The 60,948-nt window shown below is 31.6% G+C and overlaps 1 protein-coding gene and 2 long non-coding RNA genes across 4 annotated transcripts; 2 read left to right on the top strand and 1 right to left on the bottom strand.

Moving 5' to 3' along the window:
• The first annotated feature begins 5,872 nt into the window (after nt 1-5,872).
• Nucleotides 5,873-6,491, top strand: LOC133178870 (uncharacterized). The gene is made up of 3 exons (XR_009720056.1): nt 5,873-5,994; nt 6,142-6,236; nt 6,375-6,491. It is a non-coding gene; the product is annotated as an uncharacterized LOC133178870 (long non-coding RNA).
• A 4,135-nt stretch (nt 6,492-10,626) lies between these two features.
• Nucleotides 10,627-11,537, top strand: LOC133178869 (uncharacterized). Its single transcript, XR_009720055.1, has 3 exons — nt 10,627-10,719; nt 10,929-11,007; nt 11,401-11,537. It is a non-coding gene; the product is annotated as an uncharacterized LOC133178869 (long non-coding RNA).
• A 9,582-nt stretch (nt 11,538-21,119) lies between these two features.
• On the bottom strand, nt 21,120-31,691 carry LOC133178868 (transmembrane protein 45B-like). 2 transcript variants are annotated; one of them, XM_061313539.1, is made up of 2 exons: nt 31,630-31,691; nt 21,120-22,622 (listed from the first exon to the last, which is right to left on the bottom strand). In XM_061313539.1, the coding sequence occupies exon 2, from the start codon at nt 22,578-22,580 to the stop codon at nt 21,702-21,704; it is 879 nt and encodes a 292-aa protein (XP_061169523.1). In that variant the 5' UTR covers nt 22,581-22,622; nt 31,630-31,691; the 3' UTR covers nt 21,120-21,701. The 2 variants fall into 2 exon arrangements, with proteins under 2 accessions (XP_061169523.1, XP_061169524.1); XM_061313540.1 differs by lacking the exon at nt 31,630-31,691 and adding an exon at nt 25,777-25,831.
• Between the last annotated feature and the right edge of the window lie 29,257 nt (nt 31,692-60,948).

Here is a 60,948-nt window from a genome sequence, read left to right as displayed (position 1 = left end):
CATATGTGTGATCCATTTCGTAAAATAATCTGAATTTTTCATTGGATTTTTTTTTAGTATCTCTTATACTGTACATTTTTTTTTTCAAGTCATTGCTCAATTTATCTTCAAGATACGAATATGTATTGGAGGATATGTTTTAAAATAAAAAATAGCCAAAGTTTAATCAAAAGCAGCAGTATTTGAAGAAACCTAACCATGTACATTTATTTGTTACATTTTTCGCGAGTGAAAACATTTTTACATGCATCTTCTTATACGCTTTGAATTTAAGTAGTTCTACATGTATGTTTTTTAATTACTTTTTTCACATAGCTTTGCTTGTTTCTTATAAACTGTTTTAAGAAATCTTTCATACAGGGTGGCCTTGAGAAACCGTTTCTAACTAGATCAACAGCGTTAAAGGATTGATTGATTAAGGGAAACGGTTTTCAGAATAAATAAATGAAAAAATATTCAGTGAATATAGATATGTCAACAATTAAGATATCGGAGAATGCATTCTTAATACGTTGCACGTCAAAGGATTTTAGTTCTGTCTGAATATGATGATTAAGCCAATAACGTCTGGGGCTGTAACCGCCCAATATTAATGTTCATATGTAGAATAAATAATTCACCATTTCGGATACCGTGTTATCATTTTATTTTGCAACAATCTTTGTGGCTTCGTCTTAGCACTGCTGACATTCTTTCACACTGAGAAACTACAAGACACTATAATTATTAAAATCGATTTCCTGGAAAATTTTAGCAATAAAATTTAGTTAAAGGGCATTAACCCTTTCCCTCATCCTCTTTGGAACGAAATCAGATGACAAACAGTCATGTTTACGTTTAAAATGCGGTACTATTGTTTAAATGTATCTGTCTAAATGTGAAAAACACAATTATTAAAAAAAGAAGAAGATGTTTTTATGCAAACTAAGAAATATCAAAATCCTACATAGAACTTTAACAAGTAAAAGGGACATACATGTAATAAAGTTAAATATTTTCAAAATTTGGAAGGGGATATAGTTTATGGCCCCCAAGCTTTTATGAATTTCTGAAGGTATATACATGTACATGAACGTGTATATAGTTGTAGTTGTAAGTTGAAAGGACCATAAAATCGTTCGAGGACATAAAAATACGTACAAAACATTTCTGCTATAATAATAAAGAAGTATATATTCATAACTTAAGCTAATTATATCATTAAATAATTCTCCCTGCCTCCCTGTCTCTGCCGTCTCTCTAGTTTTCTTTCCTTTTACATATATATTTAAACAATCTACAATCATGTTGGTTAGCGTCTTTATGCGAGCTAACAATAATTTAAGGCAGCGTGAAAAGCCATTTAAGTGATATGGCTTTTACAGGAGATTTTTACACACGACTCATAGCAACTATGTCTTGTAATTAAGTATTGGAAAATGACCCCAGCACGCATTTCGTTCATTCTATTTAGCCAATTTCAAAGGTCGTTCGTGTGGCTCAGTGATTATGAAGTGTTTTGTTTTAGAGGAGTTGATCCTAACGCAGTGTGTTCGAATTCCAACGCGGGACATGGAGACCGGTACTCGGATCCATTCCAACGGTCCCGTGTTGCAAAAGGTGTCCCCTCTCTGCTCAGTGACCATAAATGTCAAATATACATGTAAGTCTAAATTTGCAGCTGTCCATCGGCAATTGGTGACGTAGCCTGTTTCCCTGGCCTACCCATAATGCTCCGGCAAAAGTAGACCTACTTTTGCCGGAGCATTAATATTTTGGAAGGTCAGGGAAACAGGCTTTTGGTGACGTCCCTGTGTGATTGAAAAAAATTCTCGATGGGACGCAAACCAAACAAATAAACAATTATGGATGTTATAAATGTACCTGTACACAGAAGATTTTTACCTTACAGCGACATAACAAAATACGGGAGCGTAAAGGATCTAATTTTAATTAGATTGCTTAGCATTAATAGCGCTACGAAAGTATTGACGTAACGCTTCTATGAATGCTACTATTTTGTACATGTATGTATCCATTTGTTCTTGAAATATGCTTAAAAAACTTGAAAACTTTATTAACAATGAACAAAAAGAGTGAGCTAGTTTTGCATGTAATAAATTTTGTTAATTACTCTTAAATGCATTTTTGTGCATTATAATGAAGCAAAACAAATTATGCGTCATATTTTTACAAGAACGTCTACCGGACAAATATGTTGAACCAAGCTCCTTTATGTTCTCTAATTCTCTAAAATATTCATTAATTGAGAGTAAAATTATTTATTTAATATTCGTTTTGACCATTTGCATTAGCACATTAAGCATAATTATTTAATTTAAGAAATTTTGTAATCAGCATAAAAAATATTTTGAATTTAACTCCTCGAAATACAGCTGGTAATTATTTTTACGCGTCATTTTACACTCTGGACATTTTTGTTGAATTTGTAATCCATTCCTCTCTAAAAGCGCACTGCTTGATATTAAGATGATTTAAATATTTCAAATCATTGGAAAAAAAACACATTTTGCTGAAATGATTTGTTTTTATTTAAACTTTTTTATAATTAAGTAAATAATGTTAACTTTGTATATCTGTGCACATTTTCAATTGCTCTTTTTTCGTAAAACATAGTCCTTTATTCTTTTTGCCCCCCCCCCCCCAAAAAAAAATCCAAATACATTTTGATGACACAAAAGACATGGATTTCCCTTGTTTTATGAAAAAATTGAGAACTGTAAATTAATATTTGAACATCCTACCCTAGAAAAATACACGATTCTGTAAGCCAATGAGACCAGTAGTCTTTTTCAAGAAGTTTAATTACAGAAAGTGATAGGTCGTACAAAATAACATTGTAATTGAAACACAAACTTTAATAAGCTTCGAATTCAGTCCAACGTCTTAGTATTGTGCAAAAGTTAATATAATGTTAAGATAACTTTAGCAATGTTCCGTTACTGTTCCTGTATCGACTTCCCAAGATAGATAAACATCCTGGTAGCTTACATTGTCCTTAATCCGATTACCAGGTTTGTTTATTATTACGCAAAAGTCTTACTCTTTCATATCCCGATTGGATTATAGGACAATGCGCTCTATCATAAGTACATTGTAAATAGTTTAGTATGTTTATTCTCATCTCCCGAGGGAGATGACACATTAAGTTTGTTATCCGGAAGTGAAGTCCTAGTGTAAGCTGCCATCGATAAGCTGGTGGTCTGGCAAATGTCCTGAATGATGACACGATTTCTAAATATAGATGTAAACAAAATTGAGCGTCCTGTCTTATTATTACAAAATGGCCCATCTTAAAGTAAATCTATACAGGGTTCATTATGGGCAATAGAGGTAGAATCACTTGCGTGGTGGTCTTCAAAATACGCATAAACATTGTATCTAGGCTATTGCGTAAAACGATGGTCAGCGCGCGGGGATCAAAATACACAAAACATATCAGCCAAGGCGTGGATCCAAGATTTACTGACGAAAGAAAACAGTGAATAGTCAATCGATAATTACTTTCGTATATACATTGTATGTAAAATAAAACAGAACTAATTCAAAAAAAAAAAAAATAATAATAATAATAAAAAAAAAAATAAAATTCGAAAAAGAAATTTTTATACCTAAAATCACATCTTAAGCAGAAACATAAATGTCTCTGATTTAAGTAACTCAGTGCTGCAGGCATTGGAATAAAGATCAGAATTAAAGAATCATTACGAGTATTTTTTTTTTTTTTGATGTCTGCACTTTTCTTTTTTATTATTATTTAAATTAATCTCCGCAGAAAAGTTTTAGGAAAAACACTATTTTCTTTACTTGGCTCAGATTTTTTAAGGATTAATAAATAAAGCAACTTATCTTTATCTTTATGCATGCAATTCTAATTTGCGTTTTTTGCTAATAGGAAAGAGTAAAAAAAAAATCACTCCTCGTACTCTTGAAATAAAGCCAAAATTATCAAATGTGTGTCTCATGGAACAGCCTATGAAAATTGGGGTTCTAAAAGTTTCATTGTGCAAATGCTTAATTTTAGATGGTAACTTTTCAATTTTATAACCTTTCTATGCATGCTATTTTCCCAGGAGCGTATACATGTACATGTACTTATTATACCCCCCGCTTGAAAAGTAGCTGGGAGGGTATATAGTGATCGGGGTGTCCGTCCGTCCGTCTGTTACGCTTTGGGGTACCCATCTCTTATCCGCAACTCCTCTTATACCACTGAATGAAATTTAATGAGACTTTCACAGAATCTTTGTTACATAGTGCCATTGTGCACCTCCTATTTTACTTTTTTGATCTGACACTTATTTCGGGTCTCTCAGGGCAAAAAATGGACTTTGCCATTATAATCATATGGGGAGGCTGGGGTATCATTTAGTGAGCTCAGTGCTCACAGTACCTCTAGTACAATGTATTATACATAATATAGCGTCAAAACATCAATCGGCACGGGCAGCAGAAGGGTACGAGGCAGGAGAGTCTCAGTTTTTCCCTCGATATTCCCAGTGGCTCGATGGCCATTAAGTCCTTTCAGAAGATACGATTAAGGAAAATAAAGAAAATCTTTGGAAATTAATTGAGGTTTGGATTACATTAAGTCTGCGCTTTAATACTTATTTGCTGTACAAGGCGACTAAGAGCTAAAGTCAAAGGGAAAGCTAAGGTTTTATATCCATCTTCATACGGAAAAATTGTTATCTAATTTTTACGAATATTTCTCAGTGGTTAGATTTTTACAGACATTGAACAAACAATATTTAAAATGAATAAAGCATATTTACAACAGGTAAAATAATACAGGCACTTAGAATCAGGAGGGTCGGCCCCTTCCACTTTTTTCCCAAACATTGAAAATATTCATTGAAAGGCGCGCCCTTGCCCCATCTTCCATCTTTTGTTGCAGTATCGTACGTCAAATCATCCCATGGGAATGTATTATGATATGAAATATGTTTGTTGGAAAAGTTGTAATCCCCCCTTCCGAGAAATGAAAATGTTGAGTTTGGACAGCCCTTTTTTCCCCTTGTTAAAATTGTTCAGATAAGTCGTCGATTTTTTTTCTGCCCCCCTTTTTTCAGAAGCGATACTACTGCCTGTAATAGCTGAGAAAATGATATAACATTCCACTGTTTATTCTGTGACATTCATGAAGCCAAAGAAATGACATTTCAGGCTTTCTGGAAAGCCAAACTTGTTTTTTGATTAAAATCATTGTCTCAAACCCTATAGGTTTACAATTCCCTGCTTAAGAATGTAACGCGTGACATGCGTAAAATATCGATAGTTAATTTGCGCTGTAAAATATTAAAATCTCTTTGAATTTATTTTGACTAGAATTATGTAAATCTATTCAAAAGCTATCAATTCATATAAAAATCACCCATATTGCGAGCATTATTTTGAAATTACCGATGTGTGAATAGGTCTAGTACTGAATTTGCAGAATGATATCAACATCGCGCTCAACGTCACTGTACACACGAAATATGGCAGTGAAGTCAAGTTTGATGTAATATAAAATATTTATGCAGATTCCCTATGTTTATCACACATGCTGCAGTCTTCGGTTTAGGATACTGAAGACTGGTTTCCGAGGTAAATCCAAAACATCTGCCATGTAAGAAAACTCCATTGTACATACTTAATTAGTAGATATGTGCAGCAATGGATACCTTTACTCATATAGTGTTATACATGTATATACTAGGTCATTTACGAATGTAAATATTTACAAATGCACAGAATAGATAAAAAAAAAATCTTCCGGAATGGACCGGGGCGGGTTTATAATTTCTCTCATTTTAGATTGGCATTGTGACGTCATAATACTTATAACGTCATAATGTTTTGCGTGTAGTCTATACATCTACACACAACATTTTGAGGCAATTTCTCTTGAGGAAATCTTGCATTTAATTGCAAAATAATCTCTTGATTTTTGTCAAAAGCACAGAGACCTAGTTCTACCAAACACTGCTTATTCTTTTTAAAGGTTAAAAGGTGAGTATATATATTACATTGTACTTTTTATTGGGTAAATAATTGTTCAGATTCGGAAACCTAACACAATGTGTATATGATTGGAACAAATCTCAATGCAATGAAAGACGCACTATTTTCTTTTTATTTTACGGCCAATTTTTATAGGTTATAATTCAGCACACACACAGCAATGTTTCCTGGGTGGTCCTGGGTGATTATGGGCTTCCTGGAGATCCAAAAATGGATGATGGAGGAGAAAAGTAAGTAGCGTATCTTGATGCACTATCCCCCCCCCCCCTCCGACCGAGAATTTTCATTGTATAATTATTGTTCTAAAATATTCTTTATAATAACATTCAACCATGTTATTGACCATATTTGTTTTTACTTTCTTTCAGACATAGATAATAAAAAGAAGTACATCATAAACCCAGAGGATTTGGGTACAGACGTGGACACCGGTCTCCGTGAGGAGGAATTCGATGCTTATGTGTCTGAAGAGATTGACAATGTTATTGCACAGATTCAAGCTTCTCTTCAGAATGATTAATTGGAAAATAAAAATATATTTTGATAAATAAATCACTTGTTGTTTTTTTTTCTTCTTATATCTGCCGGATGATTTTAAATCATAACGTCTGGTGATAAAATTCTCAGATTAAAAAAAAGTTTAACATGTGATGTGAACGTTGCTTTACATCATCATACGTCAGATGCTGTAATCTTATGTTCCTTTAACTAACCGTAGCGAGGACAGAGAAACTGTAGCCAAGAAGACGCAATAAACGGTTTTTGATTTAAGATAACCGAAAAATCGGAAAATCTGTGTTATTGTGCTTAAATTGTAGTGTATTAAGGGAGGAACATGTAATAAGGGGGTCATATTAACTTGGCATCGGTACCCCACACTCTTAAAGTACACTGTACATACTGGAATTTAAAATAAAGTTAGATATCCTTAAATAACGAAATGTATAGCACAATATTATAAACATTATGATTATTGACAGCAAGACAGCTGATGACTTTATCATAATTAAATCCTACTGCTATAACTGATGATTAGTAAATTCAAAATCCATCAAAAAACTCCTTCCATTTTCATTCATATGTTGCTATTCAATTACCTTCAGTTGTAAAAAAAAAAAGTTATCGCGTTATGACGGGATAACTAACTCGTTATATGAAGGGAAACTAATTCATTATAACGAGATTATTGTCAATCTGGTCGAACCCTCAAAAGAGAGTAAACGGAAATATAGGAAACAGGGGTATGAGCATACGCAGATGCTTAAAAATGTGAGTACTAGTATTTCACGCAAAATTAAAGTAGAGGTTTACATAAAATGCCGGTGCAAAGTAACGGATCATTTTTCAAATGTAACACCACTCGTAAACAAGCAAAATCAAAGAACTGTGTTATTAATTCAAGAATTTATGTCTTTTTGTATGATTCACTGACAAGACAGGACACACAAACAAGACAGTTAAAATATGCCATAAATAATGATATCCTATCCACTAAGACAGCGAAAGCGATGACCACAATTCTTTGAGTTTTCTTGTGAATATTTGTTTTTCCCCTTACGGTTAAAAATTTCACGGACACTTTCCACTAATCTGACTGAGTCTAAAGAGGAGCACATTTTATCAACCAGGGAATATTCAAGAGCACGTTGTTTATCTAAACAAGACGACGAATAAATAGGGTATAGACATCGATTCACCTCTTAACATTTACCATATAAAATCATTGACGTTTATGAGGAAGGGTTCGCCAAAAAAGTTAGATGAGAAAATATGTATGAGAAAGAAAAATTGGTCATCCTCTAATATGTGCTTAAAGCATTGCCTTTTCAGAAAACAATGTCTCATATATATCATATCAAACTCCGCAGCTCCCCCCCCCCCTCGCAAATCAGGGGTCCCTCTCCCTAACTTTTGCTTGTAAGGATAACTTAAGATATTTGAAACCAGCCCTGCTTAATCCGCCTAAGATTACTTTAGGCTCAACTGAGAAGCAGACTTTATCAATAGCAGTGAATTGAAACATGTTTTTGCAAGCGCGGATCTCAGATATTTCGGAGTTATTAAATCTATATAGTAAAATAACTAAAAATTATCTTGGAACCCCCCCCCCCCCCTTGTAAGTTGATAAAGAGAGTCAAAATTTGGAAGTTTATAAAGTGAAGGGAAGCGGCTTGCGGTTGGGTGGACCATCTAGAAAAAAATTCTTGGATCTGCGCATGCCTTTCATTATCTAACGAGCGGTCATAAAAAGATGCGATGTCAAAATCAGAATTTTGCTTATCCTCCAGTGATAACTGTTTTATTGTATCGATACAAAAGTAAAACCTAGAGGATTACAGATAACCGGGATTTAGCTTTCGAAGCAGGGATTAGCTCACTTGGCTATCGCACGGCAAAACGGGGATTAGTCCATTCATAGCGATGTGCAGGAAATTATTCACATCTAAAAATCGAATTTCATATAGGGAAAATCAGTAGAGGTATAATGATAAAAATTACCACACGGAGAAAACCCTTTGATTAGTACCTGACTGGAACGCCAAAATTGTCAGTTTCTTTCTTTCTTTTGTTTTTCGGGACTACAGTTTCTTAAATACATGTTATTTTTATTTTCTTACAGTGTAGTTAATTACGGAGTATATTCATTTTTACTTAATTAACCAGGTATAACAAAAATAATATCATAATGCAAAAAGACTTAAAATTCAACTCCTTTCTACAAACTCAATTGTAGTTTTGTAAGCATTCTACAATAATTCATTTGTGTAAATGTGAATTTTTTCGGCCATTATTTCCTTCACCATCAGAGAGAGTTTCACTTGGGTCGCTGTGTCCACAGGGATCGCTGTGTCCTCTGGGATCGCTATGTCCACTGGGACTGCTGAATCCGCTGGGATCGCTGTGTCTGCTGGGATCGCTATGTCCACAGGGATTGCTGAATTCGCCGTGACCGCTGTGTCCACTGGGTTCGCTGAATCCACTGGGATTGCTGTGTCCATGGGATCGCTGAGTTCACTGGGATCGCTGAGTCCACTGGGATTGCTGTGTCCATTGGGATCGCTGTGTCCACTAGGATCGCTGTTACTGCTAGGGTGGAATCTGAGACAGCTATCCCCGGGTTTACAGATAGAGCAAACACAGACAGCGTGCCCCCGGAATAAATACCGTTAGTTCTATATGTAAATAAATATGACAGAACTAAATTCTACAATAACAAGACAAAATTCAAAAGCAACTTAATTTTTTTTTTTGTAAATCGCTCAATGTGACAATTACATTGTATGTTGTCCGTTGTCTGGATATATTAGCCATTCTTATATTCGTATATAGGCAACAATTTTTTTGAATCCCTCATTCATTTAAGATAGAGTTTTTCTTTTGCATAAATGCATCACAGCATCTAAGCTCTGACATCTTTGAGACATGTTTTTGTATGAACTTTCAAACTTGTTCATAAATTTGCATGATTCGAAATTTACAATATGAAATATGTTTTATTAAGAAAATGTTACAAGCTTACATATTTTCACCAATAAATATTCAATTAATACTTCCATTAAGAAATAAAAAGAGATACATATTAAAGAAATTCCACGAACTTTTGGATCAATGTTTCTTTTCCTGAAGGAGTAAAATATACATGTACAATACATGTACATGTACATTATATACAATGTACAAAGACATAGGGCATATACATGTACTAGACTACATAAGTTCCTTGTGATGTTATGCTAAACCATGAAGTCGTAACAAAAGAAATGCTTGAAATAAATCAGATAGAGAAATACCTGTAGCAAATATGTGTTTTCGCAATAAATAAGCAAGCACAAATTGTTTTACAGATTTCTAAAACATGATTTTTTGTGTAGCCTTTGCCTTGAATTAAATGGTTTAATATAACAAAATCTACTTGTAATTAAGTTTACATTTTCAATTGCCCATGATTTGATAGAAGTTATCTCACTAATTAAGTCCGAGGACGAATCTAGCAAGAAGAGCTCCCTTCCCCCAATCCCTCTAATTTATTTAGTAATTATATTGATTAATAAAAAATGATCTCGCACCCCTCTCCACCTCCCTTCGAAAAAGTTGAACCCTTATATCAAGTACGTATCGGAAAAACCGCTGTGGCAAACATAAGAAGTATTCATATTGATATATCATGCAATGTTTTTTTTTCCGTTTTTTTTTGCAAACTTTTCTCTATCCTCAATTTCTCAGGGGACCTAAGTCCATGAACTTCAATTGCCCTGCAGTTCAAAAGAGAGCTGCAAGTAAGTAAAAATGGGTTTTATAAGTAATTTGTGTAATGCATATTTTTATATATATGTGTAACAATTGCCTTTCTCGCTCGCCTTCTAATTCATTAAAGAAATATGAAAGATTTTATGACAAAAAGAACAGTAACTGTTTTTCACCCCCCCTTTTTTTTTAAACAATCGACACTGCATACATGAAAATACTCCATACCCTTTGTGGAATGAGGCGGAGCTTTTGTTAACCTCGTCTTCAAACTGTATTGTGACGTCATAAATCTTAGAACGTCATAATCTATTGTGGGTATACTGTATCTACAAACAAACAGCTGTAAGAGATATCTCTTGAGCATTTCGTGTAAACTTATTGCAAAAATCTCTCGATTTTTGTCTTAACTTCATATTTACATGTACCTTGTTCTATCGAACGTTGTGTATTTTTCAAACGCATAAGGTAAGTGAAAGTTATTAAGTTTTATAACCGCAATGAATGAAAAAAATAATCTATGAGTCTTGGTTCGATTCTATATATATACACAATGTACCATATGATATACTATACTTTAGATATTCTTGCAATTACTTAAATAACAAATAGTTACCAAGACTTAGCATGCGCCTTATTATTTTAATTGTTCATGATTATCATTATATTTTTTGTAGCAGTCAACGATGTTTCCCGGGTGGTCCTGGGTGGTGATGGGATTCATGGAGATACAAAAATGGATGAAGGAAGAGAAAGGTTAGCGGCAGATAGTAGAAACAAATAGATGTTATACATCCTTTTTCCTTAAATCAAAAGCATGAAGTAAAAGAGCAGGCCTATAGGTACCGGGTGCCTGTCACCGGGGGATGGGGGTGGGGTGGGGGGTGAGGGGGGTGCCATTCCAATAATTTTATCAATAGATACTTTACAATTTCAACTTAAATAATTTCCAAATGTACTGCCTCATTAATACCTTCTAAAGATATTTTTTTCTTTTATGCTTGTCAGGAAATTTCCAGTTTTTGTTCGGGTGTGCCGCCCCCCTCCCCCTTGAAATTGCTTCCTACGAGTCTGAATAGTGATATATATAAGTACATGTACATTGATGCTTTTACAACAGGATTCAAATGTCCTTGTTTAACATTTCAGAAGACAAGCCTAAAAGGCGGTATATCATTAACCCAGAGGATTTGGGTACAGACGTGGACACCGGTCTTCGTGAGGAGGAATTCGATGCTTATGTATCTGAGGAGATTGACAATGTTATTGCACAGATTCAAGCTTCTTTTCAGAATGATTAATTTGTATTAAAATATATTTTATGAATTAACGTTGTTGAATCGTTTTCATACTGTATGGACATGCGCGGATCCAGGATTTTTTCCTGGGGAGGGGGAGAGGGGAGTTCCACAACAGTAAAAAAAATTCTTTCGCAATTCAAACGTGAAAAACTTTATTTTGGGTTGGTGGGTTGGGGTGACCGCTTTCTTTCACTTCTTGAGCTCCATATGTACATATTTAGAAGAGTCGAAGTTTCCTAGAGGGATTCAAGGTCATTTTAGTTAGTTTACTGTGTATATTTATAATTAATAACTCCACAAATTCCAAGGAGGGGTGGGGGTGAGCCACTTTACTTCATGGGGATCAAATGTACATGTAAATTCATGAAATGTACCTTGTCCTGTTCTATCACTGGTGATACTTGTGGTTTCTTGATCACTTAAATTCGAAGTCTGTGTCATGTTGACTTCGAATTTTACCGGATGGCAGTAGATAGAAAATTACTTTGTCGTGATGTAAATTTTGTATTTAATGCCAGCCGGTAAATTCAAAATTCACAACATAACATCTGGCTCAACCACAACAAATGGTGCATGTTTAGCGAAAACATGAAACCATAGTTTCGTATGTACTGACAGTGAACCAATTTTTGTTTACATTGTGAGGAATAAAAAATCGCTTCCCAAAGACTGTTTCCATCAAGGGGAAAAGCTTTGGTGCTTGTAATCTGGATATATGTATGAGATACATTTACGAAATTGGACGAAAAAATAACATATATATAATAATATGCATATACGAGAGTCAAAATCTAAAACGAGAAAAGCTGGAATGCGAAGCTGGTCACTTTTGTACACTCTAGATCCAATAGAATTTCTTGATCTTTATTCTTTTATTATTTTAATCCCTTTCATTATTTCGCAGCTACTAAATTTTAGATAAAGATAATTTTAAAAAAAAGTAATTTATGTTTATAAATATTTGACTTTTCCCCCTCAATCAAACTGTGAAGCTCTTAAAGATGCACAAGTTCTGTTGATCAGAGAGGCATATTTGCCGGAATTTAGGAATTTTTAAGAGAAAAAAACTGAACCCATAGTTACGCTTCATACCTTAAGAAATGTTAATTTACTGAAGATTGTAAACAAGGAATTATTTTAATAGATAAATTATCGGAAATACAATCTGAATATTCTGTGTATCAGACCAAGAAATCTCCCACCAGGGAAGAGGCAAATCACGAATTTAATAAGTAAATGGGTACACATAAACCGAGATTGATCAATGTACTTGATTATTGTGTAATGCATTCATTGGATTAAAATCAAACATGTTTAATTCATTATTGTTATCGATTTCATCTCAATATATATGTGTGCTTTGCTGTATACCCTACATCACTTTAAATTCATTTTACTGCAATAATCGGGGATTAATTTGAAAGTGAGGTAGATTTTCGACCTGTAAGTTTGCAGATGGGAGGGGCACACCCCCCCCCCATATATATATATATATATATATATATATATATATATATATATATATATATATATATATATATATATATATATATATATATATATATATATATATATATATATATATATATATATATATTCAGAGATATACAGAATACATGTATGAATTTCGTAAACTACATACTTAGTAATTCTTTAAAGGGTTGCAAAAATAAAAATGGGGAAGGGGCTTTTTGTCTAATGTAATTGGTTATGTAAATGGCATTCTGAGATAAAATGCTTTTATCAGAAAAAAAATAAAGTGTGAATATTCCGATGTCACGAACAAATAATTTTTTTTTGCTTTACAAATCGATAACCTCAAAATTTCTCAATTACGCATTATATGCACGTGTGCCAGTTATACTAGTATTACATTGTATCGATCAACTACCCTGTCATTTTCATTCACTAATTACGATATATTGAACGAATATCGATCGAGAAATAATTGAAAGATTTCTGTCTATTCCGGTTTCTATTCGATGAATGATGTCTATTTGCGATAAGTGTAAATCTGGCGTTTTAAATGTAAATCGATGTGCCGATATTGGTGCCTGTAAAAGAAGATTTAGTCCATTTTGTCACATTAAGAGGTGACCAGGTACAATTTGTAATATAACACAAGACGATTGATTTTTTTTTTTCTGTCGGCGTTTCACCCTTTCATTAACACTGTCAATTGTCAACATATTGCTATTGGGGAAAAAATCATTTAAATTCGTAATATATAAGCCTTTTTCTTGAAATTAATGATTTCAATTTCAATACATTTCAATATAATATGGAGAAAAACCGAATTTAAAATCAAAGATATCTACAGATAAAATGAAAACAGCGTCCTATTTCACTAAAATTTTCTCTCTTTTTTACCATTAAGAGTTTATCTATTTAGGATCGTAATGTCTTTCCGGTGTTCCTACTGTGTCATATTTCCGGTATGAGAAAAATGCAATCACTGAGATTGAAACAGACAAGACTAGTGCAATAATAAAAGTCAATATCCAGACAGGTAAATTACACTAGGGTGTTTTGCAATACATAACAGTATTATGCACCTGAATTGAGAGAGAGAGAGAGAGACAGAGATGTATCTTTCCATTATGATGAAAGAACTTGAATATTTGCAGTCGCCTATATGCATAATTGGCATCGTCCCTAAAGTCACTCATTACATAAAAGATTTGATTTTTCAATAACAGGTGCGCGAAATAAGGGACAAATTTAGAGGTCCATCAAATAGACCACTCATTTTTTCTCCTGAGCACGTTGCACACCTGTTGCAAATCATTGAAATTACTTGCTAATTTGTTCAGATTTTATTCACAGATTGCTTGTTCTGCAATATTAACTCATTGTTACCGTTAAAGTGGGAGTTTAATGGCTTTGATCTAATATTTTCGTCTCTGTTCGCCTGCTTTTTCCCATTCCCACCTTCCACAATTTTTAGATCCGCCAGTGAAATGAATTGGTTCATAAAACTCAAAAAATTACTTTTTGCAGCTAGATTTAATACATACGAAAGTAACGGATCAAAGCGAGATGAGAAGACGAGATAAACCATGCATCCACGATCTCATATACGCAATTCGTTTCGATTGGGTAGCACGAGTTTTTATCTACCGCCAATCGGAACTTCATACCCACACCGTCAATAAAACATGGAGATTTTTCCGGTTCTAAGATTATTAAAGAACAATCAACGTGACCGCTCAGTTTAATCAAGGCGTTTCATGAAATGATAATGGAGAGCTGGCTCTTGAGTTTATTTACCGTTGTGTCATAAAAAGCCTTATCTTACGGCAAATTCCCTGCAATCAGCTGGCGTTTTCCCTGCATATAACAGGTAAACACGATAATATTAGGGACGAACAAGTTTTCTGCATTTTGAAATGCGTCCTTGGAAATAAGATATTACGAAATTTTCATTATTCAGTAAATTTATGTTTCTCCGGATCATTTTTGTTTTTTATTGTTTGTGTTGAAAAATAAAAAAAAAGTACCACAGTGGTATTCATATACATGTAAAATCCAAAATCAATTAAGTTTAAGATAGACAGTCTTATTCAAATTAATGTCAAATGTATTTGTCAATGTATATTAAACCCGGGCACATTTACATACTTGTACATGTATATATAAAAATTACTAATTATATGATAAAGTGTTAAAATATGAAATACATCTTTAATTTTTATACAGAACATGACATACAAAATTAATGCACATGAAAATATGAAATATGTACATGTTTGATGAAAACAAATATTGGTTACTTTTGGGTCTCAGTATACTAGCTAGTATTAAGAGGACGAACATTTTGTTCTAAAAGGGGGGGGGGCAGATTTTGGAAATAAATAATCTATCCTCGGAAATGTTGAGAATAAATAATCTGTCGACTGGCAAGAAAGTCAATACAGTCAAACCTTGTTATCTCGAACTCGATGGGAGCGAGAAAAAACTTCGAGATTTCCGAGGATTCGAGATATTCGGGGTAAAATACTTAAAGAATAAGTGTTTGGGACCTCCAAATCACTTGGTATTCGAGATATCAGTGTTCGAGATAACGAGATTCAACTGTAATCTGTCCTTGACTAGTGCTACCAATTCAAGTAGAAGTTTTGACGCTTTTTACAGAGATAAAAAAAAATAAAGACAGGCATGCCATGTAGGTTGTGTAGATTAATTATCGTAGGCAGTAATTAATAAAAAAAAGTTTGTCGGTGCTTTTTCTCTGAAAGTGTAAATGACTGTGATTCTGGGGAGGGGGTACTCCATGTAATTCAGATTTAATGGTTGCTGCAAGGGCTTTCGTATTTCACATGTGTATTTCTTGTGACAAGACCTTTCTTTTGGTATTTGAGCTTGACCTTGGAGTTTGACCTACTTGTTTTAAATTTTAACCTTCGCCATTACTTTTGAACGGTTGGTGCTAGGGCTTTTATATTTCACATGTATATTCCTTGTGACCAAATCTTTCCTTCGGTATCAACATTTTTACCTTCACCTTTGAGTTTGGCCTACTTTTGAAAAACTGTAACCTTGGCCATAGCTTCTGAACGGTTCGTGCTAGAGATTATTTCACTTAAACATACATTGTATAGTCCTTGTGACAAGACCTTCATTTAGTATTAATATTTTTGGCCTGGTTCCAATATTTTTGGCCTCATGACCTTGAAGTATGACATTCTTTAAAAAAATAACCTTGGTCATATTTTCTGAATGGCTGGTGCTAAGGCTTTCATATTTCACAGGTGTTTTCTTTGTGACAAGTCCTTTCTTTGGGTACCAACATTTTTGAACTCTTGACCTTGGAGTTTGACCTACATTTGAAAAACTTTATCCTTGGCCTTGAGTTGCCACAAGAAGGTATCAATGTTTCACAAACACACATCTTGTTTATTCTTGTTAAATTGTTATGAATTCATCGTGTGGGTTCAATCCCCGCACAAATTGCTAATGTAGAAAAGACTATTTGCTGTTGCATTTTACATAGAAAGATATTTACCATCAAGTAATCAAAATTCCAAAGATCACCTCGATAAATATAAACTATAAATAAGGCAAATTTTAAAGTTTCACACCAAACTAGTGTATGGAAGTGTGCATCATCTCAAGGTGCAACATGTATGCAAATTTGGTCTGGGTAAGATTTATAGTTACTTGGGAACGGATCTGCTCCAAAAAACTTTAACCTCTTCATTCTCTCGGAAAATGTAGATCAGATTCAGCGTTCAAATAAGTCTGGTATTGTATATCCCTATCTGCATCACCCATGCAAGTTTAGTCACCATAGTTATAAACGGTTTTTGGTAACTTTGAAATGAGATCTGCTCCTACATGTATACCCTGCTCTTAAACCTGCTCTGAACACATTAACCTGGGCATTCATCTTGCAAATATTGGCTAAAAATGAAGCTTCTGTAACTTGGCTAGTACAATGAAAGGTACTATTTGATGCACCGTCCATGCAACTCTTATCAATATAGAGCATTTAGTTATTGGAAATAATTCTGCTCCAAAATTTTTGACCTGGGATGCCAACGTTGAGGGTTTAGCTTAAACTCCACCAACTTTATCAAAGGTGAGCTAAAAATAAGTTTAAAACCCTTTTGACTTTTATAGTATCTAAAATGCAGGCATTTAATACATCTTTATCTCCCAAATTCTTTCTTAATTTCAATATTCATCCATGTTCTTTGTTATTCTACGGAAACTGCTTTTTCTAATCTGTATTCGATTAATTAAGCAATGAACATACTCACTAAAGTCATTAATTCAATATCTGATCAATTTATCAATGAAAAGTAATTGAAAGGCCTTTCTAAACATGTTTAAATTTTTTTTAATTCAAACTGCATAAACAAGAATAACTGCTAACAGAGACAGGGAATTTCAACATAATCCAAATAGAACATTCAAATCTTGGTAAAAGAATACAATAAAGAAATTATTTGAACATATCATGGTTCTAAATATCCTTCTACAGCATACAACAAATATTATATCAGAACATTCACACAAAACTTTTGAACATGTAACCATTTCATTCTATTGTAACAGTAACATTTTTGTAACATTTTTGTAACTAAGTAACAAAACAAGACTTGTTCTTCATGAAAATTTCAATGAATTCTTTTCTTTCGATCTATCTTAATGACTTCTTTCTATTTTACAATTCTGATACATGTAACATTATACATAGAAATTATCCTTTACTAATATTTGCATTCTATACTATTCATGCTGTTAGGTAAAAAGTAAATACATTGTATCCAACTCTTCCACATAGGATTAGAAAACACTGCCAAAATATCATGCCTGAGCATCTGCATATGCCAAAATAATTACAGCAAATCCTTGTGTTCGTTACCAAATGGAGAGGTTTTAACTTTTATTACATGTATTTAATAGTTAAACAGCTCTGTACAACAGAATATCTAAACTCTGCATTTCCTGTCATGTTGTTAAGACAAAGAGATCAATTAATGGTTTCGTTTTGTTTTTCCAGAACAATATAGCACTTTGTAAAACATTTTATGTTTGTTAATGGACATGTCAAATGACATCAAATCTTATCCCTCAATCAGTACATAGATATGCATTTATGTAATTGTTTAATTCAAATACTTCCTACATGTTCATAATAATTGTGAAAACATAATATTGAATATTATATCCACTAAACAAAGCTCTATGAATAATCATTTTAAACACTCCTCTCTTCTTAAAAATAAACTAAATGCTCTTTGTATAATATGAAGTAGCATGTTAACCTAACATAAAAAGTTTAATTCAATACATTAACTTGCTAATGTGAAAAAAAAAAGATGATAATCCTGAGAAATTATTAGGGACTAAAGGAATTGGATTGTGTTATTAGCATGAAAGCAACTAGGGACAGCGAGTAACCTTGATTCATGCCAAACATACATCATAAAATTAGAAACAAAATAATTATGCAATATGAAGCTGTGTGATCACGCATGCTTTGAAATAAACAATTGTAAAATAACAGCGTTCTTGATACTTGTGACTTTATATCCTCCCTAAGAGGATTAGATAAGTAATTAAATATATAAAGTCTAAATGATTAAACAAATATATATACTGACAGAAATTCTGACAGCTGAAATTGTTTTTTTATAATCCAGAAATAATAAAGTAAATACAATTACAATGGTACTGATTTTTTTTCAATAAAAATATAACTACCGATCTTAATCTTCTCATATTTATACACATCTACATACCGGTTACTCCTGATGTGACTGTTTTATTTGGTTTATAAAACCAGGTAAATTATGAACTCTACACACTGTACATGTATAATGAATAAAAATCATAAAAAAAATCCTGATATCTGTAACATTTTACAAATTTCTGAAATTTTAATTTCTTTATTCTGCAGATGCATGCTAAAAATGTGCTTATGATTTTACATACACATATACTCTAATTTTCAATATATATATATATATATATATATATATATATATATATATATATATATATATATATATATATATATATATATATATATATATATATATATCCTTAATATATGTAAAACATGTACTTATCTATACACAAACAGAGTACATTTAATCAAAGTAAATACTATGTGTTATTTGTAAGGAGAGGAACTCATAAAAGTTGTCAGAACTTGTTTCCGATCCTGTTGATTATTTCAATAAAATATATTCAAAACAACAAAGTATTATTAAACAAAAACTACATAAAATTCTTCTAACTATTGAACAGTTGGATTCACTAACATCAAAAAGAAAATAAATATTAAATGATATTACACCACGAAAAAAGGAAAGTTATAAATTAAAAAAAAAATACACAAAAATTCAAAAGGTATACATTAACTCTTACCATATACATATAAATAATTTACACATAAAATAAATGTTTGGTTTTGATTTTTTTTTTTAATGAAATTAAGCTATTATGCTAAAGGGTAAATATACATAAATATACATGTATAAAACAAAATTTTAGTTTGGAAGATATAAGGGAGGGCTAAAATTGAGCCTTTTATGGTACAGGGTCCTGTACCCATTCAATTGGGAGTTTAAAATTGAAAAATAAGTAACAAAAGTAAGAAATATTGATGAAATATTATGTAACATAAAGACATATATATTGTAGCTTATCCTCTTGCACATCTTAATATAATCTCAGAATTCAATTTTTTTTTTTAATCTTCTTGTCATTTTGGAATTTTTACCTAAATTTTGGTAAAAAGGGTCAATTTTTAATATTGGGCAGGGTCCTTTTACTGGACTTGCATGCAAGGGATATTAAACCCTATAAGGTATTGGAAAACTCTGTGTGTGGGGGTGGGGGGGGGGGGGGGCACTTGTTTATCACATTTTAACACACATTTTTTTTTGGGGGGGGGGGGGCAGTTTAAATGGATAGTAGAAAAAAAAAAAAATTAAAAGTAGGTTTTTTAGGTCTCTCATGTTTTGAGGTACACTATTTTATAATCTATAGAGCAATCTACTAAGGACACAAATATATTTCAAATCTTATATAAAAGTATTATCTGCATGGTTTAAAAAATATGATATGTGCATGCAAAAATACAAAACTTTTTTTTTTAACATCCACAACTCCATATCCCTGAACATTGTTGATTAATGTTTGAACCTATTTATCACCATGTATGACCTCACGATGATATTGGCAAAGGAGAAAAAAAACAACACAACCATGAAAACATTGCTTTGTTTACATAAATAATTGCCCTTCAACAAAAAACGTGTTTGATTCAGGAATTACATGTATTTCATTTGAAAATTCTGAAAGACATCCACCTACTTTCTTTAACAGTTATCATTTCATTACAATTCCCTTTATTTTGTATCAGAAGTTCCCTTTATTTTGTATCAGAAGTTGGGAGCTTGAATTATACAATGGCAGTTTTAAAATTTCCTAAGCTGATCAAAAAATAGTTGGGAGATTGTACTCTTCTACCACAGGTAAATTGTCTACTGTTATGAAATGCTTGCTTTTCAGCAACTTCAAATTGAATCTGTTTGAAATTAAATTGACAATTCAGGCTAAAAACAACATGATGTAACAGCCTCTGCCTGACAGTGCTTGTTGATAACTAACTGGGAAAATCAATAAGCTCTAAATAATAGAAAAAATGCTTTCAGGCAAAAATATTTAATTAACATTTCAATGTTTTCTCTAAAATCATTTCTGGTTCAATTGATCTGAAGAGAAAACATTATTTCAGTATAGTGAAAAGCCCTTTGAGGTAATGAATATAGTATAAATGCTACTTAACTTGCTTTTCTGTTAATGAATATAAATGTCATCAATTTCTCCTTAATCTTTTTCTTATATGGGAAATTGAAACCCATGCGGTTTGAAATTCCAACTTTATAAATGTTTAAAAGTGAAAAAGTTCAAGAAAAAAAAAGCTTTATGCAGGTAGAGTAAAGGGAATTAAATAGGATGAAAGTAAAATTGAAATTTTAATTGATTAATTACACTAAAAATATACATACAGTGTATATGCAAGGTACATGTGATATGCATATAAAAGATATTAATGTAGACTTTGGTTAGTTAATTTCAAAAGCATCCATGGATCAAATGCATAAAAATATCTTTGGTTTTGTGAAAATATCTTTGTACCCAAAGTGAAAAGAAATTTATTTTTATAGAGCTTGTGTCTTAAGGGGGCAAAAAACTGCAAATTATTTGTCAATTTTGCCATGTTTTATGACATTATAAAGCTTGACATTGTTGGTCAGAAAATAGGTCCTTACATCATTCCAAAATAGAAAATTCTGGAAAATAGGATTTCTAGAGATATAATGTTGCACATTTAAGGCATAATAAATCAATACACTATGCAAGCAACAATGCTGATCTATGAAACTTGGAGCAAAGTCAATGAAAACATGAAATGAAACTATAAGGTTATTACAGCATAATACGCATAATACCAATGAATACATGCATGTATATGGATATGAAAATACACTGTAGGTTAAATACCATAGGCATTACTTAATTGATGTGTTCTAACTTTTACATCTGTCCAAAATTTTATGGCTGAAAGGAGTAGAGCATCAATCATTTGCATACAATGGCCTGGATTACCTGGATAACAGACCTGGATTATTTGGACACAGGTTTACGGATTTCAATATCACTGTCACTATCCTCATGCATTGAGATCAAGGTTTGGCCATTGGATCCTGTATGGATCAGTCTTTTCATGGCAAATTCATCTTTTTCACCGTATCCTCCACATCGACGATGAATAAAGGCTATCACCCCACCAATGCACAGAATTAGAAGGAAATCTGCAGCAACATGCCAGGCATAGAACATAGTTGCAATCATTAAATCATCGTGGTCATCCGGTTTCCAGGGAATATGGTTAGGATTTGGGTTGTAGAGGATGAATCCAACTTGCCAGAACCATGTTCCTTGGAGTAAAAACCCATAGCACCGGGAAAGAGCACACAGAACATTGTTACGATACTTCATTTCTAAGATTATTCCTACTGTATTCAAGGCAATGGTGTAAATAAGTAGTGTATGCAGCAGTACATCTAAGTGCGATCGCCCATGGAGATGAAATTTGAACAAAAGTCCTTCAATTCCTATGGCAATGATATTTGAAACATAGTCTAAATCCTTAGGCAATGGCACTTCGTAAAATAAAAGTAAGTCTATTACGGCGGTGATACCAAAAAAGAAAAACATAGTGGCATGCTGTCCATTTCCAAGGGCCGTGAATTTTCCATCACTTGTGCCGGTGTAAATTTCCAGTGAAAATCCGACAGACACCATGAGAAGTTTTAGCATGGCTTCCAAGGGCCATTCTTTAAGTCTTCCTGGACAGCAAAGGAATGGAAAAATTACGGATGATTTGAATCGGGTGTTTCGTTTCAGCGACTTGAAGTACCGATTGAAAATACAGATGATCCACCAAAGGGACATGATAATGAAGAAAGACCCAGGAAGAGCATGACCAGCGAAGCTTCCCATGATGCCAAGCTATTTACTGCAACTCAGTGTGTGTGCAAACAACTGAAAAAAGACATGAAAAAAGGAAACAATTAACTATCTGGTACGAATGAAGGAAATGTTGATAATGACCAAATTTACAACATAGATGATCTGATAAAGTAGAAAACATTAGGTTTTAAAGTACACTTATCACCTATTTATCTACATCATATTTATCGCCTAAATGATGAGTTGAAAACAAGAAGTGTTTACTAGTTGTAACGCATCTTTCTCAAAGTTCAATCAAACAGACAGTGTGTCTATGTACTTATGTTCAGAGGAAAAAAAAAGGACCCTCTGTACTTTGAACACAATCATTCTTCAGTTACTTAATATCAAGAAGCTTTCAAAAACAAAAACTCATTTGCATGCATCAAAGGACTTTTTATCTTTCAGATATGATTTATAGGCATTTATTTCTTTTACTCTTCCGTATAAGAATTAAGACAAAGTTGGATAAACAATTTTTATAAAAAACAATTAAAGCAACATGTATCAACAATTCAAAGTGCATGTGATTTATAGGAGTCACATGCAAAATGAGATATTGATACTTGTATTATACAGTAAACATCGTTGGTCAAAGTTCAGGTGTAGATCTAGAAAAAAAAAAAATTGATTTGTGTGTCCTGAAATTTTTAGCATATTTAAATGAAATCAATTATCGTAAGAAGATTGAAGTTTTAATTTATATTAATTTAATTAAATTTTAATGAAATTCAATATTAATACTCATCTTTATGCAATGAATGTATAACTGTGGTGAGCTTCATTTATACATGTAGTTTTTCATCTTAATATATACATATAAATTATGTAAACATATATAACCACAAAATTAGCTTGTATACTCAAAATAAAGTGTATGTATAGACATGTGCAATAAATACATGTTCATAATGGGGCTGATTAAAAAAAGAATTTTACTCCATGTTATAAAAAAGTCTATACATGTACAGGGGTGTGCAATTACCATTGCCCAATGCCCGGGGCTATCAATTTTAGAGGTTGGGCTATGATAAATCTATACTGCGTTAGCCCATTGGGCTAGTAAATCTAAAACGAAAGTATACTTATATTTACATGGACTGAATTGATGTACAAATTAAATTTGTTGTAAAATCATAATCTTTAATTCATTTTAACCTATATGTATTGTGTGTTGCTATCGCCAGTCATTTCAGTGACAATTATAGTCGATAAAAATAGGGAGAAGTACCTGACAATAACAAAGCGCAAACCATAATTTGTTTTATTTATTTCAACTTTAATGTTTTTTTTTTTTAACCTTTTTGTTATACTTATACATGTATTGTTTTCGGTAGTTAATGCGCTAGTGACTGGCAACCTCAGGCTATTAACTTTGTTACTGCCACTAGCCCTAGTAACTAATTTTTGTAATTGCACACCCCTGATGTACCTGCTTTTTTCACTTTCAGAATGTAACCCTCCCCCCCCCAAGAAATCTTACAAATATGACGAAGAAAAAATTGTTTGACAGCAAAAACCTTGTAGTAAAGTTACATGAGTCCTACTGAATGCGTTATTGAGCCTTCAGCAAAGTTCATTAAACATTCTGACTGAATCAATTGATGAATCAATACAGGTATAAATCCATAAATGTACTTCAATGAAGAGTTAATGACATTCAGTTAAACCCAGAATCAATATAAACGCCTTCCAAATTGTTGTTCAGTATAATGTGGTATCAATTAATGTTTACATTTAGGTCTGAATGAGTTTCTTCATGGATTCAGTTGTTTTTTTTTTTGTCAACATGATTGATGACACTTGTTGTTTCCACTGCATGCATTTTATGAAAATATTTCTTGTAAACAGGGTATTTCAATCCCTACACTGTGGAAACCTGGGAACTGTGCTTTAATTCCTGCTACTCTTGCAAATTGCAGTTGTTGTTCCTATCAGGGATTTGAGTCCCCCCCCCCCACCTCCCCCCTCCTTCTCTCAACAACATATAAAAATACATATATATATATATATGATAATATGCATTATAGATAATAAAATACTGTAAACATATTATATTTGGCTGTGTATTCATTTTAGTGCTTTTGGTGGAAAGACACTTCCACTAATTCAAGTACAAAGCTAAATGTCTTGCAAATCAAATCTATGCTAACTTGTTCAAAACTCAATTTCTGCCAAATATCGTACACACTAAATATAATATATTTACAGTACCCTTATATACAGATAGTATCATATTAGACTAAAATAACAAGCATGATTTTCTTCAAATAAAAAGATTTTAAAATCAGCTGATTTTAAATGGCTAATTTAAAAATCTCTCTCCTGTCAAGAATTGTCTATTTTCATACAGGATTAAAGGGGGGAAAAAGATATCAAAATAATGTCTACTTTTGGATTAATACCACACGCTTAGCTTGATAAGCCTTCCATGTTTTGTCCACTTAAATCACCTGATCATCCATTAGCAAATCATAATGTACATTCTGAAAATCATGGCCAGATTCAAAAACAAGGCTACAATATGTAGATTTTTCCTTCTTTTTGGGGGTGGGGGAAAAGGTGGGGTTTTCATTTTAATTACTGTCTGTTTTATGTCATATAAAATGATTATCTTACTTCTGTCAAATTGAACATTTTCATTTGAATATTACATAGCTATGACAGAGTGCAAATGACACAATTACAGAAAAAAAAAATATTTAAGCGGATATTGATGGTAACTTCAGTCAAATTTTTCAACACTAGATATGTAGAACCAATTTTACTGACATACTGCATTGGAGGATTAAAACTGTAAGATGACTTGTGTTTTGAAAGAATTTCACTGTTTTAAATTTTCTATTTTTAGCAACTTTTTATCAAAGTACACAAACAGATTTCCTGTATCTTTTTTTTTTAAATTGTAGCAAAACTTTAGGGTGAGTGGCATTGCTGGAAAATAGTATCAACAAACAAAGATGTAAACGATTGACATAACTTAGTGTTCTTAAAAATGTGTAAGCCTTTTTGATCTTAGACCAGTAAAGCTAAAAATGAAGAAAATTAAGAACTTTCTCTTTAAACAATCATGAATTTCACAAGTTAACTATTCAACATTCAATTCCTTCATACAAAATTTTAAGAGAAAAGTGCAATACATCTTTAGTCCCTTAGCCATATTTGCTTGATGTTCATGTATAAATACCTGTAAGCAGTTTTCATTTCATCACAATAACCTTCCATACTGTGAAATATGCCAAGATGATGTCCTCTCATTTAATTGAACCACTCATCCCGTCATCTACCAACTAACTGGAAGCCACACAAAATGCCGAGTTTTAACAACAAATAATACCCTGAATCAAATAATATCCCTCAGCCACTTTTCACCTGTGGTTTAAAATCAAATTGATTCACGTGCTTGTAAACAATAGCAGGTCTATCAAGATGATTGGAATGTTTGTAAGGGTTTAATGTATTCATACACCTTCACTGACCGATCTATGATCCAGAAATTACTCTCCTACCTGAATCAATCTACCTTGAGAAACCTAATGGATATTAAAGTCCGCATGCAAGTTCTCCTACCATTGATGTATATATATATATATATATATATATATATATATATATATATATATATATATATATATATACACTTCCATGAACCACTTTCATTAAAAAAAAAAAGACAAAATGCTTTTATGAACATCATCATCATCAAAAAAAACAAAAAAACAAAACAAAACAAAAAAAAAAAAAAAAAAAAAAAAAAAATATTTCTGTATACATGTTATAAAACAGGATTAAAAATGAAAATTAACTTAAAAAACTGCATGGATTTATAGAGTGAATGTATGAAAATTTTTATGGGTATCAATCAAAAATAAAACATAGTTCAATAAGTCCTACCCATAACATATTATGAGTACCTTGCATGTTAAATCTCGATCCAGAAATCCACTTGATCATAAGAAAAAATCTATTTTAGAAACTAAAATAACTGTCACCACAATCACTAACAATCTGCCTTAATGTAAAACCACAGTCAACTTGGTACAGGTTCATGAACTAGCTGTTGAGCAAAAGATCAACTCAAATTTTTCATCTATATATGACACTAAGCAATTCCTTTTAAGTTTATAACATAAACTCTCAGGATTATAATCACAGTTGAAAGGAAATTTATTTCACCGTTTTCACTGAACACCAGTTTTTGTTTTTTTCTTCATTTAATTAAATCAAACTGTGAAACACTGAGTAAATTAAACGAAATACTTCTTTAAGAATAGGATGAGGTATCTGCCTACAAATTTTCATATTAAAAAAAATTGCATTTTTGGCCATATATATATATATATATATATATATATATATATATATATATATATATATATATATATATATATATATATATATATATATATATTTTTCCAGAAAATTTGATCACCACAAAAATCAATGATCAAACCAATTAAACCATGGTATGTAACTTACCAGCAACTCTCAAAAGCAGAAAATGTCACAACTCGCCTGGGTGGCAGAACAAAATCATAGAAATCCAAATAAAACACACAATGTCTGCTTTGCTCCAACAAAATCAAAATATTTTGCAATACCCTTTTAGCACCAAAAACAAGCTATTTCACGAACTTCCATTTAAATCTTGTAGAGTGTCATTACAAAACTCTTTAAACATCTTAAAGGACTTCATAACTTAATTCACTATTTTTTTGAATTAGATGAACTGAAAAGTAATCACCAACACCTAGTAAACATTCATTATCATATAAATATTTACGAGATAACATTAATACCAAGTACCCAGTGCAATGCTGCATGCATGTACTGTAATGAGGGATCGGAAAATTGAATATGCTTTCTTAAATTTTTTACTACAAACATGACAAATGAACAAGTAGAGGACAGCTGTCTACTGAAAGATACACTAGGAAACGGAAAACTGACAGTGAGTGTTGCTTTCCCAATGCTAAATGTTCATATATACAGTACCGACCAGACACAACCTAACACCAGAGTGAACCCAAAGCGCACCCCGGGTTTGCTTTCTGGGTTCGCTTGTGGTCCGCTACGGGTCCGCTTTCAGAAATTTTGGGTGCACTCTGGGTTCGCTTTGGGTTCGCTCTGTGTTCGCTGGGGGTCAGCTCTGGGTCCGCTAGAGCGAACCTGGCGTTCGCTTTCTGGGTTCGCTTTGCGCACTCATGCGTGAAGCGGACCCCGCTTTAATCTTGCCGCCAGTAAGCTCCGCCCCTTGTTTATTCCAAATACAGTAGTGAAATCGATCATTGTTGTTTTTGTGGCAATCGATACATGTGCATGTACAGTTGCTGCAACATTATAGTTGACAACAAAAAAGGACGATCACGTTACACAAAGGATTCCGCACGATTAACGCACGATTAAACCTGTTACACGAACGATCCTTCACGCACACGATTTTTCACATTAAACGATCATTCACGATTGTTAATGCAAATGCATGCTTTTTTGAACAAAATAGATTAAAACATTTAGGAGTGGATTTTTAGATTAGAAATATTTACTGCAGCAATTCATCGACTTCGGAAACTAACAAAAAAAAAATAGAAATAAATATTTTTTAAACTACATGTAAATAAGACTTAATGATTTTTTTTTTGATTTAATCGGTTTTTATGGTATGCAGTATGGGGGTAAAAGATTTTTAAAAGTGATCTAAAAAATGAATGAAATCTACATCCATCTTTCTATTTATGAATTTCAAAAATTCAGCCTTTTTTTAGAATTCATTCATCTGCAGAAATAATAATAAGTACAGTGTTTTTTTTCAGTACTTTGGGACTGGGGGCTGGGGCCCTCAGAATTGGGAATTTCAGCGTCAATTAGGCTAAATTGGGAAACTCCCAGAATTACTTTAACAAACAATTGTTATAATAAATCAAGACTATTCTTGGTATGAATTATCTAATTACTTGCATCAAGAATAATAGTGGTATGAATTATCTAATTATGAAGAAATCCAACATGGCTGAACAACAAAACCTGCTTGAACTTCACTGAAAAACATGCAATAAACAAACTGAATTTGATTTAATATTTTGTAAGTTTTTCTTTGGGAAAACTTGCACTACATTTTGGGAAAATACAGGCATATTTTCAATTGGGACTGGGGCCGAATTTCGGCCCCAAATCGGCCCTAAAAAAATCACTGATTAGTATCAGGGATAAAAAAGTAACCCCAACAATCATGTCGTGTGCATTTGCCGACTAAATATTTCAGTAAGTATAGGGAATTATTAATTTGTTTGTAAAAATATACATTTTTTATGTATTGATATTAAAATATCATGACCATAATTAGCCGTTAACGGGGCCTATCAACAGAGAAAAAAAAATCGTTAAACATCTTAAATGCGCTTTATCATTAAAAGTTACGCTATTTTAAAGAATACAATACTGTACGATTTATTATATTGCTTATTTACTACTCATAATTAGTTCGTTCAATAATGTGCATGTAAATCGCGCTTCGTTTTTTTTTTTTTATTTATTTCAGTTAGAAAAAAACAAACAAACTAAATCAAGCTTTACATTATTCTTTTGTGAAAGATAAATCAAAATAATACTATAGTAGTTTACTATTGTGCATACTGTAAATGTGCATTTATGCTGTTCTTATTTTCTTTTTCAATTAAGAAGATCAATAATTTTGATGTTGATCTGGATTTAAATAAAAAATGTAAATCAGAATTATAAAAATAAAATAATTGAATGAAAGCACGTACATATACACAATCTTGTACAGTATCTTGAGATGATGAAATGCTATAATTTATCAAAAACCATTTTTTTAGTAACAATTGTGATAACAATTTTTTTTCTTTTATACATTAAAGAACGTTTTGTCTGGTAAATTTACGCAATGTAAATTAATGGATTTTAAAAAATCAAAAATAAAGAAAATAATTGTGTAAATAAAACATGCTACCTGGATAATTAAAATATAAATATGATTTTTTTTTAATCATGTTAATGATAATTTCACACTGTACATTAACACGCTTTGCTTGTACAATGTTTTATTTACATCGAATGACAAACTGACATGCTGATTGGTCGACGCGCTGATTGGTTAACACGACTTACCGCTAGTCCTGATTGACAGCTCTGTTATGCAATACCGAACGCGCGTTCGCTTTCTGGGTTCGCTTTCGGCGTTCGCTCTGGGTCCGCTCGGGGTGCGCTCCGGGTTCGCTCTGGGTCAGCTATAGTGAACCCCAAGTGAACCCGAAGCGAACCCAGAGAGCGAACCCGGGGTGTGCTTTGGGTTCGCTTTCTGTTAGGTTGTGTCTGGTCGGTACTGTAATTAATATATAAGAGTTGCAAAATTGTAAAATTTGAGAGATACTTGTATGTTCAGGGTTGTCCCATCAGAATTGAAATAGGAGGGGACATTTAAAAAGTAGATGGGGTCTCGGGTTCCTTCCCTAACAAGTGGTTGAGGGGAAATTACCAGAGTAGCTGGGGGATAATGTAATTTATAAAGGAGGGGAAATTCCCCAGCCCCCGGGTCTTAAGGACAACCCTGATGTTAATAAATTGTAATTTTTATGAAATTTAAAGTACATTGTACTTGCATCTTTTAATTTTATTTCTGTAACATGTATTAAATATTCTGCCAATTTGATGTAAAATATCTTGATTTTTACAAATGACTTAAAAAATTCCTTATAAATCAAAATAATTCCTTTTCATAAATTTTGCCTTGCATTTATTTACCTAGAGTTTATCTGCCACTTACATGACTAATAAATTAATTAAACTTTAATATTTCAGAGAATTCAATTACCGGTAAAATATTTAAAAATGTAATTGTGTCCATATGATTAATGTCAAACTAAAGTCTGTATGACTAACATGACTAAAGAAGTCATAACTTGATATATTATACAAATATAGTCCTTTTATGAGGTCGATCCATAGATATATCGACTTCACAGAAAAGCTTATCAACTGAGCACAAAGTCGATATACCTATATGGATTGACTGAATCAAAGGGCTACATTTGTTATATTATTTTCTTTGGAAAAGCAAGAGACAAACAAGTTCATTATGTAGGAATTTGCAAGTTTTTTTTAAAGACTTTTCACCATTATAAACACATCTTTGGATTTTCCTAAGTTATTTTTAGTAACTCAAGTCAATATCGTAAAATATAATTTTGCCTGTGATATAATCAGATTTGTTGAATTACACAGTAAAAATAAAATATACATATAGCAGGCATCAACAATGCTGCCATCATAATTGGAAGATATACATGTAACATATTCATAAGGGTCATCCTTGGTAAAATGGCTATACACCATGGCTATATTTATGTTCATTTAAACATACCAATATTTTTTTTTCCTTCATAATTGACATATTTTTTATAATGTTATTGTTTTAAGAACCTATGTAATTTACTTGTATTTTATAATTTCTCTAGATTTCATGTGTCAACTTATGTTCTATATATGCCATTTCCTGAATAAACAATCAAACAGACTCACTTACATGTATGTACATTTTAACGTGTGTCTTTCATAAGCCTCCATTTCAGGCTTTTTTTTAGAGTTTCAATGACCATTCAATCTTGATTATATTGTTGAGCTGTGCTATTCCATATACTTTAACACACTAGAATATTTATATACCCACCCAAATTATTGTGACAGCTGTCAGTTATAAATAGATAAAGACTTGCAATGTACAGATGTATCTCAAAAAACTTCGGAGATCCAACCGCTCATGATGCTCTAATTTTCATATTGAAACTTAAGCTTACACATCAAATTCATTGATTTTTTAATGTAAAAATAATTGCCAATTTGCCAGAGGGGTCAGTTACCTAGCTATAAAACTTTAACTACAGATTCGGGTGTTTATCTGGAGAGTAAACTCCAAGCATCATGATGGAAGCTTCGAGATTTTTCACTTATAAACACCAACTTTTTTCACTGAAACAAAACGCTTTCAAATGGTAATTGTACCATATATATTAATTAAACATACCTGTATGGTAGTTCACTTATAAAATCATTAAAACAGTCCTACATTTTCACCTGTGACCGTTGTGTACGTGACGACGATCTCGTGGAGCAATGAAGTAAATCGAAACTATTAGGAATCCAGATCCCGATTGAAATTGACATAGAATTTTCTGTTTAATTAATATTGTTGAGGCACTGTAATAATTTTTCGTAAAATGTATTATGACTAGAAATTTGATATGAATTTATAAAAAGTCAGCTTTGTTTCAGGCTTAAGAGAGAAAATGAACTTGTTCATGTTGTTATAATTTATATATAAACACATGATAAAAAATTCTACAAAAGTTCTGTGGAAGGGGGGGGGGGGGGGGGTCGGGGTGAGGTGGGCGGTTGAAAATTGATACTGACACTTTTACAAAGTAACACGACTCTTCAAAATTAGTAAGAATGCATTAAGTTTTACCTCAATCAATATATATATATATTAATATGTATCATGCACGGATCTGGGGATGGGGTCTAGACCTCTAACCCCCTGGGATTTTCGGAGTTATAAAAAATTCTATGTAACAGTAACGAGAGAGAGAGAGAGAGAGAGAGAGAGAGAGAGAGAGAGGACTTTAATAAACCCCTTTAGAAAACATGGACCCCTATTAAAATGGTATTACAGACTGTATGTAATAAAATTTACTTAGGAAGAATTTTTCTTATCCCTTCTGGCACTGGATAATTTTGGATAATATATTAAGCTTTTATTATAAAATTGGTTCCTAGATCAACAAAGTAACATATGAATATTCATAACTGAACTTTGAGAACTTTTGAACAATTAATAACACGAACATTTAATACAAATTATAGTATATACATGTAGCATGATAAATGTAGACTTGCAAGCATATCCCCCACCCCCACCCCTTAAAAAAACCTTAATGACGCAAACCTACTACAACACTCAGGGTTCTCCATGGACCGTTTAACGTGGCGGCCCCGCCACAGTTAAATTTCTTTGCGCCACAGTTAAAAAATGAGCGCCATAGTTCCGCCACAGTTAAAATATTAGCGCCACAGTAAGATCGTCGTCGTCAGTAAGAGAAATATATAAATTTATAAACAAAATGAACCTCTAAATTATGTACCATTTTTCAGTTTCTAATGCTAAACCGTTAATTTACTCTAATTAGGGCCCAATGTTTGGCTTGCACAAGCAAATTATCTTCTAAACCTCGCTGGACACTTGAATGAAAAGAAGCCATTTTTTCACACTTCACAATGATTGCAAATGATTTTTTAAAAATATTAATTCATGCTTTTATAGTTCTTCAGATAACCAAGTCTCTAAACTTGCATTGGCACTGCGAGTCAAACATTGTACGTGTTTCGCAATCATGTATATTTTGTAATGTTGAAAAATTAACGATAGATCCACCAAAATATTATTTTATGACTCTAAACTGTTTAAGTATTTTTAAATTCACAAGTTTTAAGATATTTCAGTCTTCACAGCGATAACTACAAATATATATGCATGTAAATGTTAGCGTGATTGTGTGTCTTACCAGAATTTTCTCTGTCTTTTAATGAACATTGTATTTTTTTTGGGGGGGGGGGGGTCTTTTGCACAGGATGCGTATATTTCAGAAACATCCTATTTTTTGTTTTACACTATGTTAAATCGATATCGATTAATAGCTTTTATTATCAAACTTATTAATCAATTTGCCAAACAATAAATGTTATTTGTGTATTAAACTTTTGATTTAATGGGGCTGTGTTTTTTTTCATTTATTTCGTGGTTCCTTCGCGAAATCGGTCGCAAAATGACAGCGAATATTAATACTTCGCATAAGTCTTGCGCCACAGTTAAATTTGAAACGATGGAGAACCCTGAACACGTTGTGCAACATCATTTCCACACATTTCATTACATGTACGTTGTCAACGACGTTTTCAAAAACGTAAAAAAATTGTCTGCATCATTTTAAATTTTTTCTGAAGAGAGTTCCATAAATTACGAGACATTTTCCCTTGAAATGTAGTTTTGGCCATTGGGTTTCTGGATACAAGTATTCGAGTATTCTAAAATTTAACGTATAAGTTGGACAAACATTTAGGTGAAAAAGAACTGTACCTTTAAGACTTTAAAGATTTCGATGTGTACGAAGGGAAATAATCGATAAATAATGCCATGTATTACTTTAGTAGCATTCTTTACATTTAATAGGATCAAGATAAATTAACTTAATTTAGCATGTACAGTGTACAATGAACCAGGCATCCTACTTTAATCTCTGTTTTCCCATCTATTACATGTATATATACATACTTATACAGAGTTGTGATTCCTGCTAATTAATACATCAATACATACTGATCAATTTTTCCAATGCAAGGTGCGAAACTAATTATAATGTGTTGACAGCTAGCCAGCTAAAATTTTGTTACCTGCGTTTTAACAAGTTAGCAGAAGAAACAATAATATTACTGATGCAGACTATTGATATGTTCACTTTCTTTATTACATGTATTACTATTATTAATTTTTTTGGCATGCAATTATTTATTCCATGCGGTTCCCTATTAGTTTTAATTGTCATAAACAAAACGCCATTTAACAAAATGATGTTGGGAACGAAGACAGAAGGTCACATCGCATGCTATCATAAATATTTAAAATATTAATTAAAATTGAACTGACAAACTTCTTAAGAGGAAAAGCTGGCCAAACATACTTGATAATTCCGATCCTCTCTCGCCATGTCTACACATATGCAGTAGTGATGCGTTAGTAAACACATTATGCATGTCTATCATTGAAAATAGCAATTTCTTGTAAATAATTTCCGAATACAATTCTCTAAAGATAAATCAATACATTATTTTGATTTAAATTTTTTTTCATTCCAAGACAATAAATGGAAATTTTGTCTTCAGACAGACAGTATTTTTTTCAATATATAGAATCTGACATCAACTTCTTCAAAGTAAATTGTGAGCACAATACTTTATCATGATGTTAATATTTTGTCAACATTTGGTTAACTTTTCTGGTGTTCTGTCATGCATGTACATTGTAATTCACAAAATTGTGATTACATCTATAATAACTTGGGACAACAAAATAATATGAACATTGTTAAAGCCGTACACAAATATATTAAAAAATCAAAAAGATTTTTATGAATAACCAGCGTACCTATTCTGTATCCATTACAACCCCTTTCCTTTCTTTCTTTGCACCCCCCTTTTCTTATTTCCCTGCACTTTTTTGTATTGTACATGTACGTTTGTTTGTTGTACATCACGTGTATATGTATATGTCATTTTGTTTGTGTTGGAGAGGACAATTCTAAGTTGGTAAAACTTGCGTCCAATCCTATTGATTATATGTTTCAATAAAATATGTTTAAATACAAATCTATAATTTAACTTGCACATTCATATGTGTCCTTACCTCTTATAATAAATTTTTGAAAACATTATTTTCCTTCAAAATTCTGAGAGTAAAACTATTTGTAAAACAATCATACATTAAAGTATACACGCTATAATTCATACTCCATAACGATATTCATTTCTATAAATAAATTATTACAATTGTTATAATAAATTGTTATCATGTTTTCAGCTGTCTTTCGGTATTCGGTATACATGTAATTCAATATTATTATATTAAACTTTCATGTAAATTAGTTAAATCTGATTCACCGAGAAACATTTGTTAAAAAACACTATTACCCGCTGAATAATGAAGCCACGCCCTCCAGCATAGCAACAGTAAACACTTATTTCATGACTACGAGGGGAACAGTCAAACCGTTGTCCCGAGGTAATGGGGAAGACCTGGGAAACTGTTGCCCGAGGCCGAAGGCAACAGTTTCCCAGGTCTTCCCCATTATGGAGGGACAACAGTTTGACTCTTTCCCGAGTTGTCACGAAATAAGTGTTTTATTACCTAACCTACTACATGTATATAATTTCTTAAAGTAATGATATAGACACATCAACAACAGTTTGTATTATTTCATGTATCATGCACTAGTAAATTGATGTAGTTTAGTAACCAACATAATGATGACTTGAAGGTTGAATATAACACGCTGAGTCGGACGTTTAAGCCTAAGATCTATAGTGAGTGAAAGGGGCCAACGTTTTTTCCCAAATTACCCTCAGAAATGGTGTTCTTGGCCTCTTCTTTGAAATTATATTAAATTGAATATATATTTATATGGGTATCAGGATTACTCTTCAAATGATAATCTCAAATTTATTGCCATGAAAATACATTATTCAATATTATAGCTGTAAAGTACGGGAATTTAATTATGACGTCATAATGGATCACTTCAGCCATGCAACAATTCATTCTGTGACCGGGTAAACAGTTTTGACTGTTTCATGACGTGCAGAAACATTAAAACGAATCAGGAAACAGTTAAAAATACCTAATTACAATTTATATAGTAGGTTAGGTAATAATCAACACTGTTTGACGACGGGTGATATTCCAAAAAATAGTGACTGCAGCAGAATTTATGCGCGCAAAGTTCACTGTTATACATGTTATGTATTTGTATAAAACATTCAGTATAATATAATAAATATTGCATGTAGTTGAGTGTAACATTGAAAATTGTCACCCGTCTAAAACCATTGTCAACCTCGGCTGCGCCGACAATGGTTTTTTGGGGAGTGAAAATTTTCAATGTTACACTCAACTACATGCAATATTTATATAATTATACACATGTACAGTTAAACCACACGTAGAGTTCAAAAATAAATATTCAAGATGTTAGCGTGCAAACGTCCCTGCATGGGTTCCTCCAATTTTTAAATACTGAAATAAATGTCATCCTTTACATTTTTTTTCAATCAGAACATCATTCAATATTGAGAAGATAAATATTTTATTCATTTGGTATGTTCTAGAAAATATTACTTAAAACTGATTTTTCATGTTATGTTATGTACATGTACTAGCTTAAATGCATCGCAAAACCCCCATCTGACCCGCTTCAAAGAACTTACCTTTTGAGAAAATTCCCTTGATATATCCAATTAATATTATTGTTTTGAAGTAAAAATATTTAAATAATTTATGGAGATTGAATGATGTATTAACGTGAAAAGATAGAACCGTTTTTTCATCTTGTATTTACGTGTTTGTGCCCGTCAACTTTATCTGCCCATTTCCTCATGAGACGACAACCACATCCTATTAGTAATAATAATAATAATTCTTTATTGCATAATACACCCATATGGGTAAAGCAATACAATTCATAATAAGAAAAAACCCCCAAAGAACAATGAATGTATTTATACAATAGGCGCAATTTAAGTAATTTACTCCTTATATGTTACACCGATGTGGACCTTTTATTTCTTAATTCTAATGATTGTTTTATAAAAGTGAAAACAGCCGGTATAACTTCAATAGTTGGGCTAAGTATATATTCAAGTTTCTGCATGGGTGATTTGAGATAGAATGAGGAACAATTATCTAACACGGTTTTTATATGTATATTCCTTGCTTGTATATTTAAATTAAATTGTAAAAAGAAATGAAATTCATCATCAATAGCATTACATGAAGTGCATAATCTTTGTTGTCGAGGTATTTTCTTATGTCTACCAGTTTCAATCAGTAGGCAGTGGTCACTTGTTCGAAACTTAGTTAGTAATTGTCTATTCTTGAAACTATATTTTCAAGCATAAGATATTCTTCTATATTAAGATTGTGTTTTATTTTACTGTACAAATATAGTAGCAAGATTCAAGTACATACTGATCTACATTTTATCTTTAAATAACAAAATGTCAGAAAGTCACATGGCCGTAAGAACTGGGGGGACGGGGACCGTGCCCCCTTATAATTTTGCCGATATGTAGTATACTATAGAAAACAAAGCTTCTTTATGGATGTGCCCCTCAATAATTACATCTGATGATCCTTTTTATTTTCAAATTTTTTTTCCTTGTCAATGAATTTTATTTTGATGACTGAGTAGTCCCCCTCCCCATCCACCCCCAACTGAAAATATTGGGTTGTGCCCCCCTCCGCGAATTACTTCCTAGGGGCCTGCAGTCAAAGTACACGACATTATGACATTTATCTCATTATCCAATTGGAAATCCGATTATGTAAGTACATGTACATACGTGTACATACTTAGCACATCCTTTTGAGGTTGTACATATATAGTTGTATATATTAAGTATATGAGCGACATATGCTATGGAAGTAAATTAAGAAATTGTGTTTCTGCAAATCATGTTGATCAACCATGACAACGTGCATGAAGGCTTTCAGCAATAAAAAAAAAAACTGAGAATTTTTAAAGTGATAGTATAATTCATCCCAGCATTTATTTGCAAATACGCAACACTTTTCAAAACTCGGATCATACGTTTATACTTAAGAGGGTGTGTTAATTTGAATAATCATTACATGTTTTTGTAGCAAAAGATCCCTCCTTGGTTAAGATAAAATATTAAGAACTTTTAAATATATAATATAAATGCTTATTTAAAAATAAAGTATGAATCTTTTAGGAATGATGTGTGAAGATAACGAACAGTACCAGTAATTGTGCTCTAACTGAAACAATTAAGGCAAGAGCAAATTAAACACGGACCCTTGGAAACATCAGATGCCATGGAAGATTATAACCCGTCACACCTGCCGTGAGCCCTTTGTCTTAATCGGGTAAACGGAGTATTCTATAGACAAATCAGTATAAACTAGAGGTACTGTAAGCACTGAGCTCACAAATAATACCCCCGCTCCCATACGTTTATATTGGCAAAATTCATTTTTTGCTATGGGAAAGCCCAAATATCTGTCCGATCAAAACATAAAGTAGAGGTGCACAATGGCACTATGTAATAAAGATTCTTTCAAAGTATCATTAAATTTTATTCAGTTATTCAGTATAGGAGGAGTTTTGGATAAGAAATGGGTACCTCTGATATCATAGAAAGAATGGAGGTGCCCATATTTTGCTATGGGGAACCTGAGTCCAATCAAAAAGTAAAATAGGAGGTGCACATTGACACGGTGTAATAAGGAGGTGTAAGAGGAGTTGCGGATAAGAGATGGGTACCCTAAAGCGTAACGGACGGAAGGACAGACGTACACACATTGGACCTAATTTGGAGGTCATATAAAGCATCAATGACACACACTTCTTGGTTTTCATTTCATCAAAGTTTATACGAAAAAAAATATCTTGTAAACAAACAAGCTAGCAACCAGTGGCAGAAATTATTTATTTAATATTGAAACATCAAGTACTCCTCAAAGACAACACTAAAAGTTATGAATATTCATAAAGTATCTCTTAGGATCCAGAAAAGTAAAAATTACGGTCGAGGAAATTTTACTGCCGTTGGGACGGGGGCTTTCCCGTTAATTAAGCAATGAAATCCTTTCTTTGTTTATATATTTAAAAAAATTAAAAAAAAATGTTTTCTTTGTTTATTAATATAGGCATTTACGGATGCAACTATTGCAGAAAACATACATAACCTTTCAATATTGTATTATTAATTAAAGAAAGGCATTTTATTGTTTATATTTATGTCTTTACATGTATAAATAATCGTATAAAGTACGTTCGTTTAAGTTCGTACAATGTTTTATTATTGATTTGTATCTTTCACTGACAGAAGAAGAACCCATTGATTAAGGTATGTCACTCCTGTCATGAATTATATCAAGGATTTTGCGTTATATCAAGGATTTCTTTTGAGAAGTATAGTTTAGGTAACTAATCATTTAGCATGACTCAAAATTGCAAAGAAAATTAGGGCTCTGTGTGCATCTTACCGAGCAACGGGACAATTAATTTCCTCTTCCGACAAAGTCTGTTGAGTGAATGTGTATTATTTGTTCTAAAGATATTAATTGAAACCTATATTTAATATTCCTAGTATAATTATAATAACGAAAACAATTCTCTGAGTGAAAATATGTAGGGCTAACGTTCAAAGATATTAAATTAAACAAATGTGTAAATTTGAAGAATTTTCTTCTAAATATCCTTACACCATAAGAAATAGTCCATTGTTTCTTTACGATATTGTAAGCAGTTTCTAAATTGAATATTGTATAATCTAAATTGTTTAATTCAAGTATGTTATAAAAATTGAATTGTAATAAATAATTTTGAAGTAAGAGGTTCTGACCAAAGTTTTCTCAAAAGTTGACGAGTGACAGAAATTATTATTTTGGATTATTTTATCAGAAAGTTTTGATAATTTGCTTTTGAAAATTGCTTTTATCTCGTATTCATTATAATTTGTAAACGCTACAGTGTAGACACGTGCTGTTTTAGAATTCACGTGGTACAAATAAACATATCTAAGATTGCTCCAGTTCGTACGACCCTTGATTTTCCGGCAGATTCTAATTACGTTAATTTTGTATGAGGAGAGAATATTTCTGTTTCTCAAACTGCTTACATCAACTTTATACCTTATTTCTTAATGATATATTGGGTAAATTTGAATGAAAAAGCACACGTTTTGCAGCCGTACTGCCGCTTTAAGCATTGTTCATCTATTGCGTGGGGGTGTAAATAGGTTCAATTTACGATTAGTTGAGATGAAATTATTCTTCAAGGAATACATCTCATTTTTTATGATTGTTAAATAGTGTTATTGTTGAAATGTTGTGGAAACCTGCATTAAAGCATTTCCTGGAATTTTTTCTCAATTGGTGATTCAAATTCTATGTACATTTGTACATGTAAAGGTTATGAAATTCACTTAAACACTGACAATAACTTTATTACTTTTCTCGAAATCGGCATTAGTGGTTCCAAGATAAGTCCATAAATATATCGGTAAAACAGTGAATTATTGTAATAACACAAAATTAAAGATGGTCGTAGTGAAACTACAGATTGTGAATTTCAAGCCAGAACATTTTCACAGACACCCCATTGTATTTTGTACAAAAATTTTAAGTTCAAGTTCAGTTTATTCACCCAAACCAAAGTATTGTTGCTACATTAATAACATATATATACATTATATACAAACTGGTCAGAGGTACATATACAAAACAAAAAACATGACAGATGATTGAAAAAAGAAAATAAATAAATAAGAGAGGGGAAAATATATCAAGGAGGACAGACAGCATCAATATTTTTTTTAGAATAAACATATGCACATTTTTTTTTTTTTAGCATTTTCTCGTTTTTAGTTGACATTAGTTCCATGAATAACATTCCATTAATAACATTCGGTCTGTGGGAATAATAATTGCTAGGTAATTTTTTTTATTACATTAATTAGCTAAAGTTTTACATTCTAAGGTATAATGAAATTCATCAGCAGTTTGAGTATTATTACAAAGTGTACAGATTCTATCACACGGTGGTATACCATACCCTCTTCCAGTCTCTACTGGTATATGATGATTTGCGGTGCGAAATTTTATAAATATTTTTTTCTAAATTTAGGAGATAACTTATCAATAAAATGTTCAAATCAAAAGTTTTGTTTAAAGATTCTGTAAATCTGTCCTTTTGAAGAATTATTTATGTCACTAGACCACTTTTGAAGGAATTGATCTTGTAAAATTTATTTTACAGTAGCAGTTATCCATTTATAATTCATAATAACACTCTGTTCATACTATACATTTGACAAATCACACATATTACATATTTTCTGTATGCACTATAACCATTGGTTTGGTAAGTTTCCATCAGAGTACAGTTTAAACATATGTTTGTATAAAATATTTATAATTTTATTTGGCGGGCCTGAAAAAAGCTTTGCCCAATATGAAATCATTCTACAATATACCGAGATATACAGAGGAAAGCGACTTGTTTCACCATAGACCATGTACGATAATGGCGTGGAACTTTTCAAATTAAATACAAATTTATGAATATTGTATGGAAAATGAAAGAGATGGATTATTACTATTTTTAGATTTTGAAAAGGCTTTCGATTCAGTCGAGTGGAATTTTCTTTTTCAAGTTCTGAAAAAAATTAACTTTGGTGATAATTTTATCCAATGGATGAAAATTCTATACAATAAACCAATATTCATAATTGAAAACAATGGATGGATTTCTAAAACTTGTAGCATGAATAGAGGTATTAGACAAGGATGCCCTATTTCAGCTTTATTGTATCTATTTGTGGCAGAAATATTGGCCCTTAAAATTACAAATAACAATGAAATACAAGGTATTAATGTATCAAACATGAAAAGAGATATAAAAAATATTCAGCATGCAGACGATGTCACACTGGCTTTAAAAGATATATCTTCTTTAAGTATTGCAGTAACGACTGTTAATGAATTTTGTAAACACGCTGGCTCAAAAGTTAATTTAAGCAAAACACAATGTATATTACTAGGTAGTCTTAAGGATAAATACACCAATGTAGAATGCATACACTTAACTAATGATGCTGTTCGATGTTTAGGTATTTACATTGGCCATAATAAAATTCAATGTTATGAATTGAATTGGTTAAAAACTTTTCAAAATATGGAAAAACTCTTTGAATCTTGGAAAAAAAGAAAACTGACTATTTTTGGGAAATCATGTGTCGTTAATTCATTAGCTACGTCACAACTTATTTATATGGGTTTAATATTACCAATGCCCGATCCCGAACATATTCGACAAATTAAAAGCAGCATATTTGACTTCATATGGAATAAACGCGCTAGAATTAAAAGAGATACTGTGATCGGAAAACAGGAAGATGGTGGAATAGGTGTGATAGATATTGAATTGAAATTTAAGGCCTTAAAGGCAGCATGGACTAGATTTTTAATAGATAAGAATTGTATACTCAGCGAAATAGTAGAAGGCTATTTGAATCGTCTTAATGTTGATATCAATTATATATTAACTTTATCGGACAAAACCCTCAGACTTTAAAATCATTTCAAACCTCCCGAATTTTTATAAAGAAGTGCTCTGTAGTTTTAATGATTGTAAAAGATATATCGATGAAACAAAATTATCTAATGTAAGTTTTGCTCAGCAACCAATATGGAATAATAATAAGTTTAAATATGAAAACAAAACAATATTTTTTAAAAATTGGATACAAAGTGGGACAACACATGACCTTTTTAATAAAAATGGACATTTTAAAACTCTACAAGAATTGTCCTTTGATCTGAAACAAAAATCGAATTGCAATCTATAAAAAAAGCTTTAAGATTAGATATGACTTGTTGTTCATACATACAGACTATAGGAAATTGTTATTTTAATTTTATAAATGGTGTATTTTGTTGAAGATCAAAAATGTAAATTTTTCTACGATAATCTACTCTTTAAGAAATTTAAAGCTCCAAGTCATCAATTAATGTTTAAAAAAATATTTTCTGTTGCTAAAGAGAGAAATTTATATATAGAAACAAAGTAAAAGACATTTATGATAAAAGAATATGTGAATATAATTACAAACTGTTAAATAATACATTATGTTGTAACAGTTTTCTTTTTAAATGCAAATACAGAACATCTGCTTTTTGTAATATGTGTGATGAAATTGAAGATATTAGACATTTACTTTTTGATTGTGCACATGTTCAAATACTATGGAAAAATCTGAGTTCTGTGTTAAATTTTGATATACAGTGGAAACATGTCATATTAGGATTTTATTCTGAAAAGAATTCCAAAATACAATTTTTGAATACCTTTGTATCTTTCCTAGCATATAAGATATATAAATTTAAAATATTTTGTAGATGTCAGAACAAAACTGAAACAAATGATTTGTTACTCTCTTATGTAAAAATTGATATTAAAAACAATATGGACTTATTAATGAAGTTAACGAAAACTCATATGTTTAAAAATAAGATAGTGTCATTTGTAGAATTGCTATAATAAATATTTGTTACTCTGTTATTTATGTTATACCAACTATCCTCACCCGGGATAGTTGGAAATTGTAAATGGGTTTGCACAATGATTAATAAATTTAAAAAAAAAATACAAATTTTAAAAACTTCAAGTGGAAACGCTCAATAATATCAAGGTTTTCATAGCCCTATATTTTAAAGCCATATAGTAAGACCGGTACTACAACTCCATCAAAAAGATCAAATTGGCAGTCAACTGGTTATTTAAATTGTCTAGTTTTTCTTAAAATTCCGAACATTTTTGTACACGTTTTTGTGCTTGTTCATATATGTTTTTTTGTTTAACAGAAGAAACCTTTGCGTGAAAAAAAAGCGCCTAAATATTTAAATTCTCTGACATTTTCAATAACTAAGTTGTCGTAATAAAATTTTCGTTTTAAAATAGGAACCTTTGAAAATATTATGATATTCGTTTTTTCGACAATCACTTGCAACCTCCATTGTAAACAATATGTGTAAAATTTGTTAATTGCATGTTGTAATTCATCGACTGATTCAGCCATAATAACAGTGTCATCCGCATAAAAAAGAATAAACAATTTAAAATGCATCAGTAATTCGTTCTCAATGGTTCTTGAAATACTTTGTAAGCCTGCAATATTCTTGTTCAGTAAACAATCTTCAAGATCATTAATATACATTGAAAATAAAAATGGTGAAAGATTGACGAATATTCTGACTATTTTTCAATTTACCTTTTCATGGAGTTTGTTGTTTGAAATATGTGTTTCTTCACAATGTGAGGTGTCAGACATGAAAACGGTCACGAAAAACAACATGGTTTTATTTTACATTTAAGACATTCAGTACAATGGGAAGAAAAATCTGCATAAAGAAATGCCTTGAATATCCCTCTTATCTTTTTCTTAAGTTTGAAAAAGCACACCTGAAATGTGTTTTAAAGTTTACTCCTGCAAATCTAAAGAATATAAAGCATGATGGTTTGTTTGAGGTTTTTAAAGACTGGGTTAAGCAATAAGAGAAAAACTCAAAGTTGATCCAGAATTTGTTGTAGACTGAAAAAAAAAACTCTGCGTAACAACGGCAAAAATGTTTCCTCTTGACCCACACTTTTGTATTCTAACGACTCAAGATGTCATAAATGAATTTAATGTTTTACTTAAATTATAATTATTTTCAGTAATTAAAGTCATGTTAGTGGCAAAATGCAACATACCTAAGTGTTTTGTTGTTTATTAAAATGGAGAGTGAAGGCGGTTTCTTGAAATGCTGCGATATTACTAAAACTGTGAGCTGGATTCGTGACTGTACACAGAAATGTTAGGGAATGAGAAGTTCCATAAATGAGTTATTTTATTAAAAGGAATTTGCATTGGCAATTGTACATAAAACAAACAAATTATGTGAGTGTAAATGTTAACAGGGAAAACCAAGTTAAAAGTCTAAATAATTTACTTAACAAAATCAATAAAATAGAAAAAAAAACCTTTAAAACATCTTTGCCTTTATTTCGATTCAGTACGCACTACTTTTAACAATAATAATTATATTGTTAGAACAAGACAAAGCCAGTGAAATTAAACCAACAGAATAAGATTAAAACATGTGCTCAAATGAAGATTTGATAGTGTATTATCCACATGATGTTTGTTTTCTTTCGGTCAAAATCAGCAGTTAATTAATTGTAAATGCTCACAAAATGTGATCTGATTTCAAAAAGAAATGTGTATTTACCTATGATATTTCATCATTGTTTATCATTATAGGAAATCATGTTAAAAAGGGAAAAATATCAAATCTCAAATATATTTTCAGGAAATGCAAATGAAAGCACCAACTAAGGAATTTTTAATTGTAAATTGATCAACAAATATATTTCAGAATAAAAAAAAATATAGGTATCCAAGCATTTGGGGGCATATTGCACGTTTTTAATACTTTTATGGTATTTTAAATCTTTTTATTTTCTTAAATTATTATATAACACATAGTGTAAAAAGCATGTGCTATCATCGGAAAACATAAAAAAAAAACACTTCTAATTTCATATCATGGTTAACAAGCTTTGGCAACTAAGGCAAGTTGAAGGAAATTTAATTTATCTAACGATGTATTTATTTCTATACTTTTATGGGGGTATAAACGTCAACTTTTTCCAATACAGTTTTTAGACTTCAAAGACACTTGAATCATATTGAGTTGCATGAAATAAAAATTGTTGCTCGAAATGTCTCAATAATTTCAGAACAGCCCTCATACGTAACTGCTATTATACTTGTTATTAAACCATGGCCAGGGATTTTTTTAGGGTCTCTCCAGGGCCGAAATTCGGCCCCATTCCCAATGCTGAAAAGTGTATGTTTTTCCCAAAATCATACCTAAAAATTCCCAATATGAAAAGAAGTATTAAGTTGTAAATTATTAAAATAAAATAATGACAAAAAGGTGTTTATGTTCTCTATGTGCGATGTACGAGCCATCCGAGGACTTCCGAGAAGTTATTCGGAATACTATGGATGTTTGCATGCATACTTTTTAAAGCGGGATCGATGTTTAAAAATTAAAGTCGGGATCGTTATCTAAAAAATAAACGTGCATCATGTCAGTCTCTCCAGTTTGCCTAGGACGGTAATTTTCAGGCTGGGTTGAATCGCTCTTATTCTTATAATTTGGTCAAACAATACCGATTAACCACTCATCTGGAACAAACCCACTATCAAATATTATTTTAAAGAACTTCTTACATAAAGGTAAAAAAGATGACAACGTATAAATATGTTCATTTACAATGTTATCATACTCTGCGGCTTTGCCATTTTTAAGCTTCTGAACGTCAACAGCCCCTATTATTTCATATCACTAAAGCTGGTTTAAGCCAGCTTCATACTATAAAAAATAAGAAAAATGATTAAATATTTGACTTTTGCTTGTTTTTTCATATTTATTTGTATGAAGATATTTTTCCCAATTTCAACCAAATATCGCTATTTTTCCCAATCTTGACGGCCCCGGCCCCTGGCATCAAGGGGTAAAAAAATCCCTGATCATGGGGATTAAAATTCAGAAATACTTTGTTAAAAAAAAGAATATACACATGTATTTAATGTTATGAAAAATTGGCAAAAAAAAAAAAAAAAAAAAAAAAAAAAAAAAAAAAAAAAATGAAATTTTAAATATGTTTTTCGGCAGATCAATTTAAGTTGAAATGCTTAAGTTTAGGTAGTATTCTTATAGGGATTTTTAAAGAAAAATGATAATGATAAAGAAAAAAGTTAACTTTATAAATTGGTTTATAACGTTAGGTTTATATACTATCTATTGTTTACTATAAAACAACCAACAATTGTAAAACAGCATTTAGCATTACATACTATAAGGTTCGGGGTTCTTAGGAAGTTTTCAATCTATTTTTAGTCCAATGTAGAAAAAATAAATCCTTATGTTTATCTGTAAGGTCATGTGAAGGTGCACATAAAATGGTATTTTTTCTACAATCAGCCAATCAGAGAGCCAGGAATTATTCAATCATATAATAAATTTATTACAACACATGTACAGTTAAACCACACATAGAGGACAAAAATAAACCATTCAAGATGTAAAGTTTGCAAGCGTCTAATACACCGGGTTCCTCCAATTTTTAAATACTCAAAAAAATGTCATCCTTTACAATTTTGCAATCAGAATATCATTCAATATTGACAAGATAAATATTTTATTAGTTGGTTTGTTCAAGAAATTATTACTTAAAACTGATTTTTCATGTGTTATGTATATGTACTAGCTTAAATGCATAAAAAACCATCTGACATGCTTTAAAGAAAAAGTAAATTAACCTACCTTTTGAATAAATTCCCTTGAGGTATCCAAGATTATTGTTTTGAAGTAAAACTATTCAAATAATTTATGGAGATTGACTGATGTATTAACTTGAAAAGATCGTACAATTTTTTCGTGTTGTATTTACGTGTTAGTAGTCGTCAACTTTATCTGCCCATTTCCTCATGAGACAACCACATCCTTATATATAGATGCATGATTCAAGTAAATACTTATCTACATTTTATTTTGAAATACCAGAATGTCAGAAAGTCACATGGCCGTAGGAACCTGGAGCGGGAGTGGGGGGGGGGGGGGGGGGAGGGGGCACGGGGGCTGTGCTCCCAAATAATTTTAATATAGTATACTATAGAAAACATAGCTACTTTATGGATGTGCCCCTCAATAACTACGTCTGATGACCTTTTTATTTTTTTGCTTGTCAAGGAATTTTATTTTGGTTAATATCCCCCCCTCAACTGAAAAAAATGTTTGGTTTTGCCCCCCTCCCCCAACTGACATTCCTTCCTACGGGCCTGCAGTCAAAGTACATGACATTATGACATTTATCTCATTTAATTTTGAGCTGTACCAATTTGATGATGTACATGTAAGTACATACTAAGTACATCCTATTGAGGTTGGTTGTATATCAAGTATATGAGCGACATATGGTGACAGACTCATTATAACTATGGAAGTAAATTAAGAAATTGTGTTTCTGCAATTTCCCCCTTTTACACAGGTACCAGGTGCAATGTCGATCAACCATGACAACGTGCAAGAAGGCTTTCAGCTATCATTAAAAAATCAATGTACTGAGAATACTGAAAGTGATAGTATAATTCATCCCAGCATTTAACTGCAAATACGTAGCACTTTTCAAAATTCGGATCATACGTTTATACTTAAGAGGATGTGCTGATTTTAATAATCATTACAAGCTCTTGTAGCAAATAATCTCTCCATGATCAAAAAAAAAAAAAAAAAAAAAAAAAAAAAATAAATAAATAAATAAATAAATAAATAAATTAATTAATTTAAAAAAAAAAAAAATAAAAAATAAAAAATGAAAAAGAACTTTTAAATATTTCAATAATGCTTAATATTTAAAATAAGTATGATTCTTTTAGGAATGATGCATAAAGATAACGAACAGTACTATAGTAATTGAGCTCTTACTGAAACAATTAAGGCAAAAGCAAATTAAACACGGAATCTTGGAAACATCAGGTGCCATGGAAGATTATAACCCGTCACACCTGCCGTGAGCACTTTATCTTGATCGAGTAAACGTAGTATTCCATATACAAATCAGTATAAACTAGAGATACTGTAAGCACTGAGCTCACAAATGATATCTCCCTTCTCCCATATGTTTATATTGGCAAAATTCATTTTTTGCCATGTGAAAGCCCAAACATCTATCCAATCAAAACATAAGGTAGGAGGTGCACAATGACACCATGTAAAGATTCTTTCAAAGTATCATTAAATTTTATTCAGTTGTATAGGAGGAATTTTGGATAAGAAATGGGTACCCCTGATATTATAGAAAGAATGGCAGTGCCCATATTTTGCTATGGGGAATCTAAAATATGAGTCCAATCAAAAAGTAAAATAAGAGGTGCACAATGATAATGTGCAATAAGGATTCTGAGAAAGTCTCATTAAATTTTATTCAGTGGTGTAAGAGGACTTGCGGATAAGAGATAGGTATCCAAAGGTAACGGACGGAGGGACAAACGTACAGACAGACAGACGAACGGAAACCTTCATCACTATCCCCCTGCCCGCTTTTCAAGCGCGGGGTATGAAAAGTGGCCTAAAACTTGTCTCATTACATCATTCCACATTTGACCTGATTTGGAGGTCATTTAAAGATCAATAACACACACTTCTAGGTTTTCATTTCATCAAAGTTTATAAGAAAAAAACATATTTTGTACACAAGCAAGCTGGCAACCAGTGGCAGAGAAATTGTTATTTAATTTTGAAACATCAAGTACTCCTCAAAGACAACACTAAAAGTTATGAATATTCATAAAATATCCCTTTTCGAATCCAGAAAAGTAAAAATTACGGTCGAGACTATTTACGTTACAAAATATGACCCACTTTAACCAAAAAAAAAAAAAAAAAAAAAAAAAAAAAAAAAAAAAAAAAATGGAAATTTTACTGCCGTAGGGATGGGGGCTTTCCCATTTATTAAGCAAAGATATCTTTTCTTTGTTTGTATATTTAAAAAATAAAAGTAAAATGTTTTCTTTGCTTATTAATATAGGCATTTACGGATGCAACTATTGCAGAAAACATGATAACCTTTCAATATTGTATTATAAACCAAAGAAAGGCATTTTATTGTTTATATTTATGTCTTTATAAACAATCGTATAAAGTACGTTCGTTTACGTTCGTACAATGTTTTATTATTGACCTGTGCGTTTCACTGACAGAAGAACCCATTGCTTAAGGTATGTCACTCCTGACATTAGTTATATCAAGGATTTTTTTAAGAAGTATATTTTAGGTAACTACTCATATAGCATGACCCAAAATTGCAAAGGAAATTAAGGTTCAGTGTCATCTTACTGAGCAGCGGGACAATTAACTTGATCTTTTCGCTCTTAAATTGTAACTTTTAAGTTAATTACTTTAACCTTTATCATATTTAACCATTTGTTATCGTGGCAATACAACCATATATAATCTTATTTTATTGTTAAATAGTTTGAATAATATTTATTATCTAAAAGATCCTGTAAAATAATGCGCATAAATTATTGTGTGACATTTTTGCATTTAAAAACTATCATATTTGGGGTATAAAAAATCTAAACCGGAAATAAAAAACATTTTCTTGTATCAAGTTTTTATGACTTTAGTGCTGATAGGGTGAGAGTATCGTGTAGTTTAAAATAATGAAAGAAAAAGTTGGGGTCAGTGATATTAACTTATATATTATTAACTGAAATATTTGTCAAGATATGCAATTTCCAGGCAAAAACGATATAAATAAATAAATAAATAAATATATATATATATATATATATATATATATATATATATATATATATATATATATATATATATATATATATATATATATATATATATATATATATATATATATATATATATATATATATATATAACACAATCCAAATCAAAAAGAGAAAATCAAAATTCCTTTTTTAAACCTGATTTTTCAAATCTGAAGTCGAAAATGGTCTAAAAGTCAATAAGTGAGCCTCTACAAGGGAGCTTTTTGAGAAATTCGCCACTTTAAGTGCAATTTAAGAGAGGAACGTTTCTCTTCATCAGAAATCTTCCTCGTTGTCTCCTTAGTTCTGTGCACAAAAATTCTATTTGAGGAACGTTCCTCTTTTATTTCAGATTGCTCATAATAAATATGTGTTTGTATATACAATGCTATACGAGGAACGTTCCTCTATCAATTTCAATTGATAATACATACTTTATCCATGAACCCTAATACAGATTATATTTGAGGAACGTTCCTCTACCAATTCCAATCAATGGTGCAACAAAGATCAATCTAAATACACTGAACATTTGAGGAACGTTCCTCTTCCCATTTTAAAATATTAACAATATATACATGAATCTGAACCCAATGAATCTGAGGAACGTTCCTCTCCTAAATGTTGGCACTGGCTTCATAAGAGGAACGTTCCTCTCCTATTTGTTGGCACTGGTTTCATAGAGGAACGTTCCTCTCCTATTTGTTGGCACTGGTTTCATAGAGGAATGTTCCTCTCCTATTTGTTGACACTGGCTTCGTAAGAGGAACGTTCCTCTCCTATCTGTTGACACTGGCTTCATAAGAGGAACGTTCCTCTCCTATTTGATCACACTGGCTTCATAAGAGGAACGTTCCTCTCCTATCTGTAAACAATGGCTTCATAAGCCTGAACACATAACATATCTGAGAAACGTTCCTCTTCCCATTTTAAATTTTAACTCTTTATACATGAAAACAGCGGATTTGAGGAAAGTACGCTGGATTCCCTTAAGGAGGAGAAGGACCTTGAGCTGAAAAAATACTTGTCATTCAATTTTTTTCATATTTTGTATATTTCTAATTGAGTATGTCCCACATATCTTAAAGCAGTTAAATCATTAGGTTTCTTACCTTATTTTGGAGATATTGATTGACAAATACTATGCCCTACAGTATCTAAGTGGAGTTTTAATTCTCCATGTTTCCGGGCGCATTACTCTGTCCATAATGGGATTTTTTAAGCATACATAAAAAATATCAAAGTGGACATGTATCTTTTAAAATATTTCAGAGTATAACTAGGATTTAAAATTCGAAAAAGCAAGTTTTGTCTATCACACTGCATCTGGATAGGGAAAATAACGCACTTTTTAAGACAACTTAAACAATAAAAAACGTAATTTACAAAAAATTCTATCATTCAATATTTTTTAATTTACGTTGAAATGCAAATCCTTCAAATTATTGATTAACTGTAAAAGTTTCGAATGATGAAGCTGACCTCATTATTTCACAGGACATCGTTGAAGAGGACATAAGCATGACAAAAACGTGTCATGTTACATTTCTCGAGTACGGGAAAAACCAACTATGACGTCACACGTAAGCTAAATAAGCGAAATAAGATATACCTACATCAGATTTCCGTCATCAGCCATCAAAAATAATTTTTGTGTCCCCCGTTTTTCAAAATATTTCATCATATACTGATTATGACCTGTTTTTACATAATAATACCGCCCCTCTGTTCACCGAGTATGATCTTGCTGCACTAACAAATCATGTATGACGTCACCGACTTGTTGGACGCGCAGTTTAGGGAAACAGAGGAGTGGATCAATCTTTTTCATTATTTGTTAATGTTTACAAGAATGTTAAAACTTTTTTTTATTTTTTTTTATATAAGATGGTAATTAAAGTTAAAAAATTGTCAAAAAATTATACAAGAACTGATGCTTTACACGTTTTGCGCTTATATAAACGGAGACTATGACGTAGTTAAACAGAGTCATGTGACCATGTGTCCTTCATCCCCTTAAGAAGTAGATGACTCCTGTTGATTTTAAGATCACAAGATCAAACATCAAGGATGAAACTTCTCTGGACAAAGAAAAATATTGTCTGCTTAAAATTTATTTAAAAAATTATAGTTTGTAGGAAACTGAGAAAAAGATGTTGGTCAATGTGTCTTCAAGTATATGGGATTCTTTAAGTGATGCTTTTTGAGAAGGTAGAGAATTGATGAATTTGTAACCCTTTTTGTAAATGTGGTGGTTTTTATGCATTTTAACCACAATAATTTTAAAGCAACAGAGTGCAAAGATTCATAATCAATTTGCATTTCCTGTACAGCATGACATGGTTCATTCATGGTTCACCATTGGTAATTCTTCTGGATCAAGTATAAAGAAATATTTTAAATGTATTTCATTATTTGAGTGATGTGTCAATCATATGATTTGTTTCCATCTATCACTAAAGATTCCCGTTAACTTATGAATTCATAGATATTTTCTTGTAGGAAAGGTAACACTGAAAAAAAAACTATGTTTAGGCCTACATGTACATTCTTGTGTAAAGGTGTGGACCCCCCCCCCCCCCCCCTTGAAAAAAAAAATCCTGGATTTGCACATATTGCTTGTAAATATAAATATCATTTATTATTTTAAAGATGCAAACCTGAAACTTAAGTAAAGCAAAATGCAGTCATGATTTATGAGCCTTAATTTCATATGGTAAAGGGAACTGGGAGAGAATACAGTGTGTGTAAAGTACTGTCATGTAGCTCGATAAGTCTTTCTGTGATCTCGGGTTCGTGCCCTGGTTGCAAAAATGATAAAAAGGAATATACGTAGAAACTGTTCCTTCACAAAATGTTCGGTACTTTGAAGTTTAAGTTGCAGGTCTTTCAAATGAGACCTCGAACGGGCTCACCATGTTTGAGGTGTTTGCACGCCAGAGAACCTTCACTGCTCAATTGCCCTGAGTGTCATGCGAATAAGTAAAGGTCTAAATTTGAAGCCTTCACCAGCATCAGGTGACCTCTCATACAAGTGACATTTTCCTCCAAGAGACAATCAATAAATCAAAAAGTTATACTGTATTCTCCTGAACACATAAATTTACCACCGATTTGATATAAAGCTGCCGTATAAAACATACACGTAGAAATTAAAATAAAAAGAAATGTAACAATGACAATTTTCTTAAATATTTAAAATTGTATTTAATATTTATATGAAATGATAAAAATTGAAACTAAGTATCCTTACCCTTAGCTTTTCTAGTTTATTTCATCCGAGATTCAAATGCAGATTTCCAATCAATTCTATTCGGTTGAACATCCACTCATTTAATTGAAAATTAAATAATATTACAGAGATGTGTCTCTACTGATATGTATCCCGGCCCGGTTTGTTCATAGAAATCTTCATCGGATACATCAAGTGCTTGAACAAGAATAATTATTTGTCCGTATCACAGTATAATACACAGGTATCTCATTGTCAATTTCTCCATTTCTTAATTCCCCATTCAATCAAACTACAGTACATTGTCTTCTGATGAATACTATTCCTGCTAGTCAATTAAAGCAAGCTCTTCATGTGCAATTGACCTACTGAATGGAAACACGGTACCACTATTTGAAGAAATGTCAATCAAGACACTCCACACTGAAATGATTGTGGATGTGTTATCAGACTTTGGGCATGTGGATCTCTCAAACATAGCAAACCCATGTTCTCGATGTCAACTTAGAGTATAGTCATGAAAAAGAAAAACTACTTTGCTGGATAAAAAACAGGATGTTGCAGTCCCTCACTATTAAGGATGTATCAAGGTACATATGCAAATATTTATTTAAATGTATAATAAATCTTTATATATACCATGTATTGTTTGCATAAGAAATGGAAATAAAAGATTTAATTAATAACTTTGTCAAAGTTATTATAGCCTATTGAAATGCTAGATTAGACACTTCTAAATAACAGTAAATTATGAATGAGAAATTTATTGTTTTGATAAATAAACTAATGTGCCTTTGGTTTCGGTGTAATCTATCCGGTCATGACACCTGTTGCAGCAGCAGTTCATTACTGAGAGAAGGATCCTAAACAAATCAAGTATGTAGTCATAATTATCATTGAGAAAATTAGAAAATCTATGACATCCAGTGTATGTTTTCAAATGTTGTGCATAGCAGCAATGAGACTGCTTGTTTTATATTTTATTTATTTATTTTGTTGGGGTGGAGGGGGGGGGGGTCCATGTCCATGATTTAAGAAAAACACTAGGGCTGTGTATTGAGCAAAAAAAAAAAAAAAAAAAAAAAAAAAAAAAAAAAAAAAAAAAAAAATTGATAGATATTTTATTATGCGATATCCAATATATTGGATTCTTTAACAAGTCTATAAAAAAGTCTTATAATTCATTTAATGCATGAATTTTATAAAAACTAATTGTTTTATATCCCATTTCGAAGTTCTTATCTCACTGTCATAACAAATTACACTTCAAATTCAAACTTTTAATGAATGTGAAAAAAAAAAACATGTTAAATAATGTTGTCTATGTATTTTGTAATATATTTATCTAAGATGTGCTATCTCCTTAATGATTATATCATTATTGGTCAATTTTAATTCAAAACAGTGAAAAATATAACCTTTGATGATTGAAATTCCCAACTTTTTCACAGAATTAAAAGAAAATCTGCCTGTCCGATACGTATTGGAAGTTCTTTTTTCGATACGATATATTCTTAAATATTCAGATACGTATTGATTATTCGATATATTGATACAGCCCTAAAAACACATACACATAAAAAAGACATCACACACACAAATATTTTTAATAAGAAAACTGATGCCTAAACAATAAAAGTTTTTGGGAAATAACATTCCTTGTTCATGTTGTTCATGATAATGTCATGCAGTCAAAATACCTAACCCATGTAAATTAGTAGGAGTTTTTTGTGTTGGGACACCACTTTTGACATTTGTTTCCCAGAAGCAAAATTGATAATAATTCTTATTGATATTTTTCTCCTTAAAAAATTTGCCCACCTCCCATTAAAAAAACTGAACTCCTATATAACATTTTAATAATATTTATAATATACATAGTAGAGTTTTTTTTTCATATAATATTTTTGTAGAATGGAATGACTTGACATGTACATGTATTGAAGAGGTACATTATTTCCAAAAGATATTTCAAGTTTTTTCCCTTGCATTTTGAATTATTTGGAAAGACCCAGTATTTTTAATGTAAAGCTGTATTTGCTTTCTTTTATCAAACATTGATTTGATAAAGAAAATGCTAAAGCTTTGATTCACCCAGTTCAATCCATATGTCATCTGTGCTTCACTAGGTGCTCAGCACTGTTAATTTCAATGACGTTAGAGAGCAGAGCATGCCAATTCACCCAGGCTCAGGGGAATAATGTCACAGAAGTAATGTGTTTAAACTAAACAGAGCCCTGTAGTTTGTTTATTTATCCCCAATACTAAACGGCTTCACGGCTTGGCTTCACGTAGTGTTCACTGGTCAATTGTTTATACTTTCCAAAGATATCATTACATATAACTCTGCTATTTTGTATTTAATTAAGCTTATCTTAGATTGGAATCAAGTGTTGTTCTTTAATTACCAGCAACAGTGACCTTGTCAAAGATCATACTCAACCATATGGAAAATTGTTCTTGATAGTTTTGCTAATTGTTAACTTGAAATGTTTTGGAAAAAAGACAAATCCAATTAAATCTTTAATAATGTACTCTTTGAAAAAAGTCTGCTGCAGGTAGCATACATAAGGGATACTTCACAAAATTGTGTAAAATAATTGTTTTCATCACTCACACTAACAACATCATAATTCTCAACTAAGTATATTATATGTTTGAGAAACATCATAAATGCTAAAAAATCACAATTGAAAAATTTAAAATAATTAAATACGTGTTACCAGTACCTGATAAAAATCATAATAGTGTTGTTTCTAATTAAATACTCAATTCTGAGTAACAGTTTCACTAATCGATACTCACATCATTCGATGCTTAACCACGATTTTGTATTTATTTATTCATTATGTAAAAACGGAGTAAAAAAATAATTGAAGAGGCTCATGCTTACATCACATGCTTGATATGCGTACAAAGGTTCTTATGACCATTGATTAAATATCTTAATTTATTCTTATAGCACTTGTCAAGCCATAAAGAGATTTCTTGATGATTTAAAAGAGTTAAAGAAAACCTTCCTATATTATTTCTCCATAATGAAAGCTGATAAGACAGAGGCTATATATAAATTGACCTGTAATTTTACAGATGACATGGGCTGTTAATCTTGCTGTAGCTGATCACTAGATTATCAATCCCAAATGACCCACTCTGCAATCCTAGATACAGTGCATCTGTGAAATTCTGATTTTGCTTGTTTCTGCAAACTTACCAATAAATCACAGAGACAGATTCGGATCTAGCAATTTGGAAAAGGGGAAATAGGTGGGGGAGGGGAGGGGGGGGGGCTAGATCGATATCCAGTTAATAAAACAGAATGATTTTATTACTCAGTGCAAAATATTCTTTAAATGTTAATTTTATAGAATCTTCTAAATCAATACATATTTTTTAAAGTGTTCCAGAGGAAATATGGATTTTTTTTCTTGCAAAGAAAGTCAAAGGTCAAGGTCAAGTGGACTGTTACGCTGGTATTTTTTTCAAAATATTTTATTACAAACAGTGCTTATGCTAAATAGCCTAGACTCAGCTCTTAAATGTCAAAAATAAGTTGAATATCGGCACTGTGAACTATTTTAAAAAGTAGGTCAAAGGTCAAGTTCAAGGGTCAGGAGGTCGGTAACTATTGTAAAATACAAAAGCCGTCGTGCAGAGCTATACATGTGCAAAATATGAAATCCATACCTTTTACAGTTCACGAGATATAAGGTGTGACAGACGGACGGACGGATGGACAGGCAGACAGACGCTGGGTAAAGAGATCCCTAAGTGCCGCTCTGCTCTACAGACAACACAAAAATGATGTCCAAAGTTTCTTACAAAGTTCAATTTCGTATTACCATGTAACAGTTTACATAAAGGACGTGACTTAGAAACTATTCATTGAACATAAAATTCTGCACTCAGTATTGGAACTGCCCAACTTGCTGACTTATAATAACTGGCAGTGAACATTGTCAATTTATTCCGATATTTATCCTGTTCTGAAACTCAGCAATAAATGTCAAAACTTGATACCCTCTCCCAATCCAGCCAACCTGATTTGTGGTCAAGACCTTATTACCTAATTAGATCATTGTAGTCATTAACATTTACATCTACCACACTTACAAGGTTAAGATAATGTAAAATGTAAAACACTTTTTTGAGGCCAAATGATAAGTATTCTTATGCTATCTATAAATTTTATATCTATTTTATTTTTAAAGATTGCTCTGAAGTGTGTAATGTTTGACCAATAAGAGCATTATTAACCTAAGGGACTGGGAATATAAAAATTATACTTCTATACATTGACCACAGAATGCTGTTTGGTTTGCTTTCTAGAAATACTTCAATTTTTTAAAGTGCTAAGCATAGCTAAGAATAGCTGCAGTGCTTTAATTTTTGTCACCAGTTGGCAATTTGATTTCGTGTTTTAGGATAACTGCCACCTATTGGCCTTAATATATATTATCTGTGCCTAGTAGGTTATTTTTTAAAATAAGTTTTTACTAGTGATACAATATAGTATACTATGATTGCTTTGACAATTAAAACAGTAGTGTGGAAATATAGTTTCTGATTAAGAATTTAAGTGGAAAAATAATTTTCAAAAAAAAAAAAAACAAAAACAAAAAAAACCTCTTAGTTAGTTAAAAACAATTAAATTCTGCCCTAATGACTTGCAATTGTAAGCTACATTACCTACATCCCTTTTGTCTTTTTAAATATATTGACATTATCCTAATTTCTAAGGAGTTGAAATTGAAATTGTCTAATCAGTTCAATTACAGAATGTTAAATTCTCTTAATTAATTGCTTCGATCTTCTAACTGCATATCTGTATCTATTATTAGACCCTGACTGATATGAACTCTCAGCAAGTAATCAGATATCATCATATCATCAGCACTGGTCTTCACTGTCCATGAAGCCTGTCCCCTGCAGTCTCAGGGGATAGATAGGGGATATAGTTGCAAGAGCTGGTTTAAGGCAAATCTCATAATGTTTCACTAGCATATATGATTGGCAGTGATTGATATCAAGTAATCTGTGAACAGGGCACGAGCAATATGTCAAAGTCAGTTGTATAAAGAATGGTCTGGAGAGGGGGGAGGGTGTTAATAGACAGATCACTATAAACATGATAGAGTCAATACTTCATTTTTATTAGGACACAAATTTCAGTCTTTGAAGTTTATCTGAAAGGTTACTAATGCAAAGTAAAAATGAGAATCAGAATTAAAGTAGGTTCTTGTAGATAAAGGAGAATACATATTTAAAACTCATGAAATAAAATTTGACAGCTGCACTTTTTCTTTGGAAAAGGATAAATGAAACTTTTCCAAATTATGACCTTATAATCATATATAACAGATAACAAATTAAAACTTGTGAAAGAGATTCTAATGTGATGTCTAAGATACAATATCTATTTCAAAGAAAGGATGAATAAAGATAATTTATGTGAGGAGTATGGGTTTCAATTAAGACCTCACAAAAAAAAAAACACTTCTCTTAAAACATTACCTTTTGTTTTTCAAGATTATACATGTATTTTCATAATTCATAGCAAATAAAATTTCAAAATTTTAATCCAAGTTCTCCATTTTTCACTGGTTTTTTAAATCTCATTTTAGATGAGACATCATACGTAATCTTATTACCACTATACAAATATTTTCTAATATTCTATCTCTGCTACTTTATCTTTAAATCACAATTTTGAAAATCTGGAGGGCCCTTAATTTATTACTTTATTTAAATTTTAAAATGTGATACTGAATGTGACATTTTTCCAACAGATGATGACACTAAAGAATTTGTTGATGAAAAAAGCAGTTATGAACCTTTGGAGACCAAGGAATTGGATACAGGTTTTCTACCTATTTCCGGTATAAAGGAAGATGTAACTGAGAAAGAACCATGGAGATCCTCAATGATATGGTTTAGTTTCCTGGTTTAAAATTAAAAAAACATGGGTGTTAACCCAGGTAGACATTGTAGAAAGTAATGTGAATGCCATTCAGTGAAAGGGTAGCATATTGTTTGAAATGCTTTCTAGAAGTAGTAATGAAAATTTTGAAGTTCCTGAATTGTATTTTGTAACTATGGCACTTTATACTTCCTAATATACTAGTATGTACTAGGCAAGAGTTTTTGTTACAACATTGAATAATTTAAACATACAATAAAATCAAGTACAACAAAACATTGGAATTCTTGTAATAAGTTTTAACATCATGTTGAATTTTAAATGTTCTTGAAAATGTGTGCAATGACAGAACAATTATTCAGAGAGGAAGATTATTTTGGGGATTTTGGAGTTTTGATATATTAAATATGGAAGCCCTTTCATTTGTTCTGCAATTAATTTTCCTAGAACTAATCTCAAATGCATCATATGTCATCCAAGTCCCTTGAATTCGTGTTGATACATGTATACTGTACATTGCACATACTTGTACTTAAGTCAAATATTTCTTTGTGCATGATTGATATAATGCTTTAACATAGCTTTATTAAAATATACTTTTTTAAAATGTCAAAATGACTTTTCATATACATATTTTTTATAGTGTTTGCGGATAAAAAACAAACAAAGTTTCTACAAATATGTACTCATTTCATGTGCTAAAGAGGAACGTTCCTTCAATGCTTTATGCATGCATAGAAAGGAACGTTCCTCCAATGTGTCATACGTAAACATGCAGTGTAAGATATTTAAAGATATAGGCAAACTTGAGAGAGGAACGTTCCGCAAATGTCTGATGTTTGATCATGCATGAGTTGTCTACAGATATGTGAATTTGAGAGAGGAACGTTAACGTTCCTCAAATGCAAGTCTTAAGCTTCACAAGATATAGTACTCAACAGCAATGCAACCATTTGTGAGAGGAACGTTCCTCAAATGCCTGCTGTAATAAACTTTATGAATAAGGTATCAACAGATAGAAATCTGAGAGAGGAACGTTCCTCGTACGTGAATGTCTATAAGATGTTTAAAAATATAGGTAAATTTCAGAGAGGAACGTTCTTCAAATGCCCGAGGTGTTAAGATTCATGAGGTATTTAAAGAACAAGTTTATAAGAGAGAGGAAAGTTCATCTCTCTGCCTGATGTGGTAAGATTCATGAGGTATTTAAAAATACGAGTTTATAAGAGAGAGGAACGTTCCTCAAATGTCTTATTGTAACAAATAATTTGAAATGTATAGAGAGGAACGTTCCTCAAAAACCAAAAAAAATCACCATAAAGTGAACACATATAAGAATTTTCAGACGAAAATGACTTCAGATTGTAAAAACTGGGTAAAAAAAGGGAATTTTGATTTTCTCTTTTTGATTTGGATTGTGTTTTATATACAAATGTATA

The sequence above is a fragment of the Saccostrea echinata genome, unplaced genomic scaffold (assembly GCF_033153115.1).
Source record: "Saccostrea echinata isolate AGI-Se365-2 ecotype Australia unplaced genomic scaffold, CSIRO_AGI_Sech_v1 ptg000003l, whole genome shotgun sequence".
NCBI lineage: Eukaryota > Metazoa > Mollusca > Bivalvia > Ostreida > Ostreidae > Saccostrea > Saccostrea echinata.
The sequence above is the reverse complement of the archived record's forward strand: the minus strand, read 5'-3'. Positions and strand labels throughout refer to the sequence as shown.

Coding starts and splice junctions, on each gene's coding strand:
- LOC133178868 (XM_061313539.1), bottom strand. CDS start 22,580: ATGGGAAGCTTCGCTGGTCATGCTCTTCCTGGGTCTTTCTTCATTATC.